Here is a 72,089-nt window from a genome sequence, read left to right on the forward strand (position 1 = left end):
TGATTTCGGTTATTATCTGATAGATGATGTTGGTGTTGAATAGGTGTTATATATTTATATTCATTGTGATTATGGTGTATTGTTGATGTTGTTGTTGCTTGTGACTTATACATATATATGTTTACAAGATAATGTGTTGTTGATTAGGGTGTTAGATTCAATTGATGATTTTAATATCTATATTTATTGTTGTGAATCTCACCCCTTCTGCTTGAAAACGTTGCCCTTCCTATGGGTAACTTGCAGGTGATCCTGAGTAGTTGGTGGTGGCTCATTGTCGTGTCTAGGGCTCTGATACGTGGGATGGGAATATCTATATTATTTTATTGTTGTTTCCTCCTATGTATCAATTTTTGGAACTTGATGATGTGGCCCTTTGTTGGTTGACTTTTGTTGTTTAGGCTTAATGCCAGGATATTGTTGGAGATTTAAATCGTTGTGGTTGTTATTGAAATGCAAAATTTTCCGCTGCATTATTTTGAAGTTATGACTGATGTTGAATTTAATAGTTTTATTTTCTATTTAAGAATTTTGAATTTGCAATGTAGCATGCCCGTTGTGAAATTACTCTGATGTATTTATGCTATTTTACTGCTTTTGGGTAACGGGGTGTTACAATCGGACACTAGATTACCATGACCCATTTTTCATGAGAACTGGAGGGTTAACACAAAAAATAAATGAGATATATCATTGTGGTTAATTTTATTTAAAATATTGTGTTGTCGAAATGGCTGTATCGATATATTTTACAAAATATGAGATAATTTAAAATAATATGAAGTATAAAATTAATGATATTAGTTGTCAATTATCTAGTAACATGGTAACATTTTTTTGACAGAAAAAATATACATTTTAATTATATTAATTGGGGGGGATCATAGCCTAATTATCCTTGATGAAACATTTTAAAATACTATAATTGTAGTGTATAAATATTTTTATTGAAAATGTGGGTGGACCATGGCCCCTATTGACCCCCCATACCTCCGCCACTGCCTGTAACATTTGATACCTTACTGGCATAAAATAGAAGGTGGGAAATTTTTTAATCCATGAAGATTTGAATAGAAAATTGTTCTTTTAAAAAAAATTACATTTTTATTCTATTAGAAGATCTATTTTTAATATGAGAGTCGAACCTCAAGAACAACCCTGTTGTAAACATCTAAAAAGAACAAATCACTATCAAATTTTTTTTGAAAGACAAATAGCCAAGTCATTAATCAAAAAAGACAAGAAACAAATTAATCAGTCACTAACTATAACAAAATGTCAAAAAATTGTTTTTAATTCACTTAGACTCACGCATAAAATTAAAAAAAGAAATGGTTATACCATGAAACCATTAAATAGAAAAGTGAATGAACAAGGAGTGGTGGTATAAACACCAACAGCTGTGCTGATTTTCATTATTTTCCTATCAATAATTTAATTTAACTGGTTAATATGTCTTTACCTCCTGAATTTGAACGAGTTCTGGTTTATCTCTGTAAAAAAAAAAGTTTAGATTCCAACCATTTAATAATATAAAGATTCTTTCGTTTTAGACCCTGAGGTCATCTGACTGGACAAAATCGATGATGTGGCAAACTGACTGTGTATTAAAAAATGAAAAATCTGAAAAAAATAAAAAAATTAATAATAATGAAAGGAATTCTGAAAAAAATTAATATATATATAAAGATTTTAAAGATTTTTTTCAAGATTTTAAAAATTAATATATTTGTTTAATACACAGTCAACATGAAACGTCATCAAAATTACACAATCAGCGTGCCACATCAGCGATTTTTGTACAATCACATGACCTCATGGTGTAAAGGCATATTAACCTTAATTTAGAAAGAAAAAAAAAAAGGTTAGAATCTCATGAATGTTGGAGGAAAGTGTTCTGGGTCGACTAGAAAGTGAATCCCATGAAGACACATGGAGACAAAACCTTCATAGCAAGACTTTATGATCTAGGTGAACACTCTAGTTCACACGCAACCGCACTGAAGCACATCTCTGTCTTCCTGCACCGTAGTTGTGGTTTCCAACGGATCTCTGATGAGGCGCCACATTTTACGAAATTTGTTAGTGTATCTTCTCCTATATAAGGGTGATTCTGCATCACCCTCAAGGTACGATTCATTTCCACACACTTTTACTCTTCCAACGTCATTTCCTACACTGATTTGAGCATTAGAATGCTATCATGCCTGCAACACCCTTCTCACCGTTGCCTTCATCCATTACCGGACATTCATAAATCAGAATTCAAATAATTATTTAGATTTGAAATCAACAAACACATAGTACAAGATTGCTCGTTTAAAAAAAATGTGTTTTTATTTTATCAAGGACCTATTTTTATTATGAGAGCTAAGCCTCCATTTTCATAGGGACGACCCTAATGATAATGGATAGTGTAAGGAAGGGAAAAGGAGAAGAAATCCGACCAATTAGTTCATCAAGATGAGACATATCAAATGGCAATGATACAGACCTTTCATTTTCATATAGGATCCTAGCATTCAAGTACAAGTCTCCAAGATGTAAAGATGATGAATTCACCGTGTCTCCTTCCTTCTTCTTTAAATTAGGGGTGTTCAAATTAAAATTGATACAAATAAAACTGCAAAGCGATAGAAAAATGAAAATCGTACAATACCGAATATTGTTGGTTGTGTTTGGATGTCATTTTATGAAAGCCACCCGTATTTTATCAGATTTTGGGTTGATTTATCAAAAACGAACCAAATCGAACCGAACCGCGTTCATGTATTTTAATGTATATTTTCATTTTTTATGAGTATGATTTATTATATTAGGCTATTACTTTTTTATTTTTAATTCTTTTAATATTAAATATTAGTTTAATTTACTCTATTTTGTTACTATTTAATATGTTTCCAAGATAATCAATTATATTTATTCCGTACTATTATTTTTTAATAAACTATATGCTACATTTTGTATCAAATCTATTATTTCATCATTTTTTATAATATTATTATTAATAAAAAAGGTTACAATTTGTATTTTGAATATACAAAAACTGATCCAAATTAAATCACATTAATTGTATTGGATCAGATTTTTAAAGTAGTCATCCAAAATTAAACCGAACCGCATATAATTTTATCTTTTGATTAAATGAGTTTTTACCTTAAAATCGATCCAAACCGCACCACAAATACCCCTACATCAAAGCAACAAAGAATAATTCCTAACTTATGTATTTAAAATTCTCAATAAATATTAAATTTATGCAGGTTTCTTTAAATCTTTGTACACTGTTTAGTTTTGTTTAGGGTTTAAATCTTTGAACTACTCTTGTTTGTGATTTTTTTTTTTTTTTTTTTTTTTTTTTTGTGATTTCTAAAGCTTAATGTGACTTAAAATAGAAATAAATATTTTGATGTGACTTAAAATATAAAGCAATATATGACCCCAAAAAATAGAAAGTAATATTTGAAGCATAGATTTTGTACGAGATTTAGTATATTGTAACGTAAGCCAAGCAAATATGTTCATCTTGGTCTATTTATGTGGAAGGAAAGCTTCAACGAATATATAATATGGATTGTCACATGCCATGAATGACTTCAAGAGATATAATTAATAAATAAAAAATATGGGAGAATGGATTCTCACACATGATGTATTGGGTGTATCATGCATAAGTAGATGTTGTTGTTGATTTTTTTTTTTTGACAAGAGATATTGTTGTTGATGATCGACGTGCATGATTCTAATAGTCATATTTTATATATGAAAATAAGGACGCATCAATTTTATATGATTTTTTTAATTGATTTTTTTATTTTAATTTCTTTATTGATTTGTTTAATTTAAACTTTATGGTTAATTAATTTTGTTTTTATCCTTTGTTATATCAAAACTCAAACTTAAGTTTCTAAATTAAAAGTGAACTTAACGTTAGATTACATTCAAAATTAAATTCTATAAATATTCAAATTTAATCTCAAATTTAAAGAATATATAATGGATTTTACTTATCTCTTAACGAAAATTTCAAATTATAAAAGTAACTTTTCCAATGAGTGAATTTCCATATGACTTTTAAATAAAATTGCACCATCAAGATCGTCAGGACTACCATATTTTAGATAAGTCATTATGCATATGTTAATAGGTGAATCAAAATCAAATTTTATGATATTGTGATCCTTAAAGACATTTCATTGTTCTCATATTGCATCCATAATTTATAAACTAATATAGACTCTGAGATCATTTACAAATCATCACTTTGACAGAATACCAAAGCCTAGTGTTCTACTCAGCATCATCGCTACTAGGGTGTTTACTATTGTACTCTTTACAAGTACACATGTGCTGCGAGATAGTTTTTTATGTTGAAATTATTAAAATTTTATTTGCAATCTACTAAGTCTTTTGATAGATTAAGTAGCCATACTTTGATTTTTATTAAAATATTTTGTTCACTAGTAGGGTATCATTTCCTCCAACTGTATTAAATTAACACCAGATATCGGATCCCAAACACCCGAACCCGATTGAACCTTCTTCTCATCAACCCAATCATTTCTATAACTTCTTGCTCGCTGAAAATCACCTTCATTTGAATGATATATATATATATATATATATATATATATATATATATATATATATATATATATCCTAGTTATTTCCATCAAGAACTATTAAAATTGTTGAGAAATTACTATTTTCGGTCATAGCTAACTTAGATTGTCAAGATCGTATAAATTCGATGATACCAATTTATTTGGGATAAATATCATAGATTGAGAGATAATGGATTGTAATTGAGATAAGAGGATTAAAATGTGAAAGATTTGTATTGAATTTCACTTCACATAATACATTTATACTACTACTTGTGAAACAAGTACTCTGTTACTCTAACCTACTAATAAACAGAAAAACAGAAACTAACTAACTACTGAAAGTGAGAAAAATATAAGGGAGTTAAATTGTGTTAACTTTTTCTCGTTTTTAACTAGGTCCAATGTTCAGCTTCTGATAGAGTTCATAACCTAAAGTAATGTTCAGAGTTAAGTGCAACAAATATAAAGTAGTAGAGAGAGAGAGAGAGAGAGAAATAGTCCAATCCCCTTGTCACTTGCAAGAGATTTTTCACTATAATCATACAAGATTACAATTGCTCAAGGACACAAGCAAGAGACTTCCTATGCTCAAGCAAGAAACTTATAACAAACAAAGATTGTAAAGAAATTTTTTTGGTTGAACACTTGATATACAATCAGAGGTGTTCACAAAATACAACACAATTCACACTCTAAACTTAAGAATTTCTAATATATGAAAGTTAATAAGAAATTCGAAGTGTTTGATGCGCAATGATTTTGACAGAGTAATGACACTTGTAAAATATTGTAAAGTCTTATGATTTCTTCAAGTCTTCAATCCTTTATATAAAGGTTGAAAAGAGACTTTGAAGAGTGCCAGCGCATCAATAGAATCATTCGAGAAGCTTGATCAAACATCATTAATTTGTTGCTTGATTTCGTTAATGTCCTGTGAAAGAATGATTTTGAATCCATTCCTTGATAAAGAATTAACCGTTCTTTTCCAAAGGAGACACAGTCGTAGCTTCATACAATGCACATGAGAATGCTGGAGGTAGTGGAGATAGTGGTCATACATTTTGTTCTTCATTGTCCTTCAAGGAAAGTGACATTCATTGACCTTCTGACACTCCAGAAACATTATGCTTGATCTTCAGAATTATATCATAGCTTGACATCCAATGCTTCTGCTCCTTTGTTCTTCAGCTATCCAGAGTCTGAGGTCATCTTCTGGTTGATCTTTAGAGTCTGATTGCACCAGCTTATGGATAGTAATCAGAGTCTGACTTCTTCAGATTTTGACTTGCAACTTGGCTTCTCTTGAAAATTCTTTGCTCTTCATTTATTCTTTCAGAATCAATATTTTGATTGAGACATAATAAATTTTAGTCTATGATCATGCACACTTGAATAAATATTAATAAATAAATGATCTTTTAATACCTTGTTATCATCAAAACTTAAGAGACAATGTTTAAACTTATTTTGTTCCAACAACTACTTGTATTTACACTAAAAACACTTAGTTTGAATTACTAATCTCAACAGTTGATGATGAGTGGAGACTATAGTGTATAGCTTGTTCGTAAGTTGTTTATTTCATAAACACTATTAAATAACTTATGAAAATGGCTTAAACTTATTTTGTCATCGATGTAAAAATAAACATTATATAGGGGACATATATATCTTGTGTGAATGGAATTTTTATGTGAGAAGAATCATTTATAACCACTAGATCAGAATTTACGATAGAGATTAAAAGCTCATATTTAGTGAAACATGTGGTATCTTTTCCAATAAAAATGCAGCCATGCATATTGAGTCTGGTATAGTATTGGAAAGAATAAACTTCAAATATTGTTCCTGTTTGTTGGAAGAGATGGTTTCTGACAATATGGTCCGTGGAAATAATTTGAAAGAGACAAGTTAGTATCTATACCTGATGTAAATCGCTAAATTATATCTTCTTTCTCAAATTACACAAACCTTTTTGAAGCATATATTTATTAATCTAAAAGAATCAACAACTTTGAAAATGATTGAAATTTATGTTTCATATAACCTCATCCATCATGTGAATATTTTCTCTATTGCAAAGTTGGTCAAATCAACATTACTAACTTGAGAACTGAAATATCAAGTTTCTTTCAAAGCAAAATTCATACTATATCCTAACAATCTTGAAGTGATGAAGGTGCTTAAATGGAGGTTCAAATGTTTGAGGAAGAAGATACAATTTATGGATTTAGATGAGGTATATGAATTAACTTGTCTCTTTTCAATGTGTGAAGGATCATGCCGTCTCTTAATTCAATCAAATAATATGTAGGCAATATCATGACATAGTGGACTGACATATTGGAAGATAACATCACACAACACAAAAAGAAAAAAACAATTTCCTTTAGGCTTAATTGCACTTTTGGACCCCTATCTTTCCAAAAGTTGCGGTTATGGACCCCTAACTAATTTAAATACAAAACAGCCCCCTATGTTTTGATTCTTTGACAGTCTTGTGCTATTCTTGTAGCCTTACTTGTAACTTGTAAGCATATTTAGAGATAGCTAGCTCTATGATTCCAAATAATCATGATCACAACATCAGAGATAACTCCTTGATATATTATAATTTGTAACTTTGTTTTGTTGATTGTGTGTGATATTATTGCTTCTGTGTTTGATTTTGAGTTCAAAAAATGGGCTTTTCAAATTATGCTTTTTTGGGTTTTATAAAATTTAGGATGTGTGTAAAGTCAGTTGAATTCAGTTTAATGAGAAAGCTGCTAATTCTTTTGTTCACAAGATCAAAGCTCTATTTGATAAAAACAACAGATATCTAATTACTTATAGTTTATGGCTCGACTATTGATTGATAACTTATACTAGAGTGCTGATGGCTGATAAACTAATTAATTTTTTTTTGTAGATATGATCAAATCCACTCATGACTTCTTTACTCATAGTTAAATCCTGACCAATCTCTACTCCAATCTCATTTTCCTGATGCCTAAAGTTCAAAATGCATACAGTCTGGACAACTTTTGGCCAATATATTTGGCTAAGTTCAATACCTCTTTACTCATAGTTTAAAATCATAACTGAAGTATTAGAAGACAGGCTTAGCGAGGTTGCTTGTAATGTTGCTTATGTGCAACAAATGGGTTCATCGAAGGTATTAATCTGCTTGATAAAAAGAGCTTTGGTGGTAATGTGGCTGTCAAGATAGATATAAAGAAAGCTTTGGATTTCGGTGATTTGTAATTCTTATTTAAAGTTCTCAAAAGCTTTGATTTCAATGTAGTTTTCTTCAACTATAAACAACAAATTACAATTATGAATAAGTAATTTAAATTACCTTGTCGAAAATATTAACAATACCTGGCAACGGCGCCAAAAACTTGATGGTCGAATTTAGGTAAGTGTACTCAATCGTTTACCAAGTAATAAAGTTTAAGTATAAATGATAGATGTAAGAAGTAATTCCACAAATTGTTTAACGAAGGATCTGAGATCTTACTCGAAGCTAATAGGCTAAATGTTTTATAGTAGGACCAAAATGACAATTACTATCATCGAATTCAAGAACAAACGGGTAAAGAAGCGTTAAAAATGATGAGTAATGGATTGACACTTGGACTAGACATCACGTGCATGTTGACAACAAAAAATTTCGACATTCAACATACATTAGAACCATATATTTGCAACATTCAACAAAATTAACAATTATACACTAAAATTTTAAAAAGTAATTACTAATAAGCATTAATAAACATATAACAAAATTTGTGTAGCTAAGCTTCATTAAAAAATCAGAAGAACTTTCAAACATGAAACGAAATAAATAAAAAATTAAGCGAAAGAGAGGTGAAATTTGTCACTCCTCCGTTGCGGGAAGGGGGAAAACGAATGGTTTGTGTGGAAAAAAAAAATAATTTTTGTGATTCTTTCAATGAAATAGTTTTCGAAATTGACTGATTAATTGATTATACAAATTATGGGTGGTTTGATAGCATAAGGTTTATGTCCAGAAAGGAAATCTAGAGTCTAGTAGAAACTCAAACGCATAAGAAAAAGAATTAACATATATTTTTTATTTTATTTGAGTGGGGGTGGGTAATAGACTATAAATTATTTTTAGGCCCATAACTTTTGGAGGCCCAATTTGCTTGAGCTGTTTGCACTCTCCCATGGTCGGGCCTGGTGCTAATCTTTAAGAATAAGAGGGATATACAAAGTTCTGCAAATTATAGGGGATTAAACTTATTAGGCATACCATAAAGTTATGGGAAGAGTGATTGAACAAAGACTAAGATAAGAGACTTAAGTTACTGAAAAGCAATTCAGTTTTATGTCTAGGAGGTCGACCATAAAAACAATATACTTACTACAATGTGTGAAGGAGCGGTATAGAATGGATCAAAAGGACTTGCGCTTAGTTTTCATTGATTTGTAGAAGTCATATGATAGAGTGCCTCGAGAAGAAATGTGTTTGGATTGCCAGTATTCAAGCTATCCATGATATGCATGAATGGATCTCGACTAGTGTGAGGACACATGGTGGAGACACCGACGATTTTCCCATAACAATAGGATTGCACCAAGGTACAACACTAAACCATTATCTTTTCATTTTAGTTTTGGATGTACTTACAAAACACATCCAAGAGCACACAACAAGATGAATGTGTTTTGCAGATGATATTGTTCTACTTGGAAAGTCGAAGGATAAATTAAATGAGAGGTTGAAGACTTGGAGACAAGCCTTAGAAATATATGACTTCCACCTGAGCAGAAGTTGTGTAATGTAATTTTAGCAAAAGGTGAATTGTTTCTAGTTTAGAGGTAAAAGTTGGAGATCATATCATATTATTAGTTACACGATTTAAATATCTTAGGTTTATATTATAAAACGATGAAGAAATGGAAGGAGATGTAAAACATAGGATTCAAACTGGGTAGTTGAAAGGGAGATTGCCTCATGTGTTTCATGTGACGCGAAAATACCTCTCAAGTTGAAGGAAATTTTATATCGGACCATGATAAGACTGATGGTGGTGTGCAGGACACAGCGATGGTAACCAACACAAAAATAAATTAAGTATGACAGAGATGAAGATGACGCGTTGGATGTATGGTAAAACTGTAACGCCCTAGTTGTTTATTTAATTATTTTATTATGTGGAGTATATATATATTTATATATGATGTTGGTGATTTATGCGGAGTGTATGCTTATATTAAATGTATATATGTGATTTTGGGTGATTTATGTGATGTATTATTTTATTATATGGTTTATTTAATAATAATTAGATTAAGTATGAAATATTAATTATTTTGGTGTTTAGGGAAATAATAGAATTTATTAGAATTATGAGGAGTTAAGTGTAAATAGAAGGGAGTTACATTAAGTGGGAAGTTAATACAGAGAAGTTAGAAAAAACAGTTTCACGTAGAACCGGTGTTGGGAGGAAGCAAGAGAGAACCAAGGGAGAACCTAGAGTTGATCATTGCTGTACATTTCTTTCTGCAATTCTAAGGTAAGGGTGATATTTACTTCAGTATTGTAGCTATTAAAGTCTGATTTTGAGTTTGACAGGTTTTGGTGAGGAATTGGGAATTTGGGGTTTTATGATAGAATGAGGATTTTGAAGTTATAAACATGATTTTGATGTTAGAATTAGTTTCTGGTTGCATAGAACACTTAATTATGTATCTGTAAACTGATTTGGGGAGTGATTGGAAGAAAAATGGGATTTTTGGGAAAAACCAGTTTTCTGCCCGTACAGAAGTTCATCGCTCGCCTCGCGAGTAGCTGTGCTCGCCATGGCGAGTGAGCAACTTCATAGCTCGCCTCGCGAGCAGTCCAACTCGCCATGACGAGTAGCCCATAATAAAACTTGATTTTTGAAAAGTTGTTATAAGATGTTTTGGGGATGGTTTAAGGTACCTAGATGATATTAATGATGAATGGTGGAATTTTTAGGCTAAAAAGATGAATAGGGAACTTAGAATTTGGATTTGAGTGAGAAAATGACATTTTTCCCGAGAGCACCTGATTTTCACTCGCCTCGAGTTCGCCTTGAACTCGCCATGGCGAGCTAGTGTTTTTGTGAACTCGCCATGGCGAGCAGATGTGCTCGCGAGGCGAGTTGCACAGTTTCTGAGTGTTGACTTGCTTGCATGATTAGTAGTGGTTGGTGTTGTTGTATTTGAGCATGGTTGTATATAATTATACATTATTTTGGTTGATTGGATTGCTGGATTGGTGAACACTGATGATGATTTAAATGGATGTTAATTATTGAATCATACATGTTGTTTAAGTGGAGTCACATGGAGTTGCATTGCATGGTCAGTTGTATGTAGATATACACAAGTAGGTCCATTGCATATGCATAAAACAGCGGTGAGGGCTTCGGTCCTGGAGTACTAGTTGCTCAACAGCGGTGAGGGCTTCGGTCCTGATGAATGCTTTAACCATTCAAAAGCGGTGAGGGCTTCGGTCCTGTTTGGTACCACATGCATATTGCATTTCATTAAGAAGTCTAAGATGGTGTCTTAGCAGTGGTCATGTCATTTGCATGAGTCTTGGTTGTTGACTTCAGTTATTATCTGATGGATGATGTTGGTGTTGACTATGCATTTATATATATATTCATTGTGATCATGGTGTATTTCTGATGTTGTTGTTGCTTGTGACTTATACATATATATGTTTACAAGATAAAGTATTGTTGATTAGGGTGTTAGATTCAATTGATGATTTTAATATCTATAATTATTGTTGTGAATCTCACCCCTTCTGCTTGAAAATGTTGCCCTTCCTATGGGTAACTTGCAGGTGATCCTGAGTAGTAGGTGGTGGCTCAAAGTCGTGTCTAGGGCTCTGATACGTGGGATGGGATTTATCATTTTTATTATTGTTGCTTTCCTTTCCATGTATCAAATTTTGGAACTTGTGGTGTGGAGCCTTTTTGTTGTCTTTGAACTATGATGTTGAATTATGTTAAGGCCTTTAATGCCATAGACTATTGTTGGAGGTTCATGAGGTTATGGATTTTGAAAACTATTCCGTTGCTATGTTTTCATATATAATAAGTTGAATTGATTAAATAATTTTATTTTCTATTTAAGAACTTTTGAAATGACATGTAGCATGCCCGTTGTGGAATTACTCTGATGTATATTGCTATTTAATTGCTTTTGGGTAACGGGGTGTTACAAAGACTAGACAACATATAATTAGAAATTACAATATTAGAAATAAATCCTTAAAAAAAACATTAGAAATAGTTAGGTAGTACCTTTATCAGAAAGGATGGTAGAAACTAATCAAATAGTACAGAGAATATATCAAATAGAGGAGAGTAAAATCACTGAAGGTATGAGAAAACTTAGAAAAACTATTAGAGAAACTATCAAAAAAGATATATAAATTAATGAATTAAAGAAAAACATGATTTTTGATAAAATACATTCTTTGATTCATGTAACATACTCCAATTAGAAGGATAATACTTTTGTTGGTGTTGAATATGATTTAATTAAATAAATATCAAAGATGAATTATTTTGATTATTTATGATTTAATTAATTAAAAAATTAATCAAATTAATTACTTTTTTGTTACATAATTAAATGAATTACTTAGTACTAAACTAGATTAACTCTAACAAGATCATTATTTTTCTAAAGAAATAACATTTTCAATATGCATTAGTCAAAGTTTCTAAATGAATGAGATTGTTTTACCATGATGGTTAATCTTTTCAACACTTCATTTAAATCAATAAATCCCCACCACAATATTATCTTCCCACTCACAAGAGTCACGATAACCCCTCCCAACCCAAAAGATCAAAGAAACATGACAATAAAATATTGAATTAAATAACAAAATCTAATCCAAATATTAGCTGAATGCAAGCGGGGGGACATTGTCTGTTACAATTGCAATGGAGAAGGTCATATTAGTTCACAGTGTCCTGAACCGAAGAAGACTAGAACTGGTGGGAAGGTGTTTGCTTTGACTGGTACGCAGACTCCTAATGAGGACCGACTTATCAGAGGTACTTGTTTCTTTAATAGTACTCCTTTAATTGCTATTATAGATACTGGTGCTACTCATTGTTTTATTGCTATTGAATGTGCATATAAGTTGGGTTTAGATGTATCTGATATGAAAGGGGAAATGGTTGTTGAAACTCCAGCTAAGGGTTCAGTAACCACTTCTCTTGTTTGTCTGCGGTGTCCTATATCTATGTTTGGTAGAGATTTTGTGATTGATTTAGTTTGTCTGCCGTTGACGGGTATGGATGTTATCTTTGGAATGAATTGGTTAGAGTATAACCGAGTTCATATTAACTGCTTTAGTAAGAGGGTGCATTTTTCTTCTGCTGAGGAAGAAGGTGAAGTTGAGCTTCTGTCTACAAAACAGATGAAACAGTTTGAACGTGATGGAATTCTGATGTATTCTCTAATGGCACAATTGTCGTTAGAAAATCAAGCTGTGATTGATGGGTTACCTGTAGTGAATGAATTTCCGGAAGTGTTTCCTGATGAGATTCCTGATGTGCCACCAGAGAGGGAGGTTGAATTTTCAATTGACCTTGTTCCGGGAACTAAGCCGGTGTCGATGGCACCGTACCGTATGTCAGCTTCTGAGTTAGCTGAGTTGAAGAAACAGTTGGAGGACCTGTTAGATAAGAAGTTTGTAAGACCCAGTGTTTCACCTTGGGGAGCACCGGTGTTGTTGGTCAAGAAGAAGGATGGTAGTATGAGACTGTGTATAGATTACCGTCAGTTGAACAAAGTTACGATCAAGAACAGGTATCCGCTTCCTAGAATTGACGACTTGATGGATCAGTTGGTTGGTGCTAAGATTTTCAGTAAGATTGATTTGAGGTCTGGTTATCATCAGATAAAGGTGAAGGATAAAGATATGCAGAAGACGGCCTTTAGGACACGTTATGGTCATTACGAGTACAAAGTGATGCCTTTCGGTGTTACTAACGCGCCTGGTGTATTTATGGAGTACATGAATCGAATCTTCCATGCTTTTCTGGATAAGTTTGTTGTGGTGTTTATTGACGATATTTTAATCTATTCCAAGGATGAGGAGGAGCATGCAGAGCATCTGAGAATTGTATTGCAAGTGTTAAAGGAAAGGAGGTTGTATGCAAAGTTGTCGAAATGTGAGTTCTGGCTAAGTGAAGTAAGCTTTCTGGGTCACATTATTTCTGGTAGTGGTATTGCAGTGGATCCTTCAAAGGTTGATGCGGTATCACAGTGGGAGACTCCGAAGTCGGTAACTGAGATCAGAAGTTTTCTGGGTTTGGCTGGTTATTACCGCAGGGTCATAGAAGGGTTTTCGAAATTGGCTCTTCCGTTGACACAGTTGACCTGTAAGGGTAAGTCTTTTGTGTGGGATGCTCAGTGTGAGAGTAGTTTCAACGAGTTGAAGCGAAGATTGACAACTGCTCCTGTTTTGATTTTGCCTAAACCAGAAGAACCGTTTGTTGTGTACTGTGATGCATCTAAGCTGGGCTTAGGTGGTGTTCTGATGCAAGATGGTAAGGTGGTAGCGTATGCTTCTAGGCAGTTGCGTGTTCATGAGAAGAATTATCCTACACATGACCTGGAGTTAGCTGCGGTGGTTTTTGTTTTGAAAATTTGGAGGCATTATTTGTACGGTTCCAGATTTGAGGTGTTCAGTGATCATAAAAGTTTGAAGTATTTATTTGACCAGAAGGAACTGAACATGAGGCAGAGGAGGTGGTTAGAGTTACTGAAGGATTATGATTTTGGCTTGAATTACCATCCTGGTAAGGCCAATGTTGTTGCTGATGCTTTGAGCAGGAAAACTTTGCACATGTCTGCTTTGATGGTGAAGGAATTTGAATTGCTAGAACAGTTCAGAGACATGAGCCTTGTCTGTGAATTGTCATCTCAGAGTATACAGTTGGGTATGTTGAAGATTGATAGTGACTTCTTGAACAGTATCCGAGAAGCTCAGAAAGTGGATTTGAAGTTTGTTGATTTGATGACTTCAGGTAACGATACCGAGGATAGTGATTTTAAGGTTGATGATCAGGGTGTGCTGAGGTTCAGAGGTAGAGTTTGTATTCCTGATAATGAAGAGTTGAAGAAGTTGATTCTTGAGGAGAGTCACAAGAGTAGTGTCGCGTCATTTTTCGGAGATCAAGGCTATTTGATTAGCTTTTGACTCACTAATTTATTTCACGACTGAACATTTAATTTTATTATGAAAAGGGGAAAAAAATTCAAACTACCCCTATTTGAAAAGATTTTGGGTTCGGGGGTTAGTTACATAAAGGGAAGGTATTAGCACCCTTTATGTCCGTAGTACTCTACGGGAACCTCTTGATTTTATTTAATTAATGTGCTATAACTTGCTTGCTTATTTTTAAAAAAGAAGGAATTAAAGTGGAAAAATAAAGACCTAATTATCTACATTTTTTATTGATTTGGAAGGACATGATCCTCCGCCTACGTACCCGTGAGGGATCAAAACCTCGTAGTTCGGGGTAGAAATTGACGTTTGATTTGTTGAGTGTTTTTTATTAGTTTTGAAAAAGGTTTTAAAATGAAAAGCCAAGTGGCAAATGAGTATTTGTTTGTGTTTTTTAATATTGAAAAAAGAGACTTAAAGTAAAGTTAAATTGATTGAAGTTTGATTAAGAAAAGAAAATAAAAATGCGGTCACTTGATTTGGATCAAGATTTATTATGAAAATATTTTTGTGATTTTGATTATTTGCATGTTTTTTGTTGTTTTTTTGGAATATTAAATAAAAATTAAAACTAACGGAGCAATAAAAATAAAAGCGCGTGGATTTTTGTAGTGACGTTGGATCACCACAAAATCCCTAATCTAATTTTTTTTGTATTTTTGGATATATCTAAGGCGGTAAAGAAATAAAAGGACACACACACCCACACACCTTTCTCATTTATATTTACATTGGACCTAAATACATTCTAATTGCTGGAAAATAAATAACAATAATTAAAATGCTAAATAGAAATATAAAAATGCAAAAATGCTAAAAATAAATAAAATGCAAGAAAATAAAAGAAATTGACAATCGAAGGGACAAAAATTACCGAAGGGACTTATTCCGAAGGGAGAGAAAAAAGAGGGAGAAGAAAAGAATAGCTCGTCAACACAAGCTAAAGAGGGAGAAGAGAGAAAAGTTCTTTGACAACTCAAGAGAACTTTTGGTGTGTGAAATTGTGTGGAATGAGAGCTCTATTTATAGGTGAGGAGGTTGATGAAGAAAGGAAAATTGGTTTAATGGAAATGATGGACAATTATGGTGAATTTTGAAAAAGAAATGTTAAAGTTGACACTTGACTTGAAATTTTTTTAGACCTTGTACATTTTATTTTGGACCTATTGACACTTTATTTTTTTTTTGGACACTAATTAATTAAAAAGAAATAAAATAAAATAAAATAAATCTAATACGAAATAAAATAAAAACAAATTAAACTAAATTATTTAAAGAAAAATAAAATTAAAAGATGGAAAATAAAAATTATTAAATATAAAAAAAAGTAACTAATCTTAAAATTAAAATTAATAAAAAGATGGAAAGAAAATAAAAAGAGAAAAGAGGGTCCGACTCGGAATCAAAAAATGAGGTATTTTAAAATACCTCCCTGCCGAATTTTTTATACTGAAAAATCAGAGATCGATCAGAGTCGAGTGACAAGTGTCAATGAGGCCTTAGGTCAAAAATTAGGGTATGACAAGTAGGTTGAGTATTCACCCGGGGGCTACAAAGATGTACCATGATTTGAAGAAACTGTTTTGGTGGTCCGGTTTGAAAAGAGATGTTGCTCAGTTTGTTTATGCCTGTTTGATTTGTCAGAAGTCCAAGGTTGAGCATCAGAAGCCTGCAGGGTTGTTGACACCGTTAGATGTACCGGAGTGGAAGTGGGACAGTATCTCTATGGATTTTGTGACGAGTTTACCGAACACTCCGAGAGGGCATGACGCTATTTGGGTTGTTGTCGACCGGTTGACAAAGTCGGCACACTTCATTCCTATCAATATCAATTATCCGGTAGCGCAATTAGCAGAGATTTATATTCACAGTGTGGTGAAACTTCATGGTGTTCCGTCGAGTATTGTGTCGGATAGAGATCCGAGGTTCACTTCTAGGTTCTGGAAGAGTTTACAGGACGCCTTGGGTTCGAAGTTGAGGTTGAGTTCGGCTTATCATCCTCAAACAGATGGTCAGTCGGAGAGGACGATTCAATCATTGGAAGATTTGTTGAGAGTGTGCGTGCTTGAACAAGGTGGAGCTTGGGATAGTCACTTGCCTTTGATTGAGTTTACTTATAACAACAGCTATCGCTCGAGTATTGGTATGGCACCGTTCGAAGCCTTGTATGGTCGGAAGTGTAGGACTCCTTTATGCTGGTTTGAGTCGGGTGAGAGTGTTGTGTTGGGACCGGACTTGGTTCATGAGACTACAGAGAAAGTCAGGTTGATAAGAGAAAAGATGAAAGCTTCGCAGAGTCGACAGAAGAGTTACCATGACAAGCGGAGAAAGGACCTTGAGTTTCAGGAGGGTGATCATGTTTTTCTGAGGGTCACTCCTTTCACGGGTGTTGGTCGTGCGCTGAAGTCGAGAAAGTTGACTCCTAAGTTCATTGGTCCGTATCAGATTTCAGAGAGAGTTGGTACTGTGGCATATAGAGTTGGTTTGCCACCACATCTTTCGAACTTGCACGATGTGTTTCATGTTTCTCAGCTTCGGAAGTATGTTGCGGATCCTTCTCATGTGATTCCAAGGGATGATGTGCAGGTTAGGGACAACCTGACTGTGGAGACTATGCCGTTGAGGATTGATGACAGAAAGGTGAAGTCCTTGAGAGGTAAAGAGATACCTCTTGTGAGAGTCGTTTGGGGTGGAGGGACTGGTGAAAGTTTGACTTCGGAGCTGGAGAGTAGGATGTGGGAGTCGTATCCGAAGTTGTTTGCTTGAGGTAAGATTTCGAGGACGAAATTCTGTGATTTGGGGAGAGTTGTAACGCCCTAGTTGTTTATTTAATTATTTTATTATGTGGAGTATATATATATATATATGATGTTGGTGATTTATGCGGAGTGTATGCTTATATTAAATGTATATATGTGATTTTGGGTGATTTATGTGATGTATTATTTTATTATATGGTTTATTTAATAATAATTAGATTAAGTATGAAATATTAATTATTTTGGTGTTTAGGGAAATAATACAGAGAAGTTAGAAAAAACAATTTCACGTAGAACCAGTGTTGGGAGGAAGCAAGAGAGAACCTAGAGTTGATCATTGCTGTACATTTCTTTCTGCAATTCTAAGGTAAGGGTGAGGTTTACTTCAGTATTGTAGCTATTAAAGTCTGATTTTGAGTTTGACAGGTTTTGGTGAGGAATTGGGAATTTGGGGTTTTATGATAGAATGAGGATTTTGAAGTTATAAACATGATTTTGATGTTAGAATTAGTTTCTGGTTGCATAGAACACTTAATTATGTATCTGTAAACTGATTTGGGGAGTGATTGGAAGAAAAATGGGATTTTTAGGAAAAACCAGTTTTCTACCCGTACAGAAGTTCATCGCTCGCCTCGCGAGTAGCTGTGCTCGCCATGGCGAGTGAGCAACTTCATAGCTCGCCTCGCGAGCAGTCCAACTCGCCATGGCGAGTAGCCCATAATAAAACTTGATTTTTGAAAAGTTGTTATAAGATGTTTTGGGGATGGTTTAAGGTACCTAGATGATATTAATGATGAATGGTGGAATTTTTAGGCTAAAAAGATGAATAGGGAACTTAGAATTTGGATTTGAGTGAGAAAATGGCATTTTTCCCGAGAGCACCTGATTTTCACTCGCCTCGAGTTCGCCTTGAACTCGCCATGGCGGGCTAGTGTTTTTGTGAACTCGCCATGGCGAGCAGATGTGCTCGCGAGGCGAGTTGCACAGTTTCTGAGTGTTGACTTGCTTGCATGATTAGTAGTGGTTGGTGTTGTTGTATTTGAGCATGGTTGTATATAATTATACATTATTTTGGTTGATTGGATTGCTGGATTGGTGAACACTGATGATGATTTAAATGGATGTTAATTATTGAATCATACATGTTGTTTAAGTGGAGTCACATGGAGTTGCATTGCATGGTCAGTTGTATGTAGATATACACAAGTAGGTCCATTGCATATGCATAAAACAGCGGTGAGGGCTTCGGTCCTGGAGTACTAGTTGCTCAACAGCGGTGAGGGCTTCGGTCCTGATGAATGCTTTAACCATTCAAAAGCGGTGAGGGCTTCGGTCCTGTTTGGTACCACATGCATATTGCATTTCATTAAGAAGTCTAAGATGGTGTCTTAGCAGTGGTCATGTCATTTGCATGAGTCTTGGTTGTTGACTTCAGTTATTATCTGATGGATGATGTTGGTGTTGAATATGCATTTATATATATATTCATTGTGATCATGGTGTATTTATGATGTTGTTGTTGCTTGTGACTTATACATATATATGTTTACAAGATAAAGTATTGTTGATTAGGGTGTTAGATTCAATTGATGATTTTAATATCTATAATTATTGTTGTGAATCTCACCCCTTCTGCTTGAAAATGTTGCCCTTCCTATGGGTAACTTGCAGGTGATCCTGAGTAGTAGGTGGTGGCTCAAAGTCGTGTCTAGGACTCTGATACGTGGGATGGGATTTATCATTTTTATTATTGTTGCTTTCCTTTCCATGTATCAAATTTTGGAACTTGTGGTGTGGAGCCCTTTTGTTGTCTTTGAACTATGATGTTGAATTATGTTAAGGCCTTTAATGCCATAGACTATTGTTGGAGGTTCATGAAGTTATGGATTTTGAAAACTATTCCGTTGCTATGTTTTCATATATAATAAGTTGAATTGATTAAATAGTTTTATTTTCTATTTAAGAACTTTTGAAATGACATGTAGCATGCCCGTTGTGGAATTACTCTGATGTATATTGCTATTTAATTGCTTTTGGGTAACGGGGTGTTACAAAGACTAGACAACATATAATTAGAAATTAGAATATTAGAAATAAATCCTTAAAAAAAACATTAGAAATAGTTAGGTAGTACCTTTATCAGAAAAGATGGTAGAAACTAATCAAATAGTACAGAGAATATATCAAATAGAGGAGAGTAAAATCACTGAAGGTATGAGAAAACTTAGAAAAACTATTAGAGAAATTATCAAAAAAGATATATAAATTAATGAATTAAAGAAAAACATGATTTTTGATAAAATACATTCTTTGATTCATGTAACATACTCCAATTAGAAGGATAATACTTTTGTTGGTGTTGAATATGATTTAATTAAATAAATATCAAAGATGAATTATTTTGATTATTTATGATTTAATTAATTAAAAAATTAATCAAATTAATTACTTTTTTGTTACATAATTAAATGAATTACTTAGTACTAAACTAGATTAACTCTAACAAGATCATTATTTTTTTGAAAGAAATAACATTTTCAATATGCATTAATCAAAGTTTCTAAATGATTGAGATTGTTTTACCATGATGGTTAATCTTTTCAACACTTCATTTAAATCAATAAATCCCCACCACAATATTATCTTCCCACTCACAAGAGTCACGATAACCCCTCCCAACCCAAAAGATCAAAGAAACATGACAATAAAATATTGAATTAAATAACAAAATCTAATCCAAACTTAGTAGTTTCATTTGTTTAATCACCATATAGAGAATCCAAACAAAACATGTCAGATCGGTCCAATGACTTCAATTAACGGCTCTTTTACTGGTTATACCATGTGAACCATCGCAACGGTCACATTTCAGTTTCTCAAACGCTCCAAAACTTCCTATATTCTATAAATTCCCAATACCAACATTTCTCAACAGACACATTTATTTTTCCACAACACAAACACGACCACTTACAATTCTTTCCAACGTTGTTATTGCTACAATTTTCCGACACACTCACTAACCCATTGTTTCATTCATCCTCGTATTTTCCAAATCCTCAAAAACTTCAAAAATGAATAAGTTGTTTTCACTCTTTGTACTTTCAATGTTATTTACAGTTTTGTTTGCACAGAATGCTCCGGCTTCTTCTCCTAAGTCATCGGTTACGGCGAAACCACCGTCTTCCGTTTCAGTTTCTCCGACAAATTCTCCGGCATCCCCTGCAAAGTCTCCAACTTTATCTCCGCCTTCACAAACTCCGGCGGTTTCTCCATCTGGGTCTGCGTCTACCCCACCGCCGGCAACATCCCCACCGGCGAAGTCTCCGGCTGTTCAGCCACCGTCTTCGGTTTCACCAGCAATCAGTCCTTCCAACAATGTGTCTTCCACACCACCGGTTTCATCTCCGGCGAGTTCTCCACCAACTGCAGCGGTGTCTCCGGTGAGTAGTCCGGTCGAGGCTCCATCGGTTTCATCTCCACCAGAGGCTTCTTCTGCAGGCATTCCTTCAAGTTCGGCTACTCCGGCAGATGCACCAGCGGCGACACTTCCTTCAAGTAAATCCCCTGGAACTTCGCCGGCGAGTTCTTCGCCAGAGACTTCACAGGGTCCTGCTGCTGCAGATGATTCGGGTTCAAGGTCAAGTTTCGGGGCTCCGGTTGTTTTGAGCGGTTTGGCTCTTTGGATATCGTTGTCTTTCTGAGGCATTTGCAATTTTTGTAATTTTATGTCATTTTCTTTTTGTGTCGGCATTTTTTAAATTATTATTATTTGTTTTATCTCCTCATTGATGGATAAATAATTTATTGTTAATTATTTTAACTTTTTAGTTAGAATACCGGTCGACGGTCGTTATTTCTACTTACTTTTATTGTTTGGTTTCATAAAAAAAAACTATTGGTTTTTAATTCATAAATATGGGCTTGACAAAAAGAGGGTTTCTTTTTTACAAATAGACAAAAAAAGTTAACAATTATAAAAAAACAGGATGATTAAAAAAAAATAGAGAGAATGTATTTAAAGAAATGTTGGTCTAAAATAGTTTTAGACAGAAAATCAATAAAAATCCACTATTTCCTCTCTTGTAAGCGTAGTTAGAAGTTAATAATAAGAATAAATGAAAATACTCATATTTCATTTGATGTCCATTAATTAAGCAAAAACAACTAATTTTTTGATATTTAATAACTTTACACATCCCTTTTAAGTGAGGGGACACTTAACAATGTGACGATTTTGTGGTGCTCAGATGTGTAAATATGGATGGAAATAGTGTTATTTGAACATCTATTTGCTTGACAACCAAATAGACAATCATATTTTTACAAGGAAAAAAATGTATTGGCACAAAAATCAAAATAATAGAAAAAGAACGTAAAAAAATAATGTGAGTATGAAAGAGAAAATTGTTATAAAATGGTTGTACAAATATCATTTCTCATATGAATGATACTCTAACTATCTCAACCCTCTTCTATTCAAGAGGTTATGTGGTATTGAAATCTTTTTCATTTTTGTAAAGACATATATGACTCCACACACAATATTTTACACTAACAACAATATTTTCATATAATGTCATCAATTTTAAAATACTCTGGCAAAATAAAGTAAATTGGAGGCATGTGAAAGACATATTTTAACAATCATCAAGAATACTATTGTTAACTGTTAATACGTATACTACCAAGTTGATGATTTTAACAAACAATTGGATCCACTATTTTGAGTCTACAGTATATCCACAAGTTTTATAATCCTCTGCCACCACACATCGATTATATTTGTATGTCATTTTCACAATATCAATCAAAATCAGTTACTCCTATCACAACTATAATTTATAAATTTGACCACAATATACAATACAAGTTTACAAAATTCAAGATATATACAAAATTTTCCCTTCAAAAAATAATTTATACAAATTTTAAATCTTTATACGGATATTTCTTAGCTAACATACACGGCGAAAGGTACGTATACTCTAGTTTTTAATTTGAATGCTAAAAGGGTAGTTTGAAGTGTCACCAACATATCTTCCACATTCTTGTTTAAGGATTGAAACAAGAAAACTTTCAGAGGTAATAGGCGTCACCTACATTTATTGTTTTTTTTTTGTTAATGTGGTAACATATACAATGTCACATTCACCAAAATAAATTGAGGTACCTTTTACCTATTTGATTCAGAAATATTGTAGTTGGCCTTTGCCAATTACATGATTCAACAAATCATCACCAGCAAATAGAAATTTTCATTTGAACTTCACTTACAACTTTTCTAACCTCAAACCATACAAGAAGTATGACTAATGACTAAAAATGTCTATATAATAATCTCACATTCTCAACTTCATATTCAACTTCATCCTTTTCAATTGCTTAACCACAAAAAACACTTAATATGGGAGCCTACATAGAAAATTTTGAAGAGAATGAGCACATTTTTTGTAGCCAATATTCTCCAGTTCCGGTACCTGAAAATGTCACATTGCCGGAATTTGTGCTCCAAAATGCTGAATTATATGGTGATAAGGTTGCATTTGTGGATGCTGAGAGTGGAAAAGGGGTGACTTATAATGAGGTTGTGAGGGATATACATAGATTTTCAAAGGCTTTAAGGTCTCTTGGTTTGAGAAAAGGGAATGTTGTGATTGTTGTACTTCCAAATATTGTAGAGTATGCTATTATTGCTTTGGGAATCATGGATTCTGGTTGTGTGTTCTCAGGAGCTAATCCAGCTTCACATACATCTGAAATTAAGAAACAAGTTGAGTCTGCTGATGCCAAATTAATTGTCACAAATAGCTCAAGCCATGAAAAGGTAACTCCTTCAAAATCATGATGAATCATGTTTTTTCTTATGCCTTTTTATATACAATTTTGCTTTAAATATATATTTATTCTTTTCAAATAAGCTATGAAGCACGGACATTTCTTAGATTAGGTATGTACGGTGTCGGACACGTGCTATAATCACACTGAATTATATGATTTTTTCAAATTATTAGCGGTGTCGACGTGTCCGTGTCCGTATCCGTGCTTCATAGCAAATAAGTCATTGAGCTAACATTTGAGACTTCATGAACTGAAAATGATACAGGTGAAAAGTCTAGGGCTACCTGTTATTGTCCTAGGAGATGACAATGTGGAAGATGCTATGAACTGGAACAAACTTCTTGAAGCAGGAGATAGGGCAGGGAATGATTTAAAGAAGGAACCAATTCACCAAAATGACCTTTGTGCCATGCCATTTTCATCAGGCACAACAGGAATGTCAAAGGGTGTAATGCTTACACATAGAAACCTAGTAGCAAATCTTTGTTCTACACTTTTTGGTGTAACACCAGAAATGATTGGTCAAGTCACCACATTAGGGTTAATTCCCTTTTTTCACATTTATGGCATCACTGGAATATGTTGTGCTACTATTAGGAATAAAGGGAAAGTAGTGGTGATGGGAAAATATGATTTGAAAACATTTTTGAATGCCTTGATTACACATGAAGTCACATTTGCACCTATTGTTCCACCTATTATTCTTGGATTGGTTAAAAATCCTATTGTTGATCAATTTGATCTTAGTAAGCTTAAACTTCAAGCCATTATGACTGCTGCTGCACCACTTGCACCTGAATTACTTAATTCCTTTGAACATAAGTTCCCTGGTGTTATTGTCCAAGAGGTTATCACTTTCATCCTTCTATAGTATTGTTAGTTCAATTAAAGACTTTTTTAGGGTTTGTGAAAATATTTTCTTAAACTACTACATAGTTAAAGACTTTTTTAGATTTTTTTTATAGTATGTGTTTCTGGAGGGTAACCTTGGCGCAACTAGTAAAGTTGTTGTCATGTAAAGGTCTTGGAAACAGCCTTCATGGATCCTGCGTATGCGGGAACTTTAGTGCACCGGGTTGCCCTTTGCTCTTTTATGTGTTTCTAAAGTGCTAGTTTTTTCTTTTGCAGGCATATGGACTAACTGAGCATAGCTGCATTACACTTACATATGCACAAAAATTATCTGGAAGTACACATAAAAATTCGGTTGGTTTCATCCTTCCGAATTTGGAAGTCAAGTTTATTGATCCTGAAACAGGAAGATCCCTCCCAAGGAACACACCAGGGGAACTTTGTGTGAGAAGCCAATGTGTAATGCAAGGTAATCTATGAGTAAAATTATTTATGATAATATATTTTTTAGACAAATGTTCATGGTTAATTTGATAGGCCGAGGCGAAAATTATTAACGGCAATACCACTGGACTACACCTTCGGAGACTTATGATAAATGTACTATAAACTCTTTGTTTTTAATAGGTTATTATAAACAAGTGGATGAGACTGCTCAGACTATTGACAAAAATGGATGGCTTCACACTGGTGACATAGGATTCATAGATGATGAAGAAAATGTTTTCATTGTTGATCGAATTAAGGAATTGATCAAATACAAAGGCTTCCAAGTAAGTTCTTGATGTTAAATTTTTATTGTAACATGGAACAAAACATTATTTGTGGAACATAATTGCAAGGTCTTAGCTAGTAAGTTCTGTTTTGTCAAATTTAGACAACATGTAACATTCTTGCATTACCTACACATTCATGCATTACCAATTTATCAAATAAAGGTTAACTTGGTCAAAACTCCTAGATTAATATGCATCTATAAGTCTGAGGAATCTTCTGCTCAAGAATAGGCTAAAATTAGTTTATGTTTTTTCTTTTTTGAATGCAGGTTGCTCCTGCAGAGTTAGAGGCTATTTTGCTGTCTCATTCCTCAGTTGAAGATGCAGCTGTTGTACCGTAAGTAACCGCGGCAATCATTTTTGTTATTCTTTTTAATATACCGGCAGTGTAAAAGGTTCTACATATACACAGATCACGACCAATCATATGTGCGATTTTAGAAATAGTTACGAATAAAATCAGACATTTTTAATCGACAGTCTATATGAATTAAATCTTGTAAGATTTCAACTATTTACAATCTTATGTTATTTTGTGCAATGATTGTTCAGATTACCAGATGAAGAAGCAGGGGAAATCCCAGCTGCAAGTGTTGTTTTGAGCAAAGGTGCAAAAGAGAGTGAAGAGGATATTATGAACTATGTTGCATCAAATGCTGCTCATTACAAGAAAGTGAGAGTGGTTCACTTTGTGGAAGCTATACCAAAATCACCTTCTGGTAAAATAATGAGAAGGCTTGTCAAAGAGAAGATGGTGGAAAAGATTAAGGAAAATAATTCCCTAACAAAATCTAACAAATTTTAAAATCATTAGCAAATAATGTAATGTGCTTTAATGGTTCATATGTCACCATCTAGGTCATGAGTATTAATTTACATGTTTGTTATTTTAGTATATGTTTAAATTGGTGTTTGAGAATAAAATTTGATAATTATATTTGTGTCCTTGTTGGTATGCTTGATTTGTCCTTTTTATGTTTTGTTTTGTTTAACCATTGAGATATTCAAATTAAGCTATCAAGCACCTTATAAGTCATTATTAAAATTTAGAATATGATTTTAGGTGCAGCAATGAACAATAAAGTTACCATTTGGAGCAAGCTAAGAAACGTGTATGATAATAATATTTTGTGGCATTGTCATGAAATGGTAAGAAAAAAATGCACATTCTATGGAATTGGATTTCAGTGTTATCAATTGTCATTTTCAATATTTTCGGTGAAAGTTCATTTAACAAGTTAAAATAACATTTCCCTCTCAAACAAAAAAGGTTAATATGTGTCGATATAAAATTTCTTATGTATATAAAAAATAAAAATGGACATACTCTAGCTATGTGAGCATTGAAACAATACATAAAGAGCTAGCTAGTGTGTCCTTTTTTTTGTGTGTGACGAAAAGTGTAGCAAAGTTATCATGTGTATTGTGTCAAACAAATTGTTTAATTGTTTTGAAGAAAAGCAAATTGTTTAATTGTGTATCATATTTTTTAAAGAGAATATATAATTTTTTTTGAAAAAAAAAGAAGAAAATATCATTATTTTTTTGAACAAACAAAAATGGATTATATTAACACTGACAAAAAAGTCTCCTCAGCGCAAGACGTACCAAAGAGACTACTAAATTTACAAACAGTCAGTCAAAGAGAAACCACAAATCAGCCGATGTCCAAACATATAAGGGGACCTGACCACCACATATGAGTAACCAAAAACAAAATTGGCATTTTTAACCTTCAGCCACCGCAGAGAATATGACTTTACTTTATCTAGTAACTGATAAATAGAACTTTTTTGATTCTTAATTAATCTGTTATTACGTTCATTCCACACGACCCAAACACACCAAAGTCATTTAAGCTGTAGGAAAGAACGCCGTGATTTTAGACCATCTGTGTAATAAATAAATTGAGTGAAATGATCTGAAATAACATAAGTGGCTGCCCCATCAAAGCCAATCCACGCCCACACCAACGGCCAAAGAGAGCCGAAGGTTCTGCACGTTAGGAACAAGTGTTGAGCATCCTCAACATGACCACAACCAGCCACGCACCATCACGCCTCTGTAGAGATGACACCTCGAGTCGCCAAGTTTGATTTTGTTGGCAATATATCACGAAGCAGCCTCCACGCAAAAATAGAGACCTTCAAAGGGACTTGATTATGCCAAATTAATTCCATATTTGAGTGCACTGATGCATGCTACTTGGATGCCAGCATGTCATAAACATCATGAACAGAATAACCCCTTGTCGGGTCCAGATGCCACTGCCACATATCCGAAGAAGTAGCCTGCAAAGAAACTTCATGTAGTAATATCCTACACTCCTCCTCCCACGTCCACAAACTACGGCGCCACCTCCACACCTCCCCCCATCTCCCAACCCAACATAAACATTCCTAACCTAACTGTGACTGCTTTGTTCTAGACCAAATCGTATAGACGACGAAATCGCTCACGGAAAGAAACGCCATCGCACCAACAATCACGCCAAATAGAAGTGTCTACCCCATCCCTCACCCTCCACGACACACACTCCACAAACCACCCTTGTTAGGTCATATATACCTATGTTCGTAGAGAAACTAAATAATATTGTTATGTTATGTGTGTACCTATGTTTGTACAGAAATTAAATAGTTAGGTCATGTGCACCTATGTTCGTACACTAACTAAATAAAATAGATGAAGTGAATCTCACTTGTAAAATTTATAACGTTGATACTCGCCTCCCTTGTCTATACTCTATACCCAAATCACTCTCACACACAAAATATTCCTAACTTAATCAATTGATTCCTCATCACATATTTAATATCTTTTTTGTAGAAAAACACAAGCCATGGTTTTCTTATTGCTACGCAAGACTTGGTGTTAATTAAAAAGAAAGAACATGGGAAACCCCCAAGTAACTAGTAAGTGTAACGTAAATCATAATCACAGATTCATAAGTCATGTTTTGTAACCAAATCATGGAGAAAAATGAAGACACAAAATGAGAAGAAAATATTGTCGGTGGTTCATTTTTCTAACAACATCATCACATGGCAAATCTTGTTTAACATAACCACCTTAATTTGTACTTCCAAGAGTGTCCAAGATTACCCCTTCCATTAAATTTATTTACAATCAAGCCTCCCATAATCAACGGCAGATATTTGGTACTACGTGACAAAATCATTCTTGGTCAGCAATCCACGAGGCATATGATTAGACCTTTAACTAGAAGTGCCAATTCATTTTTCCTTTTTAAACCCACAAGAAAAGTATACCTTTTCACTTTACAGTGTGTGATTATTGATTCAGTTCTTATGATATGGTTTTAGTATATGCTAATTGCACGTTGCATCACAGTTTGTGATTATGCGATTCCTAATTTCTCAAATAGAATATATGCATGTACAAGCAAACAATTTTGAAGACAAAACCTATACCAAGCAAGCAATTTTCAATACGCCAGCATCCAGCACCATGCCAGTATTTACCTTCCTTATCAGTATTCTTTATCGCCGTAAACTATAAACAGTTGTTTGTGAAAAGGGGATTATCTAGTCATAACTAAGAAAACACGTTACTAAATGTCTAAATCAATCAATTAGTACTATAATTTAATTTTAGTCTTTCTCCAAAGAAACAAGAAAGAGACGCTGCACATGTCACGTGTTATGCTCCCAACGTTAATCAGTCCCTCCGAATGTTAATCAAATCAGTCCCTCTATTAACTTGATATGTTAATGGAGGTGACATGTATTGTTAACCTCTCACAAGACTTGTCATGTCATGTCACGCAAACAAGATTAATTTTGACAAAATTGACAAAGTTTCCAAAGATCAAATTGATTGATTTACAGAAAATCCAAACTCACTTATGGAGAAAAATAACTGTTACCCAAGGTCTCTTTCTTCCCAAAATCTACAAAATTGGAACCCTTATTTTATCATTTGTCATTAGAGTTCAAAATTCTCAAAATTTCTTCCATTAATTGATGACAATCTTCTTCCCCAATTCAAAAAACTTCAAAACCTAATTTTTTGATTGAATTCAAAATCCAAAAATCTCCAAAAATTGTTCAAGCTTTGGTGTTCAGAAATGATGGGTGGTATGCATATGAGCAAAAACAGCTATAATAGCCGGCCTAAGAAAAGTGGCAATGAAGAGGTTTGGAGGGCAAGGTTGATGGACAAAGTTGACTCTGTATGAAGTGAGTTTAGGTTGATTAAATATTTGATAGTCATAATTTGCTTGTTTGAATTGTTAAACATGTTACTGTATTGTATTAGGTATGTGTATTATTGTAATGAAAAGAGGTTGAAGATGAATTAATGCAACCTTTCTGTCAAAATATTTCCATCAAATTAGTCCTTAAATTATTTGCCTAAGTATCAAACCGATCCCTACATTATATAAAAATACCATCAAATTAGTACTTAAATTTTTTAAACTGATGTCAATGTGATCCTTGGTGCATATATGTGCATAATAAAGTAAAAAAAAAGTAAAGAAACACAATTTGATCCTTGATTATACCATCAAATAAGTCGTAATTCAGTCATTACACTACAAGTGCAGGAATATTACATACGCAAAAAGAAACCCAACAAGGGGCATTAACTATGGGGCATAATTTAAACAAGTCAAACAATTACATTTTTCAAAAGCATAAATTTAATCAGGCATCAAGCATCACTTCTTTGAAAATCAGGCATCGGTCCCTAAATTATTACAGTTACTATCAAATCAATCCTTAAAAGAGGGGTAAAAGAGGAAAAACAAAAAAAATGAAAGTGAAAAGTTAAAACTGAAATTTGTAATGTTTTCATCAAATTGGTCCTTGTACGTGGCTGACTAGATGACACATGGACATCACAACACAAAATGTAGGACGACACGTTAGCCTCACTAACGGAGGGATTGGACGGAGGGATGAATTTGATGGACGTTTGTTAAATTCAGAGACTAATTTGATATTTCAAAAAAGGAGGACGAATTTGGTCGGCCCTTGCAAATTCAAGGACAAATTTGGGTATTTACTCTACGTTTTTATTTTGTATTCCAATAGTGCAATCGACACTATCTTAAAAAATAAAAACTATCAACGCTACGTTGGTCCAAGTGATAAAAGACTTAAATCTCGTAATCATATGGTTAGAGGTTCAATTTCTTGCTCATGCATATGGAAAAAATCATATTAAAAGGAAGAATTCATCTTGTGTGTCTCACAAATTCTCCGATAGAGATTCATCACAACTAAACGATGGTGAAAACTTCGTAACAAATCATATAAGTAAAATCAATTATGAAGTAAAAACAATTCATCTTAAAAGTAACAACATTTCAAAATCAATTTTATATCTTTAAAATAAATTTTATCGTCTTTAAAAGTGGTATCAAACACACCATTAATCATTTAAATTTCTAAAAATGTAAAAAAAAATTAAATGTAAAATCACATAATCATCTTATCACCAAGTAAACTAGTAAACTAATAAAAACAAGTTTGAGAATAAAAATGACTAAACTAAAATACATGTTTTTGTTTTTTAAAAATAAGCTTTTTGGCCAATAATAAACTAGTAAAGTTATGTAATAAAAAAAGGTAAATGCATGACGCTGGTTAAGCAATCAAAATAAGTAATTTTTTTCTTCTTCATAAAAAATAGTGTAATTATTGCTTAATTAAAAGTCAAAACTTATATATTCAAGGTAAATTTTTTATTTATAGTCTTTTATTTATAGTGCCAGTCACTGATTAGTAAGAGCCATAAAAAAACTTTAATAGCAATTTTGTTTTGACCCTTAAACATCATGAACTTGCGATCATGACCTCCTCAAAAAACAATAACAATTCAGCCACTAAATACATTTACTTTCTTTTTTGAAGTGAGATTTTCCTTTTTTGATAGAGTTCACAATTTTGCTTGAAATGTTTAATGAAGTATTTCACAATTTAGTTACGACACACTGTCTTTAAAAGAAAGGGTTAATTAAATTTTTGCTCTCTATAAATATTTACAGTTTTGTTTTTAGTCCCTATAAATAAATCACACTTTTTAGTCTCTACAAAATTTTCTGTTAGTGTTTTTAGTCCCTGCTAAATTAAAATTTGCTTAATTATACTTAAACTTCTAAATTTTTGAAAGATTTTTTATATACATGTTCATAACATCGTAAGACACTCTATTATAATTTTTTTTAGTTTTCTAACATGTAATGAATTAAATATGAATTTTTCTAAAAGCCAAATTTTCAAGATTATATTAATGAAAATTTGGACATAATAATAAAATTTTAAGTTACTTTTTTTGCGGAGGAACTTTGTATAATATTCTAAGTAAGTATGTGAAAAATATATTACAAATTTAAAAGTTTAAGTACAATTAAGCAAATTTTAATTATAAAAGGAATAAAAGTATGTGTTGATCCCTATTAAATTGAAATTTGTTTAATTATACTTAAACTTTTATATTTTTAAATTAAGAACATTATAATAATCTCTTCCTTAAAAAAAAACATTATAATATTCTCTTTTATAAAAAATTAGAATTTTTTAACATGTAATGAATTAAATATAATTTTTTTTAAAACGCCAAAAATTCAAGATAAAACTAACGAAAATTTGGACCTAAAAATAAAATTTTGAGCTAATTTATTCTGGCGGAACCTTTTATAATGTTTTAAACAAGTATGTAAAAAATCATTAAAAAATTTAAAATTTTAAGCATAATTAAAAAAAATTTAATTTAACAGGGATTAAAAACACTAACGGAAAATTTTGTAGGGACTAAAAAGTGTGATTTATTTTTATAGGGCTAAAAACAAAACTGCAGATATTTATAGGGATCAAAAACTTAATTAACCGTAAAAGAAATTTAATAATATCCACAAGTCCTAGCTCAACTGGAAAAATGCCTAAATTGTTAGGCCAGATGTCATGACTGGAGTTCGAACCCCGATACCTCCACTTATGTGTGTGAGTTTACAATGACGTTGTCATTTCGTCTATCTAAAAAAAATAAAAATTAATAATAATAACACTCTAACTAAAATTTGTCTTCAATGGCACAATCCGTAATAATCTCAAACCCCAAACCCCATTCTATTTAACACTTCAATCACTACTTCTGTTGTCTCAACTTCTTCACTTCTCACCCTCCACTGTCCACTTCTTACAGATCTCATTCTTTCCAAAATGCATCCCTTTCTCCGACCACCAACAATGGCGGCGTTCACGGCAGCACTACTCATTTTCACCACCATACTCACAACCACCACCGCACACAACATCACCCGCATTCTCGCCAAACACCCTGAACTCTCCACCTTCAACCACTACCTATCCCTAACCCACCTGGCTTCACAAATCGACAGCCGAACAACCATCACCGTCTGCGCCGTCGACAACGCCGCCATGGAAGATCTCCTCTCAAAACACCTTTCAATAAACACCATCAAAAACATCCTCTCCCTCCACGTCCTCCTTGACTACTTCGGCGCCAAAAAGCTTCACCAAATCACCAACGGCACAGCTCTCGCCGCCACAATGTACCAAGCCACCGGCACCGCACCTGGCTCCTCGGGATTCGTCAACATCACCGATCTCCGCGGCGGAAAAGTCGGATTCGGCGCTGAAAACAACGACGGAGCACTAACTGCTTCATACGTTAAATCCGTTGAAGAAATTCCTTACAACATCTCCGTCATTCAAATCAGCTCCGTTCTTCCCTCCGCCGCAGCTGAAGCTCCAACACCAGCACCTAGCCAACAAAACCTTACCGTGATAATGTCAAAACACGGTTGCAAAATCTTCGCTGAAACTCTTTCAACATTTCACGAAGCTTTCAACACTTTCACTGACGCTATCGACGGTGGTTTAAGCGTCTTCTGTCCCGCCGACGATGCTTTCAAAGCATTTCTTCCGAAATTCAAAAACCTTACTATGTCCGGTAAAATAGATCTACTTGAATTTCACGGCGTTCCGATTTATAACTCAATCCCTATGCTGAAATCAAACAATGGACTCATGCATACACTTGCTACCGAAGGTGCTAGCAATTACGATTTCACTGTTCAAAACGACGGTGAAGAGATTACGTTGAAGACAAAACGTGTGACGGCGAAGATTATTGATACCATTATCGACGAGCAACCGCTTGCGATCTATACTATTTCTAAGGTTCTTCTCCCGCAGGAGTTGTTTAAAGGTGAAGCTCCGAGTCCTTCTCCGTCGCCGGCGCCGGAACCAGCTGCGGCGGATGCTCCTGAGCCACCTAAGAAAGGGAAGAAGAAGAAGAAGAAGGTTGCTGCTGATGCGCCGGCGGATGATTCTGATGCTCCGGCTGATTCGCCGGATGACGATGCTGCTGATGATAATGCCGATGATAGTGACGGCGCCGTTAGGTTTAACGGCATTGTTGGTATGGTTTTAGCTTTGGTTTTTGGGTTTCTATTTCTATGAGCTGTGTGTAACACAAACAAAAAAAGTTTCCTTTTTTTTTTTTTTTTTTAGTTTTTTATGTTGTTTGGTAAGAAAGTTAAGGGTGTGAATTTTTATTTGATTTTTTATTTTTATTGTATTTGATAATGATGTACTAATTTTGGTGATGAGGGGACTATTAAATGTTAATGTAAACATTTGTTTACTATTCTTCTTCAAGTAATTTAGCTTTTTAATTATGATATGATATTGATAGTATGATAGATTTTGTACATGCAAAGTGTGAAACTCGTGCTATACATTTATTTCTTTCAATAATTGCATTGCATGTTTTGTTTTGTTAACTGTTGTGCGCGTTTTTAGGTAGTGGAATTATGAAGTCATACTAATGACTCACCAAAGAGTGAAATCTGTATATTTGTTGCACTAAATTCTGCTATTCATTCACATTTGTAACTGTAAAATTGATGAAATATTCCAACTTTTCATGAAAAATAAATTTATGTTTAAAGATGAAACTGATGTGTAACATTTATATTCTTATGTTATTGATAAGGACAGGACAATGGTGGTACCCTTTCACGGTTTCACCATGCATGCTATTGCTGGGTATTGGTTTTAATTTGAATTAGTGAATTTGACTGAATCTTGGAAATAATTTTGAATAAATGCATTTGGGACTTGTTGGGTTGTTATCTTTCCAATTCTACGATGACTTTAGCTCCTTTTGAAGTGGAGCAGTTTAAACATTGCGTCATCCACATGCAGCTCCAACCGACAAAGTTCCTCGTCTTAATATCACGTTCTATATACATTTTATTTCTATTAATATTGCAAATATTTATCTACTGCTGAAGGGTGACACTACTTTTCAAAATAGTTGCGACCTACTATTTCTCTTTGCAATTAAGAGATGAGATATGTTATTTGAACATCCACGTTTTGTACATCTTAAGAGATTTATGCATTTGTAGCGGGTAGATCAAGTTTGTTAATCCGTTGGTTGCTAACATGAAGTGTCACAAAAACGTTTGCTGGTCGTTCCTTCTTGATAATGTTATAAGATGGACTTTGATCCTCAATAGGTTAATTGTATAAATGATATGCGTGAATTCGGCAGATTATCTTGTCATTGTACATGTTGATCATGAGAAAGTGGGCAATAAATTGGGTAAGGATCTGTCAAAGAAATATATTGTCTCCATACCCCACAGAAAATAGTATATGTTTGAATGAGATTGTTAAAATCACAATGAGTCACTGTGATTTTAACAAAATTATATTTTGTAGATTCACAAAATGATCGTGGTTTGCTGTAATTTTTTATTCTTACCATTCATCCAAATATGCAAGAGCTTTAGGTCCATAAACTTTTTTAGGCCTTATATTAGGCCCATGAATCTTTTTTCGCTTTAAATATATTTCCACATTGCAGACTCAAACAATTAAGGGAAAGGGAAATTTCCACTATAAATTTCCAGTGGTCCAGTCTGTGTTTACATTTTACAATAAAAGCATTTGGTGGCTTTCACGACAATTGTGGCTGTTTGTTTCTTCCCTTGTCCCAGAAGTAGAAACTACCCTATTCTTCTCAGGATTCACCGTAAAGGGTTAATATTTTTTTTTGCTTGACATGATTGTGGTTATATACGGAATGAGGGGCCATTTTCATGTTCGCAGATACATAACTGTCATATAGTACATATTCCATGTGTGTTCTAGTCATATAGGATTATATTTTCCCATTTTTTCATCTAGAAGAGTTATCGGTAGAATTTTATGTGAAAGATTGTCTGAAGTTAAACTCTCAATATATGTTAACGATGTTCGTCCAAAAAATAAAGTATATAACAATTGTAAAATGATCATTAATATGTTAATATGTTTTCTGTGAATTGGCGGCCGATGACATTGTGGTGGCCAGTGTTCCATATGGTGCAAAGTTATTGTCACCTTTCTAATGCTTTCCCTAGACTAGACTTTTGAACTGTGTACATATCTATCAGTTTGGTTCCTGGATGTTGTTTCATTGATACCAGTTATAAGTATTTAATGACAGTCATCCTGATTTTCTTTTGAATTGTTGTTTAAACTTTAAAGAGGAATGCTCGAATCCAGAAGCTCCTCTCCCAGAAAACTAACGAATGTTGTTAGTTGTGAATTGTGATGTTTCTTGTTTTTTTATTGTTGATGTTTATTATATTTTTGCTAATTAATGTTAATTGATGACAAAAGCAGGATTTTTGTATACTGCTTTTAAATGGATGAAAATTGTTAGCGGTTAAACATGCAATTAATTAAACTTTTTATATATGTCCTCGTGTCTCGTGAGCTTAGCTCAGTTGATAAGGACAATTCATAATATTTATAAGGTCTGGGGTTCGATCCCGACCACCACCCAACAAAACTTTTTATATATAGTTATAGGTAAATGGGTTAATAAATCTAAAATACTAGTGATATAGTTATAGAAAAGATTGTATCATTCTCTTAATTATTAATCTCAGGTTTATTTATACTAATTTTAATTTTAATCCATGTATTGTAATTTTAATAAATAAATTTGGTCTTATAATATTTATTTATTTTGGATAAGAAGAGGCCTTAGCTTGGAAAAAAGAACAAACTATTGTTTACAAAGTTGTAGAGTCGAAATATCAACGTCAGCTAAACATTAAAAACTAATATGAGCAGAACATTGATCGTATAATATTAAAGAAAAACCTCAAGCACGCATCATATTTTCTCTTCTTGCTTGCTTGACTTCACCTATATATTTTCTACTTTTATTTTTCATGTAAGTACACTAAAAATCAAAATTAAGAATAGTTTTAAACAAGACACACACTCCTCTGTCCACATATACACCTTTAGTCCTGTTATAACAAAGTTTGTTTAATTATTCTTAAACTCTTAAATTTTAGAACAATTTTTTTTAGACAAGTTTAGAACACTATAAAAGGTTCATTTACTAATATTTACAATTTTTTAACATGAAACGAATTAAATATGAATTTTTTAAAACGGCAAAACTTAAAGATAAAATTAACAAAATCTGGACGTAGAAATCAAATTTTGTAACAATTTTTTGCAGAGGAACTTTTAGTAATGTTCTTAACACGTATGCAAAAAATTGTTCAAAAACTCCAGAGTTTAAGCATAAATTAAACAAATTTAAACAAATTAAGTAAGGACTAAACTTGAAAAGTCCCAATTTTATAGGGACCAAAAACATATTTAATACTTAAAATAAAGAAAACATTTCATTGCATAAGAAACATTACAACAAACGACGATACGAATTATTTTTCCAACAACTGGTTGAGTCTCAGTCTCAATAAACAACAATTTTTTTTTTATTATATGGAATGACCTAAAAAGTAAAAAAGACTTATATTTTCTAGTAAACTTAGACATTGCAACATTTTTTTTTAACATATGCAACATTTATTTTGTTCTTAATTGATTCAAAATCTGCTTCAATCAATTAACAAAGTCAATTATTTTAAAAACCTATTCAATCTTGGTGAATGCATGTTTAAAATAAAAAACCCAATTATGAATATTACATAAATCACATAAAATTCATTTTCTCTTGAATTCATGTATTTCAATCACAAACAACAATACCGACTATATGCACAAATCATCAATATATCTTTCAAATATACACACACATCATTCTTCATGTATTAAATATGAATTTTGGACTCATCAGTTTCACTCAAAAACAACATCACGGATTACATGCACAAAACATCAATATATCTTGCAAATTCTCACCAAAAAAAATATATCTTGCAAATAGTACATTTTTCCTCATTCTTCATGTATTAAATATAACTCTATAAATCATGCATGTCATATAAGAATAAATATTATATATGTTAGAAATACAAAGTGATTGTAAATTTTAGGTCCTCTTGTATTGTATAACCAGCGAAGATACATGCGTTCATTGAGGGTTTGTATTTTCGCTATTTTTATTTCGTTGACACTTGTAAATTATGAAAGATGTTTATCATGAAATTTTGAATTTGATTTTGCCTTTTTTTAAGGAAAAATTTGATTTTGATTAAAAATATAGAGATTAGATATTTGTGAATTTCAAATTATAACAAATCCAACAAATTGTGTTTATCTTTTTTCAACGATACTAACAATATAACAAATATAATAAATTTTATCCTTTTTAATGACATCGACAATATAACATCATTATAAGAAAAATTGTTCAAAAATATAATTGGAATAATGAAAAGTAAGCCAAAAATCGCATATTATCTTTATATACAGGGTCGTCCTTGTGAAAATGAAGGTTCGACTCTCATAGTAAAAATAAACCCCTAATAAAATAAAAATGCAATTTTTTTAAATGAGCAATCTTCTATTTAAATCTTAATGTATTAGAAAAAAATTCCCTCATCATCAAAATGTTGATGAGAATATGTGTTTCTATTTTATGCCAGGAAGGTATCTAATGATAGAAGGAGGCTCGGTTTTTTATTTTTACAGTATTATGGCGAGAGCCACCTGCTTAAACTACTTGTCATTTTATGTATACTAGGTTAGGATAAACAATTTTTTTCATTTGCTCAGTTATTTAAACTCACGGCAAAAAATACATGATAATTTATTCACTTTGCAGTGATTTAAGCATAATCTGAAATGTGTTTGTAGTATATTGAAGTGTTTGTACATATCGGTTTTTAAAATTTATTTATAAAAAAGAAAAGAAAATATTCACGTATTTAGATTTTAGGTGGAACATCAATGCATTAGATTGTTATTAATTTTGTGAGACTTAGCCGTGAAAACAAGTTTACACTATCTAGATTTCCTTTATCCAATTCGTGTTCTGACTTCTAAAAGCAACATGTTTTTATTTTCTTTGAGTAGGGTTGCTATTGGGCAATAATTTTGTTTATGTCGGCCACTTTTGGAGGCACAGCGCGCGGTTGAGCTATTTGCACCCTAAGAACACACAAATTTACTGCAACGATGTAATAAGCTTAAGGCAGGAAGTAACTTAAATAAGTTTTTGTTTTTCGGCCGTTTATCTTGTCATCTCACACTTTCCAACCTGGTCCGTGACATGGAAAGACGTTAAAACTGCAAGATTGACAGTGGTGAGAAGACTACATTAACTATAAGATTGACACGATTAGATAGACTACGCCTAAAAATGCAACCCTGACTTTCCCATCAGGGTGTGATTGATTTCAAGTTGAAATCATCATATGAAACCAATATAGTGCATACCAGTGGGGGACTACCTATCAAACACACCGGGCCAATATGACAATAGTAAACACTAATAATATTCTCACATACCCTCCTTCTTACACACAATATTATGATTGCCGATCATACTACTTTCATATCCATAACTAAACCCTTAAACTTAGATTTGGATATAACTTATAAGAACAAGTCAAGCAATAATAATATTGTGCTCTTAAATATTCTATCAAAAAACACCATATTTTTTTTATAGTAGCAATATTGCAATCGTAAACATTAATAATATTCTCACATACATGATAGTAATCAATATGGAAAGCATAAAAGTTCCATCATCCTAGAACTGGTACAGTAATGAAAAAAAGGCTTAATACATACTTTGGTCCCTTAACTTATTTTTGAATTTCATTTTGGTCCCTTAACTTTAAACCGTCTCAATTTGGTCCCATAACTTTACCTCCGTTTACCTAAGTTGTCCCTTCTGTTAGTTTTTTTTAACAGAAGGGACCACTTAGGTAAACAGAGGTAAAGTTATGGGACCAAATTGAGACGGTTTAAAGTTAAGGGACCAAAATGAAATTCAAAAATAAATGTTAATAAATGTTGTAATTTTGAACTTATTTTTGGTTTTCTTTTTACTGTGATAATTAATTAGCTTTGAAATTTTAATATACTTATGATAAGAATAAATAACTAGAGATAAAGAAAATAAAAAAGAGATAAGCCATGGAATTATAAGAAGCTTTCCTGGTTTTTTAGGGAGGTTTCTTTTCCTCTTTAAAATAGGAGGATTTTCAACAGGATTAATAACCCGAGAAAAAAATTAATTTATTGAATAGAAACATATGTTTTGATTTGTCGGAAACTGAACAACCTTTCAATCTAAAGTGTTATATGTTACATAATATATAACAAATTATTTGCTTCTTAATTATTATATAAAAAAAAGGCTTAATACATGCTTTGGTCCCTTAACTTATTTTTTAATTTCATTTTTATCCCTTAACTTTAAAATGTCTCAATTTGGTCCCATAACTTTGCCTCCGTTTACCTAGGTGGTCCATTCTGTTAAAAAAACTAACAGAAGGGACCACTTAGGTAAACGGAGGCAAAGTTATGGGACCAAATTGAGACGATTTAAAGTTAAGGGACCAAAATGAAATTCAAAAATAAGTTAAGGGACCAAAGCATGTATTAAGCCAATGAAAAAACTAACATAAACTTTAATTGTCTTCCTTACGTATCTTCAAGCTCCTGAAAAATTCAAGCACCACGATATAGCTTCTATCTTCAAGCTCCTGAAAAATTCAAGCACCTCGATATATTTAGAATGAAACTAAATTTACAGTTGAAGTCACTTTTGCTTGATGTATTTCAGCAATACTTGTAAACAATAAGCACTTCAAAAAACTAACAAATTTACTGTTCAATAATTTACTTCGTTTATAAAAGAGTGAATCATCAACTTCGTCCTTGAATTTTTATGGGTCGGCTAACTTCGTCCCTCAATTATGCGAAATATCAATTTAATCCCTGAATTTGTTCAATGTCAATCAAGTTAGTCCTTCTGTTCAAACGGAGCGTTAACGGGGCTGACGTGGCCGTTAACCTTTCACATGTCAGACGCCACGTAGGCAGGGACTAATTTGACCGATAATAAAAATCATTTCGAAGGACTAAATTGATTGATTTGCAGAAAATATTTTGGCTTTCTTCCCAAATGACTCTTTTCTTCCCCAACAGCTCTTTCTTCCCAATTGTATAAAATTGAAATCCTAATTACACAATCTGCAATCTACACTCTATAATCATGAAAATTTCCTCCAATAATAAGTGGTTGAGTTCTGCCCCAATTCAAAAAATTTCAAACCCTAATTTTTTTCGTAGTCAATCTAAAAGCCAAAATCCTCAAAATTTCTTGAAGCAAATATTGGTGATGATGGGCGACGGCCTAAATATTGGTGATGACCGGTACCGCATACATATAGGTGTTGTGTCTATGATCATATCATGAGGTGACATGAGTCCTAGTTGTGAAATTACTTGATGTACTTGTGGTTGTAAGTGATTGATGGTGATGTTTGTATTTGATGGATTGTTGTGTCATGTTATGATTAATTATGTGAATTGATGAACTCATGGAATTGGTGGAATTGTGAATGATGATTATTGATGATGATGTGTTCGTTGAATATATGTCGGTGAAACTTGGATTGTGGTGATAATGTATGTATGTAATTTATCTATTTTGATTCATTACATGATATTGGATTATGCTATTCCTGCTTATCTGTGTTATTGATTATGTTGATGTAATACTCACCCCCAGTGGTTTTAACCGCCTACTTGCCTGTATGGGTGAGTGGACGTTGTGCAAGAATAGTAGCTTGGTGAGTTCCTGATGTTGGTGGATAGTGAGAGCTTTCTCCACTATCGGGTCTTAGAGTAGAGTTGGCTCTGATCTAGGGTTTTGTTGTTAGCTCTAGATCTTGTTGGATTATTTTTATATTTTGAGATTACATGACATGTATGCTTGATGTATAAGAATTTGTATCCGCTGCGACTGATGAGGTTTTACATACATGCATGTTAGTTTCCGATCTTTGGTTTTCGTTTTTGGTGAAAGCAGCGTCTATTTCTTAAATATATGAATTATTCGCATGTTTAATTGCTTTAATAGAAATAGGGCGTTACAAAAGGCGTTACCTTTAATCACAACCGAACACACAAACTTAAAAAATGTCAGAATCGTCGGAGATGATGATGATTTTGGAGGGGTGAAAATGGAGGAAGTTTTAGCGAGAAGAAGAAGGGTCAAGGTCGTTTTTGATGTTCTGAAATGTGAAGAAAGAGATATGGGTAATGCAGGGGTAAAATGGGAAAAGGAGAAAAAATAAACTGAAAAGTGAAAACTCAACATTTTCCAATTCAATCAAATTAGTCCCTGAACATGTGGCTTCCTTCTTGCCACGCGTACAAGACAACACAGTATGCAAGGCGACAGATCAGCAAGGCTAACGGAGGATTTGGACGGAGGGACCTTTTTGATGGACGTTTGACAAATTCAGGGACTAAGCTGATATTTCGCATAATTGAGGGACGAAGTTGGCCGACGTGTGAAAATTCAGGGACGAATTTGATGGTTCACTCGTTTATAAAACTTTGCTATATTTTATTTGTTTGTTTCTTTTGTGTTTTTTTTTTTTTTTGTCAAGTAGTCTAACGGTTAGAGAAATTGTGAAATAATAGAGTGTCCAGGGTTCGATGCAGGGAACATAGGCACCGTAATGAAGTTCTGATTGCATCAAATTCAAATCCAACTATAAGCCGATTAATAAGCTCTTTGATCTCTCAATCAAAACAAATTGTCATGACCATAGTAAAGAATAAAACAAATCTCAAAACAGTTTGAAATGATTCTCAATGTAGATAAATTGTTAAATTGTCTTTTTTTTTTCTTTTTTAAATTGTGTGGACTCAACTAAGACTATATTGTATGAATCCTTACATATCAATTTTCTCTATATATTTTCCAAGAATCTTACTTATATAAAAGTTAATCATAATTTCAGTAACAAGAGTCACAATATTGGCTCAAAATCAACATACATGAATTATGATGGGAGGATGAGGATATAAATTGACACAACAAACCTTTTATAAGAAATAAATTTCAACCAAAATAAACTATAAACTTAGGCTCAAGAAGACTTGTGAAGGTCTTTGCTATTCAAGTATACATAATTCAAATCCTTAGAGAAAAATGATGAGATAGGTCGTGGACAGAATCCAGTATAGGTTCTTTCCATCTTTGCTATGCATAATTCAATTATGCATTTGAAGGGCTCATGCTTCTGATTAAATGGTTGTACTGCATATTCTTCAAATGGCATCCACTTCATGAGAATAGAACAAAGCACACCAAAATAAATTATAGTAACACAGACTTAGAAAATAAAACAATAGAGTCATAATGCAAAAGCTTTGGATTAAATAAATATGTTAATAAAATTTAATGCTATAATTTGTTGCATTTTCATTACTTGAAGGACAGTTTTTGGAACAAATGAGAGAAATATATTGGTTTATGGGCTAAAGAATTTTGAACAAGTTGATTATGGGAGTAACCACGATTTGTGGTAAAATAATTAGTAGTCACTCAATTATGGTAAATTGATCTTTCACAAGTCTAAATTGCATATAAGCAAGTTTTACGTTTGTATTTTAAGTTAAAAAATTGTAATACATGGGTCATTTGTCTTTGTTGTGTCGGTTAATTAGATACGTATCGAACGCCGACGCTTCTTAGACACGCCTTAAACAAGTGTAGACACACCTTAACACTATCTTAGTGAGAGAACAATTATTTTCGACTCGACACATTTATACTTTTATGATATATGTCATCTGGTCCTATATTTTACACATCATTCGAGTTATGGTGTCCTTGTCTGTATCGTATACGCAGCACATGTTTGAGTCAATGGTTCTTAGGTTAATGTTTTGGACAAAAGTGATCCTAGAGATAGGAAGAAGAAAACAAAAAAAAAACATGATGTGACATTGTCAAAGGCAAGTACCTGAGCTGCTTCAATTTCCAGTTCTTGCCTTTTGATGTCAAAAGAAAGAGGGCGCAACATGCAAAGAAAAGTTAAATCTGATTTCCCAAAGAATGAATTGTGTGCCTGGCTGAAAATTAAAAACAAAAATAAATGTCAAATGAAATTTTATAAAGGAAGAATGAAGAAAGAATCAATATCAATATATGCTATAGGATAATCAAAGCTATATGATAACCTATCATCCATTTGGATTGGTCTAGTGGTGTTGACTTGGACCTTGGAGTGTACTCCTCTCAAGGTATTCTAGTGTCAATTTTGGTGGGATAAATCTGTGAAAAACTACGTTCCAGTTGTAAATGGGACCGCAAGTGGACGGTGAGATTGGTCCCCTCAGATTAGTCGATCTTTAGACTGGACACTGAGTTTTTAAAAATAATATATAAGTTAAATCCAAAGAACTTAAGTTTATTAAGATCTTAGATTCCAAACAAATGACTTATTTTGACAAATTTAAGTGTCTATGAGTTGTTAAACCTTAGATGTAAGAATTTCACTTTATAACCTTAAGAGGCTAGGTTCAAACTTCTCATGTGACTGTTGTAAAATAATCATCAATACCACCGTGGTTAAAAATAATTTCTCTCTTTCTTAAGTTAGATAAAGCAAGTATAGAAATTTCAACTTGCCTTTTTTCCCATTAGAATAGTATGTTATTAGACCATTATGTCTCTGTGGGGCCCAAGCCATCCATCAACTTATACCATAATAACTCAAAATAATATTATCAAATTCCCATCAATATTTTAATATTAAGAAATCACATATCACTAGTACAATGCCCCAATCTGAGAGGTCCCAATCAAATGATTTCATATGCTGTTAGGAGCTTCACCACTTCTGTGGCCTTATTTTTAATTCATCTAACATATAATATAATTCTCATAAAAATGGGGAAGTAAGAGGAGAGTTGTTAATTCAGTTTCCAATATTAATCACATGAAGAAAACATGCAGGTTAAACCATTGAAAAAATGTCTCACATTAATATATTCATACCTGAATCCTAGAACCTCCACAAATTCTGTATCAATCTGATTTTTAAAAATAGAAATCAAAATAAAAGTTATTAATTACCATCAATATAATACTAATACTTTGATTCTACATCACATGGAATGTATTAAGATACTTACTCCTGTCTCTTCTTTTACTTCTCTAATAGCTGCTTCAAAAATCTCCTCACCCTGCAGGTACAAAAACCAAGTTTCTAACCAATTTGTAATTTTTTAAGATGAAATTTAATTTGTCTTTGAAAATGTGCATACTGCATCAACTACTCCAGTAGGTAGCTTCCAAACACCAATTCCATGAAATCTACCTCTTTTTTCTTGTACTACAAGCAACTAGAATGGCATCATAAAACAAAGTTAATGTATGCAAAGAAAACATGTAGATATAAGAATCACTATTGGATTGAAACTTATTTTATACCTCTTTCTTATTATTCAAGACAATGGCGCCAATGCTTACGCGATGAGAAGCATTTGGAGGAATTGTGCAGCCTGTTTTAGGAATCCAGTATACTAGCATTATGTAGCTTGGCTCAGCATGGTGGTAACAGAAACCCTCCTGCTAGAAACAACTTAATTATAAGTTTATTCAATTACTGCTTATCAATACGAGAACTTATGTATAAACTGTTTCTATAATCAAAGAGAGATTGAATATAAACTCTATAAATTGGAAACAATTTGTGAAAAAAAGCAGGAAACAGCTTTTGAACACTTTTACTTCTTTTATAAATTACCTTAACAGCAACTTCAACAAGATTAACAAGCTCAATTGGTAACTTGATCCAAACACCATCTTTTCCCTACAATATAAAGTTGATTTATTGAAATTATAAATCGACGGTTGATGTTACGTATACAAATTATAAATGTGTTTGAGCATAAATTATTGATTTATTCATCATTGATTGAGATTACTGACTTTTAACATCTAAACTTAATTTCTCATTTTAGAACAATATATATAGATAATAATAGCCACCTGTTTCTTCCACTGTAAAAGTGAAGATTTAAGCAAAGAAGCAAAAACTTGAGGGTCCATAGGATCCTTCAAGTCAACAATGACTCCTCCATGAGCATCATTGGTGGAAGGGAGAATTTCAATACATCCAAAACCATTTTCACATAAATGATCCCCTAAAGAGGGTGCTGGACTAGCTGCCACTGACATGGACTCAACTGCATATTCAATCACAAAATACAGAAAATACAAAGTAAAAAACAAATCAACAAATTTGAAAGTCAAATCCTGAGCTCTTTATGTTGAATCAAATAGTTAATGAGCTATACTTAAGGATAAGTTGTCAATCCCAACATAAACAATTGTTGGCCAGACATTACTTACCTCTTGACCGAACTCTGGTACCAAGACTCGCTTCCCCTAGACCCGGAGGGTTGAGACCCAAAAAATATTAGTTTACTGTTTGGAAATTCCTCCAACACTGCATTAATCACAATTCTCATGAGCTATGTTAAGCTTAGAAAAGAGAGAGAAAGGATAGTACAAAAGAAGAGAGTAAAAATAATGGATGTGATGAGAAAAATATCATGATTGACTTTGATTCAAGAAAGAGCTGCACACTTCTTCAATTCATAAAAAAAAAAAAAAAAAAAGTTCTGCCACCGCGATTTGTTTCGCGACATCAAGATTTTCTATGACCATGATCAATGCTGCATCAATGTCTTCTGAACGTATTTTTTTGCAATATCAATGATCGCGGTCTAGGATCAAAACCTCGCTTGCAAATTTCAATTGGTTCCAAAGTTGTTAAATTGAGTCTGCTAATTCTCAAAACTAGCACAAAATTTGCATAGCAAAATACCATTTCCACAACATATATGTATCATATATTGCAAACATTGTTCCGAGTAGGTAGCTCAGTTGGTGACCTACGGAACACCAAAGAAGTTTTAAGGTTCGATCCTCGAAAACTGACATAACTACCAACTTCTTAATATTTGCCTATAAAAACATGTTGAGGACTGGAAAAAAACAAGATAGCCTGACTAAAGAATAGAACTGCAACAAATTAAAAACAAGACAGCCTAACTGACACAAACAAGTTTCATAGTTAACAAAGAAACAACACAACCTGTGTCACTAAGAGAAACAATGCAGAGAATATTTTTACCTTTACAAACAAACTCTAAGTAAAGCAATGAAAATTTATCTGGAAACTCTGAGGATTTAAAGGAGTTGAAAAGGAACTTAGAAAGTGCTCTAACAAGTGGAAGTTGAGGAGTTGAAAGCAACAAGGTTGTAATTTATAACAGCTATAACACTCACTTTGGTGCCATGAGTTGAGCTAGTGCATGGTGACGTAGTTCCAATACAACTCTTGCTTCACTACATAACATTATTAGCCTTTCCTTCATTCCATCATTCATTAGCCGTCCACATATATTTAGGATATGATCACTATTTGGATTTGGATATAAGTGCAAGATCCAATTGCACTAACTTGTATTCTATTGTGTTTTGATTCATTGTACTTTATATCAACTACACCGACGAAACTTATTTGGATTCGCTGTGATTTTGTAAAAGCTATACTTTGTAAATTGTAGCTTAAACAAAATCATGGTGTCATCGTGACTTTGTTTAACTCACTGTGATATCAAACATGCACTGAAGTGAGTGTGACTTACGATTATAACGATCGTGCAACCACTGAAGAAGATTCTTACACGTCACATGTTAATGTCATAAGGTTGGTTTGATGGTCAAGTAATAAAAAACTGATCCTTACACCAATATGAACAAGTTTACCTCTTTATGCGTATGCCTTTAAACTTATCATCCCTTACGTACATGTTTTTCAACAAGTTTGTGCAAGAATTTCAAACTTCTTGAATATATTTGACCCTTGTCATGATGTGATTTTACTTTGTCCTGAATATAAGCTTGCTATATTTATATAAATTATGAAAATGTGAAACTCTAGAATGTTACCATGAAATTGTTAACACGGACAAGTGCCAACCTTGTCAAGAGTCAAAGTCGGTTGAATTGTTAAACCACTCTCAAGTCAATAAAATTATGAAAATATGAAATTCTAAATGTTAATTAATGTTATTAGGACCACCAAGTCAATACAATATATTGGCAACACACCTCCCCCACTAAGTCGTCAGACAATAGGGTGACATAAATTGCCCTGTTTCAAGGCAATGACGTGTCATCAGTTGAACCAAAAAATGTATAAAAAATATCTGAGAAAATGAAAGAAATTTAGGTACCGGACAAGCTATGCTACATTAATGGGAACATCAGTGATCCTTCTTTTGTGGTTAATAAATAGTAGTAAGTTATACTTCTTTTGTGTCAATAGAGGATAAAGGGTAAAAAAAGAAAAGCGAGTGTTTAAATTTTATTGAAAGAAGAAATGTGGCGGCGTTATGAATTTGAACCCTTTGTCAAAATCAACGAGAACAATAAGGATGTGGAACAAATAACAATGACAAACAAACATTTCAAACAACAATAAGCAATTAAGTGTAAAAAAATTCACAATCAAAATAAGAACAAGAGGATAAAGAGAGTAGAAGAACAAACACATCAATATTTGGTTACATAGTTTGACCAAAAAATGAGCCACGGTTGGAGGAAAGAGTAACTCTCTGATCCACTATGAAAGTGTCTTTAAAAATAGGTAATAAAATTATAGGAAATTAGCTTCAAATGTTCTTCAAAAACAAACTCTAATTTCTACCATTTTTTTTCATTCTCTTCCGTTGAACAAGAGAGTTGCAAAAGACACCGAGAAATTGTTTTCAATTGATGAGAGAAACCCTAATTTCTCTCCTTTTCCCTCTTGCTACCTCTCAATGATTTTCACTCTCAAGGTGTTTTCGGCGTGTTTAGCTTCCCTGCTAGGAGCAGCGATGTGTAACTTGGTCAAGCAATGACATTATGTTATTGAACAATGCAGTGGTAGGCAGAGAATGTACACACGTTTTCCTACTCATCAATTGAATGAATCCTCTCTGTCTCTATCCCTATGAATTGTGTCATACATCAAAACTCTTAAATTATTGAAGATTCAAAGTATTTGAATACTTGTGATATTCTTCAAACATTCATTCATAGAGATCAAGATTTTCTTCTAAAGTCACTTGCAGTTGTCATGATTGGTCAAAGGTTTTTCATCTCAAGACTTTTCTTTTTCATTTCTTACATAATTACAAGACCACGTATTATCCATTTCAAACTACAATAGTCCTAAAACTTTTCCAGAACCTCCAACACATGCATCAAGAAATAACAGCTTTTGAAGCCAACCACAGATTATAGAGGACATATTTCAACCAATTCAAACCAAAAATTGGCATGTTTTGAAAAGATTCAAGAAATATATTAAACTAAGTAGAATTAAGGTACATAGATACAATTTTTTACACCTGTTGAGCTCTCCATAGACTCATCATTTCTCAAACTACCCAAAGAAACATTACAAAAGCCACACCAAGATTACACACCATATTCAGTAACTAGTGTATCAAAAAGCTTTTCAGCATCAAGAACACCATTTAGGGGAAGACTGAGTGCAACATCTAACAAAATTCACTCAGTCTCTACATTTTGTCGATCCTGTCAGTTCTAATTCTTTGTATCATACTTACAAAACCTACATCTTTCTATCTATTAATTTATCTACACCTTCTTTGATATGGATTTACCCTTAGAAACTTTTGAACGCTTCCTAGACGAACTTGTACCAGTCAAGCTATCTTTTCTCTTTTTATGATCACCGTTGGTTAGAGAATCAGGGACTGCTTTGCTGTAATGAACAACATTGGTTACAACTGCATAGGTAGTAATCTCGCTTCTAGGTGTCAGGATGGTCCTTCTCTCGATAACAGCATTCTGGCCACATTTTGATTGAACAATTGCCTTGTCTCTCAGCTTTTGGAATATGACATCCTTGTCAAAGTTGAAGCCGTCAGTTGAACTCTGTAAAAAAATGTATTCAGTTCTATAACATTTGGCCCGTGACAAATTTTATGAATAATGAAAAACTTTTTTTTCGATCAAAGAAGAAAATAACATTAGACAAGAAGCAATAAGAATACTGATTTGACCCCGTCTCCTTACTTTCTTTTAAGATTATAGTCGTGAAAAAAAGTCAGATTTTTAAATAATAATTATAATTTCCAAAACAAAGCTTTGCCACTAGTCATCACTTATTATGTTAAGAGAGGCATTATATCAATTTATGTATGTCTCACCGTAAAATCAATTGGGACATCAACTTCAAGGGACGAGCAACCGCAGCCATCACCAAAATTGAGGTTTAGAACCATTTCAAATGCTTTGGTATATGCTGTTCTCCTATGACATCATTCATCGAAATAAGTATTAAAATTTAAGCAGCAGAAAGAGATAAAGAACTTTCCGAATTACATATGCAGATCTCACAATTTTTCTAGATTCAGTTTGATCTGATCTACTATGTTAAGACCAATAGATTGAAAAGGAAAAAAAAAAAACTGATTAAAGGCATAAAAACACACTGCATAAGCGTGGGACCTTTTAAGCCGAAATGGTTGCTTATCCAGAATGGCTGGTTTGAAACCTTCCTGGTCCAAGAAGGAAACCTGCAGACAAGTACATATATGGTAGTCAATTTCTAGCCTTCCACTTTTTCTTTTTACTTTTTTTCAAGAAAAGAGATGGGTAAATGGAATAGGTGGAGATCAGGAATAAGAAAGTTATATTCCAGTGAGGAAATTAAGAAAAAGGAAGTTCCATTCTCACTTTCTCTTAACATGAAATCAGTAGGATTTATCATCTGATTTCACTCTCACTGGAATATTTTTGGTCCTATGTTGTCAATCCCAGATTGCGTAGCGAAGCGGCTGAAACAAAACTGGGATTGTGGGGTGCCTGGACGCTGTTATTTAAATTATTTTTGGACATATTAATAGCCAACACTAGGAGTTGTCGTGGCTGTTGGAATGTGAAGAGGCAAGGACGAGGTGGCAGCGGCTTGGACAACGGCAGCTAGTTCGCAGCAGAGAACGAAAAAGAGAAAGTAGATAATGTGAAGCAGAGAGAGGGGGAAATGGCTTTCGGGTTCCCCGCTATTGACGACATTGTTCTGATTGGGAGCAGGGCATGGGAGAAGGGGAAGGAAAGAAACAATTCATGAGATTAAAGGGGAATATGAATGACAAAAGAGATTTATTAGGTTTTCTATATTGAGCTTAACTCATCCTTACAAAACTGGCTTGTGAGGTGAGGAGTGTCGCTATTTATAAACTCACTTCAGGCCTTATATTTATCCCATGTGGGACTTGGGTTATTTTACCAATACACCTCTCACGCCCAACACTATTGGGCTTGATGCATGGGTATAAATGGTGGGTAGCCCAGAATCTATGTGTCTGATTCTATGTTAGATTTTTTATATTGGACTTAACTCATCCTTAAGAAACCGGCTTGTAAGGTAAGGGGGGCAACTATTTATAAACTCTAATCAGAGTTTATCTTATTATATGTGGGACTTGGGTTATTTTCCCAATAAGACAGCAACAGAAGTTTAGAAGCAATTTCAATTCCTAAAACTTAACACATTCCCCATCCGTAAAGTAGGAAAGTCAGCTTAATAACTGAAAGAGACTTGGATATTATGGGGTGCCTAAGCCTTATGTCCCACAGCTAGTAGTTTGAGATGCTAAGTGGACTGCTAAAGTAGCTTGACTTGACAACTAGCTTTTAAGGCAAGTGCTTGGGTGCTTAAATGGTACCAGAGCTAGTTGCTGGTGTATTAAAAAGAGCTGCCTATGGAGGGGCTGCCTGGAAAGACCAGGAGCTGTAGATTGCAAACATTGGGATGTCAGCTCTTGGGCGGTCCTCACCTTACCAGTTGGTTTTATGGGGTTAAGTTAGGCCTAACCCAAATTCTAAGATGGTATTAAAGTCTATCCAAGATCTGACGACCCCCTATCGGGCCACTTGGGTCATGCTCCAGATGTCTAGTCTGGACGTAAAGGGGTGCTAAGAGTCCCACATTTGATAAAACATGGCTCAAAAACATCCCTCATCTTACAAACGGATTTTGTAGGGTTGAGTTAAACCCAACTGAAGTTCTAAGACAATCTGAACACATTTCATCACACAATAGTCCGTTGGGCTTTAAGCACCGACAAAACACAAACCCATTTTCAACATGTTCTTAAATTCATCTTTTATTTGGAAGATCAGGGTTGACGAGAATCAATCTCTGACTAAATAGAGACTTTGAAATCGTGTCCAAAACCATGTTTCCAAAAGCTCAAGTTGCTAGTGAAAGCACGAGAAAAGAAACATTTTATAATATCTCTGAACAACCCCCAAATAATAAATTGAATTCTAAATATGCTATTCTATGTACCAAATAATGTACATATCCATATTCTATATGTTGTTATTCTTATCACATTCAACATGAAGTTCGTCATTCGACATGTAATTCACCACTAAGTCAAGAAATGAGCAAGGAACCCACCAATATTCCCACAACTAGAAAATTAAGAATGAAATTACTAGGTTCAAGGATGTTCATAACAAAAGGTCAATCTAGCCAACAACAAATGTCGATATGTATAAATGATAAAACAGGCAGATAGAGATTCAACATGAGAGTTCACCTCGACAGACTTGATGAAAGGCAGTGCTGCTTTTTGAGCATGAGTACTTGCAACTTGGAGAGTCCAGTTCACATATTTTTCATCTGTGATGCAAATTGAATCAATTATGTGAGCGAACCACTCACGTGTCTTAGTATTTTGGCTGTGTGATATATTGCAGTGTGACACAAATTCAATTATGTTAAAAAAGAAGATTTGATGTTACATGTTAATAATAATAAAAAAAATCTTGAAACTTTCTTATTGAAGCTAGAAAACCCATAACAACTCATAAATTTCCTTCCCGGTCATAACATTAAAAAAATTGAAACTTTTCAATTTCAATAATTAGGTGGTGTGTATACTAATAAAACTCACAATTTATGCAGTTTACCAGAAGAATGAGGCCTTAAAGAATCAGACAATGTGTTTCATTTCGTTAACTTGTGTGTGTAGCGTGAGATTGTGAGTGTGGGTGAGTTCGTGGGTTCACATCAAGAAGTTATATCCATCAAAACTCAAGTACATCCAAAGGTATAGCTTAAAAGTTACAATTGAAAGTTGATTACCATTGCTCAAAGCATGCACTACAATAATCTGGAAAAGGTCAATCCTGATGAAAGGAGGAATCTGCATATTAAGGTGCTCCATGACACCTGCAATTACCTGTTAAAATTTAAAAGAATGCACATTACAGCTGGAAATAAACAAAGCCAATACTTGTCTAATTCATACCGAAAATCTTAGAATATAAAACATAAGAAATTCGTTAAACAAAGAAAATGGATGATAAGGATTGACAATTTGATATGTCATGTACTTCAAGAAATCAGACGACAAGGGAATTCGGCAAGGTGATGAAAGAGCTGGATGACCTTTTAATAAACTAAATAAATAAAAAGAGCTATGTGTTTGTACATAGACGTCATTCTCTCAAAGATTGGTAGTAATGTGCACACCTATGTCTATTTACTAAGCATCGTTGACGATGATCATACGAGAAAATAAATTTGTATTATCATACTTAAAGGTTACAAATTACATCAATAGAGTTCTATGAATGCAAATGAAATAAGTAAGATCTTGAATCAATAACAGATTTATCATAGACTGATATATCTTAATATTTGGACTTAGGACCTAGCTCAATCCAACAAAACCGACTTTTGATGTGAGGACTATTCAAGTCTTCTAAGAACTATCTAGCCCATATTTCTAGTCACTGTGTGACAATTGAACATGGGGTGAAATAATAGGTATCTCAATGCAAATAATCAAATAAATAACTATGGAAAAGTAAACACCATTTATAACCAAGGATTCAAATCAAATACCTTATCGGAAAACCCGTGTATCACTAAAGAGGCATTTTTGTCCTTTGGGGTTTTCTGAAGAGTTCAAAACATATAAAGTTATGTTAACCACGATAAAAACAAGCATAAAAGTATAATAATAAGAAAGAAGAAAACAGTAAAACTCAGAAATTAGAAGCCTCCAGCACGTTTAAGGATGAAGTTCAGAGATTGAAAATATAATTACATATTTAACTTTGATGGTATCATAATTTTAGCAAGCACAAATATCGTACAGCTTTGACATATTCTATTGTAAATACAGCAAATGTAGGCCAGTGGCCACAGTTGATCAAAGTGATAAACGGGACAACCATATGGATCACATTTGAAATAAAATTAAATATGTTATTCTTGATATTATTGAATGCATGGTGAGATAGAGGGGGTCAACCACCTCATAAACATGCAGAGGGTGGCTAGGAAAAAAAAGGGGAGACAAACCTGGAGATTTACAATGACAACTTGACCTCCGCCGCGAAGTGCTTTAAGAGGCAAGTTGCATGCTGGAGTTATTTGCAGACTGCATTGAGAGATTTCAGCCATGCTATATCAAAAAAAAGTATTGCAAAGCAAAACATTTTGGAAAAGAGATGGCATGTTGTTCATTTATGTATGGCTTAGATATTCCATTCAACGACAACAAATATGTTTGAAAATTCATTTTTAAAGTTGGTCAGACTTATGTCTAGCATAATAAGACCACTCGTCAACAAACCACAAAAACATCTAATATAAATTTTCTTAAAGTTATAACAATACCCTAGAGTATAACCAGTTATTAATAAACAATTAAACTCGTACAAGAATGACAAGAAATATGTTTGAAAATTCATTTTTAAAGTTGGTCAGACTTATGTCTAGCATAATAAGACCACTCGTCAACAAACCACAAAAACATCTAATATTCATTTTCTTAATGTTATAACAATACCCCTATAGTATAACCAGTTATTAGTAAACAATTAAACTTGTACAAATGAAGACAGGTAGAGGGTGTGAAAGACACATCACGATAGCAAAGTACTGGGAGAAAAGGAAATTGTTGCAGTGATAAGAAACAAATCATGTTGTTATTACCTTGTCCCCAAGCATAACACTATATCTGCCTGTTTGCAGTGCTTCTCAGCAGGATTCATCTCCTTTGGAGGCAGTGCATCCTGTACATACAAAGGCATACAGAGATACTCAGGCAAACACAAATTTGCAGACACATTACACATATACACACAAATGTTTTTCATGTCCTTAATCATATCCCAAGGCACAGCAGTTTTCACAAACATTAACTATGGAAATCAACAAATAGGCATTGTCAATTAATGGTTAGCTTGGTCAAGCACAATTGGGCTCAATATTCAACTTAAACTAGCTATCAGAATAAAAAATTTCAATTTCTATTTTTCAGTGAATGCACAGTGAAATATGTACTTCTATCATATTACTAAATTATTATTGGGGCAGGACACCGATCCGGGACCAATTCACCCACCCGACCCAACTAATCTGTTCAAACCCTATTTAGTAACCCGTTAACCCAAACTGACCCACCCGATTACACACGGGTTGACCAGTTCGTCAGTTACCAATGGGTGGCTTCGAAAATGCCCACCTCGAATTAGTACTACTACTATTATTATCATTATCATTTTTATTACTACTACTGTTATATTGTATAATTGGGACCTAATGGTGGACAGTTTTGTACCTCCCAGTCAAGGACTGTATCCTTAAGTCTTGTTCCACATTTTGCATCTGAACAGCGCCGTGATGTCTCCTTTAAACCAATAGTTTCTACCTCAAAATCACGAAAGTACCTTAAGAGGTTCAAATCATAAAATTAGATTACAGTTCTTTTAAGATGTAAAATTTTGAAAAACACGAACGTGACATGAATGAGCCAAAAAGTCTACACATGGACTTAATGCAAGAAGTAAACAAATCAGGCTAAGTCTACAGAGGATTTATGAAGAAAACATTAGAAATTATAAATGATTAAAAAAATCTATGAAATAGAACTTTTATTGATGAGAGCTGTAGTTATCCCTAGTATTTGCAGTGTAAATATTTATAACTTAATGGAAAATATATGTTGAATATGCTTGATTAGTCAACTCCTAAAAAAAAAAAAAAAAAGCTCGTGCAAGATTAGCATGGAAAGAGCAACAAGATCGTACTCAGTTCCACAAGAAGGGCAAGTTTCCATGAAAGAATTCCCGTGCAGTTCAGAAAGTTTCTCCCTTGGTATTCCAGATCGAAGATGGAGACCATCAACGTTCTATCACGAGAAAATAAAAGGTCATCAGAAATGGGGAAGAAATTTAAATACTGAATTCGGCTCCAAAGAATGACCATTTCGATTGAAAATTGATGAAATTATTGTTGAAGTTTGATTTCGATTTGCAAGATAATATGTGAAAAGATAGCTAAAACTAAAGTTTTCATATATCTAAATGAAAGAAGTATATACATAAAATAAAAACGCAGTGATTCTACCTGGCTGATAACAAACTTCAAAATTCCAGCCTTTTCTAATTCAACCAGAGCCATGTGAGTCAAGCTTGGCACCGCACGGTGAAATGGTAATGATGCTTCAGGCAAGGCTTTACCTTCACGCTGTAATAATAATACAGAACAGGAAATAGGATGAAAAGAGCCGCATAAACCATACGAGAAAGGAAAAAGACTACACATATATGAGTACCGACAAACAATAGTGGCATCTAATTAATGCAGTTCAATTTATCTTATATGTTTACTTACTTCAAACTAGTTAAGTTAAAGAATGTTGGGTTAATAGGCTTTTACCCCCCCTGCCATATAGGCGAAATGTGGTTTACCCCCGTAAAAAAAAGTTTGGAGATCCCCCCCTTGTAATTTAAAGATTCTTTGGTTTTAGATCCTCAATGCATATGACTGTGCAGAAATTTATGGGTTAATAGGCTTTTACCCCCTGCCATATAGAAAAAAATTGGTTTACCCCCTGCCACATCAGCGAAAATGCACAGTCATATGCACCAAGGGTCCAAAGCCAAAGAATCTTTAAACTACAAGGGGGTATCTCCAACCTTTTTTTTTAGGGGAGTAAACCACATTTCGCCTATAAGGCAGGGGGGTCAAAGCCTATTAACCCAAGAATGTTTTATAGCAAATGTGTTGTAAATCTAAGCAACTAATAACACTTTCAAATTAGCTTTGCACTCCAAACGCGAGAGAAACAGATGAGTGTCAAGCATACATTCACAACTTGTGAACATCCAAAAAAAGTTTAATTTTCATTGTAGTACAAGCATTCACAAACTTCAAAGTCATCACCTGAAGCGTCCAAATTCCCTTGGGACCTCGAAAATCAGGTATGCCACAAGAAGTTGATATTCCTGCACCTGTAAACACTACTAGATGCTTACTCTGCAAGTGGAAAAAGAGATAAATTAAAGAAGCTGATTACATAAAAAAAATAAAACAGAGAAAGGTTCCCAATGTAAACATCAATAAGTAGTCTCAGTCCATACCTTTTTAATCATGATAGCTAATTGCTCTATCTGCCAAGAAAAAAAAAAATATCTTAGCATATAAATTATTCATTTCAGTCAAGGAAATGATTCCCTTTTATAATTCATACATATCATTGATTAGAATGTAATGAAGGAAACTTCTCATTAGGTGATAAATTGGCACGTTGCATTCCAATACAAAAGAAGAGAAACAATTGAAAGTGAACATAATAAGTGCAAATGTAGAATGATTTAAAAAACATCACAACAGGGTTCTTGATATTCAATATAGCAACCATCCACCACAAGAAAAGCAAGCATATCTGCATAAACAGTGTTATCAATGGCAGATGGCGGATTACGTCAATCATCTTAAATTCTGCCAATAAACATGACATTGCAGTCTACGGAGGATATGATAGGTTTTGCAGCCTATGGAGAATGATAGAAAACCTGCCATGTTATAAATAATACCATGGCGGAAATCTGACATAACTCCATAAACATATGGACAAACATTGACAAATACCATAGAAATCCCAAATAAATCAGGGAAATTAACCGCCAAAACAATACTAGCAACAATACATGAAATTGAAAATTGGCAACCTACTTTAAACAAATATACATGTTTAATAATTGCTTATGGTACTAGTTGAGAGCTCAATTATTGAATAGTGTCATGATCTGAGTAGTGGCTATAAGTGTTGGACATATCTCCCTTACAACCCGGTTTTGTGGGGATGAGTCAGACCTCTCAAATCTCAAGATGGTTGCAGAGTCTATCCTAGATCTGTTGGGGCACCTGTTATCGGGCCACTTGAGTCACCCTTCAGATGTTCAACCCTAGGCGGGAGGGATTTTTGTTGAGAGTCCCACATTGGTAGGATAGTTATTTAGTTATAAGTACTGGGTAAGGTTTGGTTGAGCTTAACCAAAAACCGAAATTATAATTTTTGATAGGCTAGCTAACGATTCTATCATCTTATTCATACGGATAGTGGATCTTCTTGACTCAATAAGAAATCGATAAAAATGAAAAGCTTGATCCAAAAGTTATAAAAGTACAATTCAGCTTATCAAATAAGAGGATAATTAAACCAATAGATGTCACACTTGAGGTGCTAGCTAAGTGGTAAGAACTTAGTCGTGTAACCTCAAGGTACAGAATTCAAATTCCCTCGGGAGCGGTTGTAAAATGGCCATTAGTGCCACTTTAATAAAATTCCCCCCTTCCCCAATAAAAAACACAATAGAGGTTGACATCAAAAGCATTTTCAAAAGAAATTGAAGCCTAGCAGATTTCTACATTGTACCAAAATCTCACATAGGTAGCAATATATGTATATTCATCGGTGTCAGAATATAATTTATCTTCAAAGTACAAAAAACCCATTCAACACCCTAACATTGATTACTTATCTAGGTTTTGATCAACCAGTAACATCAATTGCATGAATCGACGAATCCCGTGATTTGTCATTATATTTAGCATATTAACCAATATCTATGAAAACATTGGCAATGTTGAGGTGAAACACAATCCCAAAAATATCTAAGCACATACCTGATCAACATTTCAATGTCTCAAAAAACATTATTCACTAAATCAAAACCCTTGTACAACAAAAACATAATCATCTAACCCAAACTATTTATCATCATCATCATCATCACAATTGAGTATCACATATCAACAATCATGCATGCTAATCATCAAAACAAAAACTAAATTCCACCCAAATTTCAGCTCAACAACCACAAGATCACTACCATTAACCAATCAATCATGCAACACATAACAACAATGATCACAATTGAACTCCACAAGCATAAAAATTTGAACTTGAAATGAAAGATCATGACAAAAAGGGCACAAAGGTTAAACAACAGTGTAAACAAGAACAGAACAAAGAAACATCAAGAAAGGGACCCACTTTTTCAAGCAAAACGTGAGATGGGTCGAAATGTTCTGTCATTCCAACGTTGCCAACATCTTCTATGTAGGAAAGTTTCTCAGCATACCCAAGAGACATGGTTGGTTGGTGACTGAGTTTGATGCCAGAATAGCTTACAAAGTTAATCACTTTTTTTTCTTCTCTCAAGAAAAATGTGAGAAGAAGGTTTTTGTGATTCAACAAAGAGAATGAGAGAAATGTGAAGGTTTTGTTCCTTTTAAGGAGACCCCAAAAGGCAAATATATAGGCTCAAACAAACACAAGAACACTTCCACCCCAAACCAATTGCAACTTTTTTTTTTTCTTTCAATTTTTTTTTATCAAATTTATTGTTTTTATTTTCTTTTAGGAAATACTTAATTTAGTCCAAGAAATTGTAGGATTTTATCAACATACATATCAAGTGTCCTAGATATTTTTTCTCTAAAAAAAAAGTGTCGTAGATATTTGTGTTCTTTAATAGAGTTTGATCTTAGTCAATTTGTATGAAAAATATTTGTTTTGAGAGATCAACCCGATCTAAGTTACCTCAGAGATTGGTATATGCAATTGTGTGTGGATTATACGTTTGGTTTACTCAAATAAAAAACTTAATTACAATGTTAATGATATTTTAAAATGATTTGTGAAATTGCAAAATGTTAATTAGATCGTCTTTCCATTGATATTTGTCGGGACTATAACGTCATTAACTTGGTATAGTTGGAGGATATATTTGGTATTAAGTGAATAATGTCATGGATGGATTTGATAATCAACCCAAATTGAGGTGAAACTAATATTTATTGTTGAGTTTGAAAGTCATCCAATTGCTTTCAATAATGACTTCCTTTTCTTCAAAGGTTTACGATAAGAAATGAGATTTATTGGTCAAATGTTGGTTCCTTAATTTGCCCAACGAACGATTGTTGTTGAGAAGTAAAATGTTATAGTAGATAAATTAGAGTAAGATGTGAGTTAATAAGTTTTGTATCGATTGATGTGTCTAATATGATACGTGCAATTGATGATATTTATAAACAAAAGCTAAATCTGGACACCTATCAAACATTACATTTTGGCCAACATAGAATTAGGTTTAGAGTAGTGATATTTGTACATCCAATTGATGACAACTTTGGTGACAACCTTGCTTTTCTCTCTTCTTATTGGTCAAAAACAATGGAGAGAGAAAAATGAAGAGAGAGAATAAGAATCTCATGTGAGTATGAGAGAGAAAGTTGTAACATAATGGTTGTACAAATATCATTTCTCTTAGGTTTATGTGCAGTATTTCACAACTTTATGTTATTTAAATCCCATAGGATTTTTCTTCTAAAAAAAATTCCTTGGGATTTTGAGTCATAATTAAAGGTTTGTGACCTCTCTTGTAAAATTTATTATGCACAAATCAAACACATGTTTGTCTCTTCACTCGCTCTAAATAGTATCTGACAAGATTGGGTTCTTTAAACTTGTTAGGCCGTTAAGTCACACTTAAAGTCTTTTATTTTTCTCCAGATTGAAATCTAACTCTTTAGAGAGTATATGCATTTTAGAGAGTTAATTATTAGTTTATGACCTGCCTTGATTCAAGATAGTAGGACATGGCCCTATGATGTGACAGTGGGAAGTTCGAGTATTTGTGTCGCAGCAAATACTATCTTACGAAGTTCCCCTAAATATGAACCATTTTCAAAAAAAATAAAAAAAAGAATCATAACCTTAACAGTTATACTTATATTTAATTTAAAAGAGATTAATTTAAAATAAGAAATTTATTACCGTTCTTATTCGGGCACCAAAAGGATAGTCAGTAATAAACCTTAGCCTATAGATCAGGTTAACCGTTAGTTGAAAAACATTAAGAATGGAACTTATACAAATTAAATCAGACACTTGAATCATAAATTAAATACAAACTTTATTAATTAAATCCAACAAATAAGTAGAAGTTCATCGTTGAACCCTAATCAAAAGAGGTTTAGTTACACATGGTAATCGACATCAATACAAAACAATAGAAACACATGACATATACATAACAAAAGGATGAGAAAACCCACTGCCTTGAAGCGCTGATGTTTGGCCCTTGCATATTACTGTTACTTTCCGAAAGAATAAAAGTGTATGCAAGGGTCTCTATTTATACTGCATCATTGCTTATAGGTTAAGAGATAACAACTAGACTTTTTCCTTCCATCCAACTTAGAAAACAAGCAAAATCAACATTTTACCCGCACAAAAGCGCTATGGCACATACTCTGGGGCACATGGCTCATGCGCATGGGGCAGTAGCCTAAGTGCGAATTTTGTAGTTTTTCGTCATTTTTCAAGCGTTCTTCCTTTTTGAAATTCCTTGGAATTTGGAATGAATTTTCCCCAATTTGTATTGTCTTCAAAAACTTTCTAAAAACCATTGATCTTAAATCTTCATATTCTTGATCCTTCATGAGATGTCTTGCTTTGCCGCTTTACATGATTTCTCCCTAGAAAGACTCAAAGCACCTATGAAATTGCATTATTTTGGATAAAAGGGAATTACAACGAATCGAATGAAAACAATACAAAATGTTCCTCAACCCAGGGACAACTTCTCTAAAGAGTAAATAGTCAATTTCCCCCCCTGAAATTAACAAAATTTCATTTACCCCCCTGAAATTTCACAACGTTAGTTAATTTACCCCCTCCGTCAAATTTTTCTGTTAGTGAACATGACGTTTTGCAAATACCCCCCTGAAGTTTTGCACTTATGTGCAAAATGCCTCCCAAACTTAAAAATTTATATTATTTTTTTCTTAAAAACAAACAATTAATAGTTAAATATTAAAGCTAACTATTAATTTTGGAGTTTGGAAAAACTACATACATATATACATCAAAATAGGGAAAAATATGTATTTTTAAAGTGACAATAATGGTTATTTCTAATAGACAAATTATTATTTTTAGATGTTTATAAACAAATTAATAATCAGATTTAAATTTATATTTTCTCCTTCACCATCTTAGTCTTTTAACTCCTCCAACTCCTTCAACAATTTGCTCAAACCATTCAAACTACACAACCCCCAATATTAATCCACAAATCATCCCATTATTGTCACTTTAAAAAATACATATTTTTCCCCATTTTGGAGCCTATTTTGATGTATATATGCATGTAGTTTTCCCAAATTCCAAAATTAATAGTTAGTTTTAATATTTAACTATTAACTGTTTGTTTTTAAGAAAAAAATAATATAAATTTTTAAGTATGGGGGGCATTTTGCACATAAATGCAAAACTTCAGGGGGGATATTTGCCAAACGTCATGTTCACTAATAGAAAAATTTGACGGAGGGGGTAAATTGACTAACGTTGTGAAATTTCAGGGGGGTAATTGAAGTTTTGTTAATTTCAGGGGGGTAATTGATTAGACTTACAATTTCAGGGGGGAAATTGACTTTTTACTCCTTCTCTAAATGACCTCTGATTTGTCTTCAAGTGCAAAGAAAATAACTAAAAACATAGTCTAAAGTTTCATATGATTCTCCATCATCACACTTTAAACATTATATTTAATAGTAATTTTTGATAGATATTCTTGTTCTGGACTGGCTTGAAGTCCAATCCGGCTCTGCTCGGGTTCGACCTCAGTCCACTAGGCAGGTGACACCATACGATAGACACGTCCTAAAAATCACTAGATCATAGTATAGACCGAGGGTGGCTCACGAGGTTTGGGAGTTACCATCGCCCATGTTGGTCGAGGATAACTCACCCCAGGCATAGAGTTTCCACACGTCTGTACCTGAAGGTACGATTGTTAGGATAAGGTTTGTTAGCCAAGCCCTACCTAACCACTATTTATACCCGGACATTAACCTTGGATCATGTATGACACTTTTTACCCTATATTGTGACTGCACCTCTTAAGTTATCCTCGACGGGAGCTGGCGAGCAACCACTATGAAGTCATTACTTCACCTCAACGGACGACTCAGCAGAATTAGTCAGATGGCAGATATATCGGTGGCTCAGCCCCAAATAATGGCGGATCTAAGCAGCTCAACCATTCCTTTTGGTCAAACCAGATCAATTCCTATTTGAATGATTAAATTTTCAACATTAACATAAATACCTTTATCAAAATTAATACGGTTTCACCATTAAATTTAGAAATGGATGCACATTGAAATTTATGAATTAATATATCATTAAATATACAACCATTTAATATAAAGATTTTTTTTAACAGGATTATTTAATATAAAGATATTTAATTGTTTTAATGTAAAAAATATATTTAGACCTTAATTAGTCTTTATGCCCATGCCAATAAAATCATTTATTGAATACTTTAGAAATATTAAAAAATGGTGGCAAGGACAACCTTCATCTTGGGATTATGGATAACAACAAAACCCATACTCGTGGTTACCTGTCCGAATCGAATTCAATTTGACGGATTTTTTCCGTTTTGACTGGGTTTGTGTATGAGTTTGAGTTTTCCTCGATTTCAAAACACGGATATGAGATGGGTTATCGGGTATATATAGATCCCCACACCTAAACCCGTCCCGAATGTAGAAAATTACTTTATGTTGATATGTCATGTTATTTTGTTTGATTATACTATAAAAAAATAACCAAGCATCTTCAACTACTATACTCCTTCCGTCCTAAATTATAAGAAAAAAAAATAAAAAATCACACTTATTAAGAAAATTAAAACATAAGAATTTAGAGTATAGCTTTTTGTGTTTTCTTTGTAAAAAGTTTTATAGGAAGATGTAAAAATAATTTTCATTGGCTATTGGTTATGGAAAATTGAATGTAATTTGCATTTAATTATATGAGAATAAACAAAAAAAATCTTGAAAAAGATAAAAATTTGTCTTTTTTGCTTATATTTTGGGACAAAAAAAATGTGTTTTTTTTTGCTTATATTATGGAACGGGGTGAGTAAATTCAATGGTTGGATTTGGAATAATATCCATCGAAGTGTTGTTAGAATCAAGCATGGAGAATAAACATTCCCTGTTACACACATATATGATATATGAGTTTTATTTCATAAAATTGTCTATAGATTTCAATACTAGGTTGATAGATGAGTTGGTTTTGAATCATTTCAAACCAAAGATCAAATTGTTATTTTATTTTTAACTATTTGATACATTTTGATTTCTATTGGTGTTTTGCATACAATGTGTGTTGCATCAAATTGGCGCCTTTGCAGATACAAGAGCTTCTACAAGTATAATGAATACAAAAAATGATGTCCTTGTGCCCCAACTAGCAATTCGAGACAAAAATACCATTTTGGGTGCATATGACCTATTAAAGGTCATGGAGCCTATAGGTTATAATAACTATTATGAGTATCTCAATTTTTATCTTTCGTTATAGTAATGAAATTGGATATTTGAATTTTCTTTGAACTCAAACTCATTTACTGATTTGGATGAAGCAGTTGGCATGAATTAGGTTTGAAATGAATTGGATAATTTGGGTGTTGGTTCCCCAGAGACTACTTTAACAAACTTTGATCATTCAATTCAATTCAACTTTGACGATATATTTCAAGAGATGGGTGATAAAATGAATGACTAAGGCTTGTTGTAGATTTAATACAACTAATTTTGAATACAATTTAGATAACACTATCGCTAACTCTTGTTGATTCACAGTTTGTATGCTATTTTACTTATTTTTTGTAATATGGACTTGAATGTACCATTTTCTTCTTACAAGGCTTTCATCGAAGCATCACAGACAATATGATCTCTCTCAAAAACAACAATCTCGATATTGTTTGATAATGCATAAACAAGATAAATTAAAATGTAACTTACGAGGAAATAAAAGGAGAACCACATCAAAGTACAAAGTTGAAACACAAACATATAATGAATTTAGAAGCTTAAATACAACCTCATTGTGCGAAAATGGAAAATACATCGTAAAAGGAAAATAAATGAAAATGTTTACAAAGAATGAAGAGGTAACGATTGACCAATGGCTGAAAACACTTCAGATCTAATCATCACAATCAAACGGTATCACATGAAACTAGTAGATACAACAATTCTGATAACACCCGAAAAAACAACATTTACATCGTTTTGTCATCCCTTCGAAGCGACAAGAACATGTTTTAAAGAACATACCATGAGGCCATGAAAACAAAAACATGCCAACTAAAAAAAAAAATCCTAGACTTTCATCTCACATCTGAGCTGCAAGTCTAGGGGGTTGATGCACCGTATGTGTACAACAACACACCTCATAAGATTTACACATTGAATTTTTTTCAAGCTTAAATACTTTTTAGACCTATTACCTATTAAAATAGCTATGGGCCTGTAGGACTTGCATAGTTGTATGGATCTAAAAGTTCAAAACTAAATATATTATAGATTATATAGAAAGGTAGGCCACTTAAAAAGAGCTAACATGCCCAATATCAAGGTCTATATGTTGAAGATATCTGAGATGTTTACCTCATTAGAAAGGATGATGCAACATAAAACCCTACTCCATAGTTATCCTAGGAAACTACCATTTTAAAACAAAACGATAAAGGAAAGATAAAAAGATATGTAAACATCTGTTTGATTTGATGTGTCTTGAATAATCTTCACGACATAGTATTTATAGACTTAGAATAACTAAGCAAACTACACTAATATTGATTCCCACATTTTGGCACATCATCTACCATACTACATCATGTAGAGTCATGGCTTACATTACTAATGTATGTAACTACCCTGTAAGATGAGTTACATCCTAAAATTGCCTTGTTTGCAGAGTTGTATCAACTTTTCATGTTCTCCATTACCCTATTGTTAAAGGAATAAGTATTCATGCATGTTTTGGACTTAGTCAACGGATATCTTGCTCAAAATTCTAGGAGATATTGTACTTGTATGGAGTATGGTTGAGTGCTCGATTGACATCTATGCATGTTCTCCACATTTCTATTTTGAGGGAGTGCATCTTTGATCATGTTTTGCCATTCAAAATGGCTTTGAAGTTGATTTTGTCTCTTTTTTCTCTCATTAACCACCTCCTTCAGCATGCCACATATGTACGGAAGTGATTGTATAACATTACCACGACCTAAATAATAGCCTCCAAGTCTATGTTGTAGTCTCTTGGACTCTCGCTAAACATTATCACGTTCAGTCGTAACACAGAGGGTTGATTTAACCGTTAGTCGAGGGCTCGACTAATTCTAATGTCAATTGATTTTGACTCAACTAATAGTTAAATACTTTTTATAAGGTCTATAATAGCCTCCACACTCATTTGGGTTTGGTGGACATGCTCAATCGTCAGCCGACAACTGATTAAGATGTTAGCCGATTTTGCATATGTTGTCTGTTGAGTTGACATCAACTGTCAGTTGATTCAAGAATCAACTAATTTGGATGCAAATGATTGCCAAATCATTCCACTTTAGGCTAGTAAAAAATATATGATTCTTTTTTTGGTTACATAAAAAAAAAAAAAAAAGTGTTTTCATGGACCAACTCGCTTAAAAATTGATACAACTAATTTATATTCTCTAATAACGAGTCAATCTACCAACTCATCAATAAACTGCATGAGAGTTTCAACTCATGTACTTAAGTTAATCTGTTCAATCTCACTCAATCAGCGTACAATAAAATTATCAACATGGTCAAATGTGGAGAAGTGAGCGTTCAAGGTTCGAACCCCAACCTCTACATATAATATACAATATTCATATGAATTGAGTTAAACTCACGGAGATATGGGTTTACCCTTTCTATCATCCTTATTTATAATACTCATATTTTAATATTAATCTATTATTATATTCTTATTTTATATTATTTCTGTTATTATATTCTTATTTTATATTCGGCAACCGTTGTAATCCATTCCCACCTTTCCTCTTTTAAAAACACATAACATTACCGACAACAACATAGTTCACTCCAAAACAAACCTACGAACTTGTTACCTCAATGTCTCCAACAACCACCATCATCACGCTCCTCTTCTTCCTTATCCCAACCACACTCTCACAAAACACAACCTTCACCTTCTCTTCTTTCACCCTCCGCAACATCACCCTCCTCGGCGACTCCTTCCTCCGCCACGGTGTCGTCGGTCTCACACGCTCCACCACCGTCCCTGCTTCCAGCTCCGGCACCCTTCTTTACAACAACCCGATTTCTCTTATACCCAATTCATCTTTCTCTTTTAAAACCAGTTTCACTTTCTCTATTACTAACACAAACCCTCCTTCTTCTTCACTCAACCACTTCTCATTCTTCATCAACTCCACCACTAGTTTCATTTCCCTTGATTTTCATACCAACAATAACCATGTTGGTTTTGATTTCAATAATAGTTCAGTCCAAAAAACTGTTGATGATACCGTTGTTTTCAATTTCACCAGTGGAAACTTGATCACTTCTTGGATTGATTATAATGGTTTCAACAAAAACTTGAGTGTTTTCTTAAGCTATGCAAATTCAAGCTTTTCAAGTTCAAAGCCTGAAGAACCTGTTTTGAGTGTTGAATTTGATCTTTCTGAGTATTTCAAGAAGACTGAGATTCTGTATCTGGGGTTTGTTGGTTCTGCTGAAGGAAGTACTGAGCTTCAACAAATCATGAATTGGAGCTTTGAGTCTTTTCAGTTTCTACCTGTTAATCAAACTCAGAATAAAAATTCAAGCTTTCACCATTTTGGTTATCAAGTTGAGGATATTCCAGCTTCAAACTCAACAAAAAATCATCATAGAAAGAGATTTGTGATTGGTTTATGTGTTGCTATTGTGGGTCCATGTTTTTTCTTTGTTCTGCTTTTGGTTTTAGGGTATGTTTCTTTTAGAAAATGGAGTAGTTTAAATAAGCTTAAGAAGAGTAAAAGTTCTATAGGTTGTCCTAAAGAGTTTGGTTATAAGGAATTGAAGTTTGCTACTAAAGGGTTTCATGGTTCAAGAATAATTGGGAATGGTTCATTTGGAACAGTTTATAAGGCTTTGCTTGTTTCTTCTGGTACAGTTGCTGCTGTTAAAAGATCAAGACATTCACATGAAGGAAAAACCGAGTTTTTATCCGAGTTATCGATTATAGCTGGTTTAAGGCACAAGAATTTGGTTCAACTTTTAGGTTGGTGTGTTGAGAAAGGTGAATTGTTACTTGTGTATGAGTTTATGGTTAATGGTAGTTTAGATAAGTTTCTTCATAGAGAATTATCTCATGAGTGTGATATTTTGTTGAGTTGGGTTCAAAGATTTAACATTGTTGTAGGGTTGGCTTCTGTTTTAGCTTATTTGCATCAAGAATGTGAGCAAAGAGTGATTCATAGAGATATTAAGACGGCAAATATATTGCTAGATGGAAATTTGAATCCAAGGTTAGGTGATTTTGGATTGGCAAAACTTATGGATCATGATATGAGTCCGGTTTCGACGTTAACCGCCGGAACAATGGGATACCTAGCTCCTGAGTATCTACAATACGGTAAAGCAACCGACAAAACCGATGTTTTTAGCTTCGGAGTCGTTGTTCTTGAAGTTGCTTGTGGTAGAAGGCCAATTGAGAAAGAAGGTCAAGAAATGGTGAATTTGGTTGATTTTGTTTGGGGACTTTATTCTCAAGGGAAGTTAATTGAGGCTGTTGATAAGAGATTGAATGGTGAATTTGATGAAGTTGAAATGAAGAAGATGTTACTATTAGGGTTAAGTTGTGCAAATCCAAATAGTGATGAAAGGCCTTCTATGAGAAGAGTTTTGCAAATTCTTAACAATGAAGCTTTGCCTCTTGTTGTGCCTAAAGTGAAACCTTGCCTTAGTTTCTCTTCTGGATTGTTATTGAGTCTTGATGAAATTGTTTCTGATTTTGATGAAGGGTTAAGTTCTAATCAATTTAGTTGCAAGATCAAAATTGAACCAAGTTGATGAGCATTTGATGATTCTTTAGTTTTTATATATATACACTTAATTGTAAGATTTATGATTCTTGTATTAGTATTAGTCATGAGTTCATTTTGATTGGAGTTCAAGCTAATCCATTGAACTCCATGTAATCACATTGTATTCAAGACATATAGAAGAAGCTTAATATACATTACCTAAATTTACTTAAGTATTTTTTATTTACTATAAAACACCGATACGGACACGGACACCGGACACGACACAGAAACTGACATGCCAACACAGCTAACAACTTGAAAAAATCACACAATTAAATGTAATTATTAATGTCGGTATCAAACATGATACGTATTCGACACCAAAACACATCTAATTCAAAGAGTGTTCGTGCTTCGTTATTTATGTATCAATTGTGATTTATTTTTCTTTCTATTTCTATTTGTGTTTTGTTTTTCTTTCTACTTTTGTTGACTTCGGACTTTTTTTAAAAGCACCCACATGTGTTTGCCAGTGTGCTGATTGGTCTGCTTTTTGTCTGACTGATTCAGCATCTACTGTTTTCGTATCCATAAAGCATGGTTGAATGAATCATCGTACATAATTTTCATAAAAAATTATAATGTCTCATAACGTATAGTTATTGGTGGGTGAGGCTGAATTTGATTCATTTGATGACTGATTCAATTATTATAATTTAATTTGCATTATTGGTGACATTTGACTGAAAGCTAGATTCGATTGACTATAGTGTAACGGCTAAATATGCATCCATTGTGATTTTAGACATTCCCCAAAAAAGACAATGAGTAATCCAAAGAAAAATATACATTTCTTGTGTGATGGTTATCTTCATGGAGAAAGAAGACACTGAAAATAATTGATAATTGCTTAAAAAAAAAATTATAATTTGATTTTAGCGGAAGCATATTTTTATATTCTCAGATCTCAAACCAATATCATTACTAGAAGCATAATAACCGCTTATGTCTAATCATTTACTTAAACATGTTTATGTTCTAATGACTTATTGTTATGTGGAATTAGTCACCTCTTTGTTAAATGAGAAAACTTATGGTTGAATTGATATTGATGGTTTAAAACAGTTGTAAAATTTCATTTTTGTTATGTTTTTGAAGAGGTGAACACAATTATATGGTTGAAATCTTGCTAACAAAGGTTGTTTCAATTGATAGAAGTAGCTTTTATCTTGCAAAGATAAAAGTTCAGCCTTTATCGCCGGCACTAAGATATTGTTGGTGGATAATGTGTTTGAGCTTTGAATCATTTCTTTAGCTTAATTAACTCAGAGAATTCAACTTACATAAACTTTTTTCATAAAATAATAATATTTTAAAAAACACTTGTCATTTTTTAAGGAAATTCCTAACAATTGCACTTTGAACATTGTATGAGCAATAAAAGAAATAGTAACTTTTGTTTAGAAAATGATGTAATTATTATTACTTTGAAATTACTTTAACTTGTATTTCTGAAACAAAATTTTAATTTGTGTATTCTTTAAACAATATATGGTTAAATATGTTTTTGGTCTCTATAAAATTGAGATCTTTTAAGTTTAGTCCTTACTTAATTTTAATAGTTCTTTTAGTCCTTACAAAAAATTCTGCACTCACTATTAGATCCTCCTCAATTCAAGTTTGTTTAATTTATGCTTAAACTCTTGAGTTTTTGAACAATTTTTTACAAACGTGTTAAGAACATTACTAAAAGTTTCTCTGCAAAAAATTGTCGCAAAATTTGATTTCTACGTCCAAATTGTGTTAATTTTATTTTTAACTTTTGTCGTTTTAAGAAATTCCTATATTCGTTTCATGTTAAAAAAAAAAATAGTTAATGAACCTTTCATAGTATTCTAAATTTGTCTCAAAAAAATCGTACAAAAATTTAAGAGTTTAAGGATAATTAAACAAACTTTGTTGTAACAGGGACTAAAATTAGATGTTTTTTTTTTGTGGGGACTAAAAAAACCTATTAAAATTAAGTAAGGACTAAACTTAGAAATTCTCAATTTTATAGGGACCAAAAAAATATTTAACCCAACAATATCCTTATGATTAACCCAACAATATACTTATGATACTTGTAAATATGAGTCATTTTTAAATTAGAGAAGTAGCCGTTATTATTGCTTCAACAAAAAAAAAAGTAGCCGTTTTTATTAATAAAGGAATTTATAATGACTCTTTAACAAATAAACATTTTTGGAGGCTTTGTTCTAATTTTGGGTCTTCAAACTTGTGGCACCAAAATTGATATTCCTAGGAATTTAGGCTTTTAAAATTGGTATATGCAGGAATATGACCCCTTAAAATTGGTATATACAGAAATTTAGGTTATGAAGGTCTCAAAATTTGAGATTTATTCATATAATTGATTACAAATTTTTAATTTGAATTCTTAAACATTTCTATTTAATATTTTTGGCAGAATTTTGTCCCCCAAAATTTGAAGGCCATGGCAATAGGCCACCTTGCACTTGACCATAAGAGACCCTGATTTGAATCGTATCTCTTAAAGTTACAACATTAAGTGGGTGTTTGGTTACCCGGTAGAAAAGTGCAAAAGCACTTTCATCTTCTCAAAAGTAATTTTGTGATGTTTGGTTATCTTTCACCCTTATGTTGCTGCTGTGCTTTTGACCAGGCTGAAGCTATTTTCACAGAAGCTGCTATTCCTAGCTTCTAGGAATCGATTTTCACTTCCTATGTTTGTTTTTTTCCCAATTTCTCTTTTTTTGCCCTTGATTATGGACTATACCTTCCCCATCATAAGTCCATGCTTATATGATTTTTTCAAATCTCCTTTCAAACATTGAAGACAAAGCTGTTTTTCACCTATATCATTACTCCATGTTTATCTGAATTTACTAATCTCCTGCAAAAATTGAAGACAAAGTTGTTTCTTCACCTAAATCATAACTTCATTAAACTCTAATTTCTTATTTTGACAGAGTAAACCAATAGGTTCACCTAAATCAAAACTTCTATATAAATGATGGCTCTTCTCCCACCCTCTTATATTAATCTAGTAATTTTATTGTCAATTAATCAAAAATAAATGAAGGATGAGAAAACTCACATGTTAAAGTCCATTTTGGTCTTTTACACATTTAAAAGCAATTCTGCCTCAAAACATCCTAACAACATTTTTCATCTAAATCACTTTTGTTTTAAAGGTAACCAAACATAAATCACTTTACATTCAACTCACTTTTAACCAAAATTAATTCTACCAAAATTAATTTTTTCCACCGCACAGCCAAACACACGCTAAAACTATTACCACACCTCTTAAACAATTTATTTTTTGATAGAATGACAAAGAGAACAAAAAAACAAGGGCATTAAAAACAAGAATCAACATGGGGCATCAAGCCTC

The 72,089-nt window shown here is 33.1% G+C and overlaps 6 protein-coding genes across 6 annotated transcripts; 4 read left to right on the forward strand and 2 right to left on the reverse strand.

Moving 5' to 3' along the window:
- The first annotated feature begins 20,683 nt into the window (after positions 1–20,683).
- LOC25490722 (leucine-rich repeat extensin-like protein 5) lies at positions 20,684–21,313 on the forward strand. The gene has a single exon (XM_013604601.3). The coding sequence runs from the start codon at positions 20,684–20,686 to the stop codon at positions 21,311–21,313; it is 630 nt and encodes a 209-aa protein (XP_013460055.1).
- Positions 21,314–22,554: 1,241 nt separating this feature from the next.
- LOC25490723 (4-coumarate--CoA ligase-like 1) lies at positions 22,555–26,023 on the forward strand. Its single transcript, XM_013604602.3, has 6 exons — positions 22,555–23,436; positions 23,716–24,297; positions 24,579–24,771; positions 24,930–25,075; positions 25,348–25,415; positions 25,631–26,023. The coding sequence occupies exons 1-6, from the start codon at positions 23,017–23,019 to the stop codon at positions 25,881–25,883; spliced, it is 1,662 nt and encodes a 553-aa protein (XP_013460056.1). The 5' UTR covers positions 22,555–23,016; the 3' UTR covers positions 25,884–26,023.
- Positions 26,024–32,203: 6,180 nt separating this feature from the next.
- Positions 32,204–33,721, forward strand: LOC25490724 (fasciclin-like arabinogalactan protein 1). Its single transcript, XM_013604603.3, has one exon. The coding sequence runs from the start codon at positions 32,269–32,271 to the stop codon at positions 33,532–33,534; it is 1,266 nt and encodes a 421-aa protein (XP_013460057.1). The 5' UTR covers positions 32,204–32,268; the 3' UTR covers positions 33,535–33,721.
- Positions 33,722–42,332: 8,611 nt separating this feature from the next.
- Positions 42,333–46,669, reverse strand: LOC25490725 (nudix hydrolase 10). Its single transcript, XM_013604604.3, has 10 exons — positions 46,521–46,669; positions 45,734–45,830; positions 45,371–45,567; positions 45,126–45,191; positions 44,810–44,947; positions 44,644–44,721; positions 44,512–44,562; positions 44,375–44,409; positions 43,338–43,446; positions 42,333–42,653 (listed from the first exon to the last, which is right to left on the reverse strand). The coding sequence occupies exons 3-10, from the start codon at positions 45,557–45,559 to the stop codon at positions 42,459–42,461; spliced, it is 861 nt and encodes a 286-aa protein (XP_013460058.1). The 5' UTR covers positions 45,560–45,567; positions 45,734–45,830; positions 46,521–46,669; the 3' UTR covers positions 42,333–42,458.
- A 2,052-nt stretch (positions 46,670–48,721) lies between these two features.
- On the reverse strand, positions 48,722–59,092 carry LOC25490726 (NAD-dependent protein deacetylase SRT1). Its single transcript, XM_013604606.3, has 14 exons — positions 58,783–59,092; positions 56,864–56,893; positions 56,667–56,759; positions 55,848–55,967; positions 55,529–55,629; positions 55,060–55,168; positions 54,432–54,511; positions 53,796–53,874; positions 53,334–53,387; positions 52,569–52,665; positions 52,021–52,103; positions 49,919–49,986; positions 49,618–49,720; positions 48,722–49,342 (listed from the first exon to the last, which is right to left on the reverse strand). The coding sequence occupies exons 1-14, from the start codon at positions 58,879–58,881 to the stop codon at positions 49,043–49,045; spliced, it is 1,416 nt and encodes a 471-aa protein (XP_013460060.1). The 5' UTR covers positions 58,882–59,092; the 3' UTR covers positions 48,722–49,042.
- A 7,592-nt stretch (positions 59,093–66,684) lies between these two features.
- On the forward strand, positions 66,685–68,889 carry LOC25490727 (probable L-type lectin-domain containing receptor kinase S.7). Its single transcript, XM_013604607.3, has one exon. It carries the CDS (start codon positions 66,768–66,770, stop codon positions 68,709–68,711), a length of 1,944 nt encoding a protein of 647 aa, XP_013460061.1. The 5' UTR covers positions 66,685–66,767; the 3' UTR covers positions 68,712–68,889.
- The last annotated feature ends 3,200 nt before the right edge of the window (positions 68,890–72,089 follow it).

This window comes from Medicago truncatula, chromosome 3 (genome assembly GCF_003473485.1).
Source record: "Medicago truncatula cultivar Jemalong A17 chromosome 3, MtrunA17r5.0-ANR, whole genome shotgun sequence".
NCBI classification, from domain to species: Eukaryota; Viridiplantae; Streptophyta; class Magnoliopsida; order Fabales; family Fabaceae; genus Medicago; species Medicago truncatula.

What these genes read in the sequence shown, in the direction of transcription:
- LOC25490727 (XM_013604607.3), top strand. Translation starts at nt 66,768, where the DNA reads ATGTCTCCAACAACCACCATCATCACGCTCCTCTTCTTCCTTATCCCA.
- LOC25490725 (XM_013604604.3), bottom strand. Translation starts at nt 45,559, where the DNA reads ATGTCAGTGGCAGCTAGTCCAGCACCCTCTTTAGGGGATCATTTATGT. An exon ending in TCTTGAATAATAAGAAAGAG is followed by an intron (nt 44,722 to 44,809) that starts GTATAAAATAAG and finishes ATGCCATTCTAG; the next exon opens with TTGCTTGTAGTACAAGAAAA. An exon ending in AAGTAAAAGAAGAGACAGGA is followed by an intron (nt 44,410 to 44,511) that starts GTAAGTATCTTA and finishes TTTAAAAATCAG; the next exon opens with ATTGATACAGAATTTGTGGA.
- LOC25490726 (XM_013604606.3), bottom strand. Translation starts at nt 58,881, where the DNA reads ATGTCTCTTGGGTATGCTGAGAAACTTTCCTACATAGAAGATGTTGGC. An exon ending in GTGTTATGCTTGGGGACAAG is followed by an intron (nt 53,875 to 54,431) that starts GTAATAACAACA and finishes CTCTCAATGCAG; the next exon opens with TCTGCAAATAACTCCAGCAT. An exon ending in TACACGGGTTTTCCGATAAG is followed by an intron (nt 52,666 to 53,333) that starts GTATTTGATTTG and finishes AAATTTTAACAG; the next exon opens with GTAATTGCAGGTGTCATGGA.
- LOC25490722 (XM_013604601.3), top strand. Translation starts at nt 20,684, where the DNA reads ATGAATAAGTTGTTTTCACTCTTTGTACTTTCAATGTTATTTACAGTT.
- LOC25490724 (XM_013604603.3), top strand. Translation starts at nt 32,269, where the DNA reads ATGCATCCCTTTCTCCGACCACCAACAATGGCGGCGTTCACGGCAGCA.
- LOC25490723 (XM_013604602.3), top strand. Translation starts at nt 23,017, where the DNA reads ATGGGAGCCTACATAGAAAATTTTGAAGAGAATGAGCACATTTTTTGT. An exon ending in AAGCCAATGTGTAATGCAAG is followed by an intron (nt 24,772 to 24,929) that starts GTAATCTATGAG and finishes TGTTTTTAATAG; the next exon opens with GTTATTATAAACAAGTGGAT. An exon ending in TCAAATACAAAGGCTTCCAA is followed by an intron (nt 25,076 to 25,347) that starts GTAAGTTCTTGA and finishes TTTTGAATGCAG; the next exon opens with GTTGCTCCTGCAGAGTTAGA.